The following is a 72,089-nucleotide window of genomic DNA, read 5'->3' as shown; positions in this document are numbered from 1 at the left end:
CCCTTGTGAGTTTTCCGTTGATGCCAGGCATGGCTTCTTTTGCCTGTCTGCATCCAGTCTGGTTCAGCCAGTGTTCTGTGTGTAGTTTCCCTGTACGTGCCAGCAGCATTGAGCGTACCTTGCTAAATGGTATCGGAAGAATCGGTTCCGGACCAATCGCCCCCGCATTCGATCCTTGCCTGGCAAGCTCGTCCGCAGCATCGTTACCTCGGGATCCACTGTGTCCCTAGATCCATTGTAGGGTGATCTTGTTATTATGACATACCTCCATTAGTCGTTCGTGGCATTCGTGTATAAGTTTGGATGTAACTATATGGCTATTTAGAGCCATTAAGATTGCTCTACTGTCGGAGAGTATGCGGATGGAGGATCCTACTACCTTCCGTGCAGTGATGGCAGCCGCCGCGTTTATGATGCCCATGCACTCAGCTTGGAATACCGAGTTATGGGCTCCTAGCGGAGTGGTGATCGACATGTTCAGGTCTTCTGAGAAGGTTCCAGAGCCCGATCCGCTGTCTGTTTTGGACCCATCAGTGAAGATTCTCAGCTCCCGGGGATTGAGTCCTTCATGATTGTCGTCCTCATATAACTGTATTTTGTACCTTTTATCGAAGATAGCTTGTTTGTGAATCCGGTCCGTGCCTGACCTAAGCACTGGAAATTCGTCATACACCTTTTCCAGGCATTTTGTGTGAAGAGCTCCTGTGATGTTAGACCATATCTTGAGGGTTCGCAACCTTACCGCTGAGAGACTGGCCTCTTGCTGTATGTGTAGGTGCAGCGGTGGAAGGTTTAGCATGACCTCCATGGCTGCAGTCGGGGTAGACCTCGTGCAGCCAGTGGTGGCCGCGCATGCGAGCCTTTGAAGTCTTTGTAGTTTGTCTCGTACGTTGCCTAGGTTTGTTCTTGGCCACCAAACCAGAGCACCGTAACAGAGTAAGGGGCGGATTATCGTCTTATAGAGCCAGAGGGTAATTTTCGGGTTGAGTCCCCACCTCTTACCAATCATCCTTCTGCACTGCCAGAAGACAACTCCCGCCTTGTCTATCCGTTTGTTGATGTGGTTGTTCCAATTGAGTTTATTGTCGAGAGTTAGTCCTAAGTACTTAACTTCATCGGACAGCTGTAGCTCAGTTTGGAAAAGTGTTGGTCTGGTAAAGTTGGTCGCACCTTTATATGGGACAGTCAAAATTTTTTTCGCGATTTCGGAATTGGTCCCATAGTAAAAGTTGTTAAGTATGACCTATAAAGTCGCTGCGCAGAGTATGACTGGTGGTTAAAAGTTCACCCTGTATAAAATTTTTAAGTAAAAAGAAATATGTACCTACCTGTGATTAAGACGAAAAAAGAGACTAAACGTCGAAGTAAGGTAACATTATTGTGTCTGGTTTTTATAATTTTAATTATAATTTCAGTAATTAAAACCGATACTCTATAAATTCCATTCAATACGTATCGTAACAGTCACCACAGTTTCGACCGGTAAAAGTCAGTTATCGTTACCCATGCGCAAATAAATGAGTGTAGCTTCATTGTTTATTACTCGATCTGTATGTTTAAAGGCTCATTATATTCCTTGATAATGAAGCAATATGTTTTATATTAAACAAAATTTGCGAAATGCTAATATTTACGGAGATTTTTACAAAATAAAAATTAAAATTTTATAAAAAACTGTTTTTTGTGATTCTTTTTTTTCCTATAGGTTTCACGTAAATGTTTGTAGAAAAGGAAATAATCTCCATAATATAAGCTATTATTTGACACCTCGATGATTAAAATCGGTTAAGTGGTTTTCGAGATACACCGCCAAAAAGAATAGGTCCGGCCGCCATCTTTGTGACGTCATTACTATCCCCTCCACCATTTTTCCGCTTTACTACCGCATGTACGGTGATCAGGAGAACTGTCCGAACACATTGATACCGGTTGTGGGTAAGGCCGAGCTGAGTCAATTAAATCTGGCCTCGGAGCGGCTTGGCGACCGTACTAAATTACATGCAGATTATTCCAGTTCTAGCTATGGGAGAGTCTTTTCTTCTGCTAGCGATCACGTCCAGAATGCTGTTGTTACGCATATTTCTTACTTTTTTTATCAAACTCAGTTCGTTTTTTATAGTTTGAAACATGTAAGTAACTTTTAGTCAAACCGAATTCAACGAGTTACTTTCCGAAACGCTTATCTTACTTCAGCGTAGTTACTAAATGCAACTTTATTTCGTACATAGTAAGAGTGTTTACATTAAATATTTCTATATCATACAAGTCCGAGACGGTCTTATGTCGCTATCGATTATGAGGGCCCGCATGTTTGTTAATACATTATGTAAATAGAGCTTATCTTGATAAATGTGCTGCCGGGTTGACGAGGTACAAAAGTTTACTCGTCAAATCATTTCTACGGAGTTTTATCTTATATAATATTACCTATTATAACTTATTTAGTCTATACTTGCGCCGGACAGTTTTTAGGAGCCAGGTTTATTTTAGAACGACATTTCACAAAATATTTGAATATCCACAATCTTTTATGAATGTTATCACTTCGGTTATAAATACCATAGCGTCTTTTAGGAGCGCGACTTTACACGTATTGTAATAAAATTCAATTTTATTAACTGTGTTGTCGCTGGCTGCAAGGTAAACTTACTCGTGATAAAATACGGCATTTTAAATAATTCAAGACAATAAACACTCAATATTGTCGGCCATGGCTGTAAATATGAGAATCAATCTCGACTGGAACAAATGACAATCGGGAAATTATTCACCAGCAACGCAATCTGCTCTAAAATTCAAATCTATGTATCTGTGGGAACGGGTGATACTGAGAGCAAAACGCCCTATTCAAATAAATATTTGGGGACAATCTTACACAGATAGACATGTCTGTGAAGTTGGCATATCAAAGTCTAGCAGATCACGTTTTTATTGGAGTTCTATTAGCATGCACCATAGTTCTAGAGTTCCTAATACTTTATATCAATAGTTCTGGCGTTTTTATCATAAAAACCAATACTATGGATTTTTAACAAATGATATGCTAACTTCACACACTAGCATATCATTTAGTTACAAATGGAATGAAAAAATTTGTATTGCCTTGTCACGTGATAACAAAGAGTTCCTGACACAAAAAAGACATCTCTGAGACCATTCATTACAATTATTAATTATTTTTAAATTCAATGATATGCTAACTTCACACGTGTTATGCTGATGTAATTTAACAAGGCACAGACATATATTTGGTCTACCTACTTAGCCCCAAACTAAGCAAACTTGTATGGATACGTGGCGACGATATATATACTTATAAAGATACATATGAATCTATGTATGTATATATATATATATATATATATATATATACATACATAGATTCATAGAAAACATCCATACACTCGGGAATATATTCGTGATACACACACAAATAAATACCCTTAATGGGATTAGAACCCAGGAACTCCTGATTCGTAGGTACTTCACTACCGACTCCCCGCCGTTTAAAACTATACTTTTTTAATCTGAGTAGTCGTTAACTCTATACAGAAGAGTGGTTGTGGTCAGTTGGTCGCCAATAACTTTATTAACAAAGATGATTGTTATGATTGTATTATAGCTTAGTCGTTGGTGTAAAATTGTGTTGTCTCATTTTACGAAATACAAATATCAATTTAAAGCTTGTCAAACGTTTACGAGTAATACCTGAATACACCACAGGAGTAATTTGTTATTATTTAGTCATAGGTTATTAAGTAAATGCTTATATGATGAGCATATTAGTAAAAACAATGCTGTCGGCTAAATGCCGCCGGAATTTCATTCACAGAGGTTACAATAATATAGAGATGCAATGGGGAAGGGGCCAGATGACCGAACGAGATGCATTTATGGAACTTTCAGTAAGAGTTTCAGAGAAAGCGCGATTATTGTTTGTCCTTGTCAACAAATAACCCGACCAAATTACGTAGGTTGTTTTTGGTATGTTGTCAGGAATGTTTAAACGTGTTTTTAATTTTGTCGCATTGCATATATTCTGTTCTGTCCCTCACGGGCGCACGTGTATAGCAGCTCATCTGTAGGATCCTAATATCTAAATTTGCAGTCGACAGTAATGTCACTCAACAAAACTGTAGTAGTAATGCAGGTGTAAGTAATACCTTCATGATAAATTAGAAATAATTCACTACTAGTATAGCCCGCTCCGAATCAATATCTGCAGTTAAATACTAAACACGTCAATTTAACACCTTAAGCGGCTGTATATAATGTATTTGTTTTGTGGCAGCGTTTGTTTTGTCATAGACATGCGAAACGCGTGAACGCGTTGTACGTGGTTGCAAAAAAATCGCAGATTTTATGCATATAGTTTGAGCCTTTACTTTACGCTTCTACCATACATTTACACACTAAAATACATATTACAAGTATAATATAGATTCTTAGGCAAAATTTACGCAAGTAATTAATAAAAAAAAGTTATTATAACGTCACACATTGATATGAGCACCTCTTCTAATATGTGAGATTAAAAGCGAAGTTCCTAACGTAGAGTAAAAAGGACCATTGTATATTTACTTGCGACTTTGTTCATAATCCATAATTCTATGTTCTCATTTGAATTTTACTATTTTAGCGAGTTTTTCTTCGTAGTTACAACATCTCAGAACGTTCGTGTTCGATTTCGAAATGTCAGAGGTCGTAGGCATTCTAAACGTAGGTGAAATACGATTCTGGCATTCTCATATTATACATCAGAAGCAGCTTTAAGAATTTCTAATTTTCTTTTCTTTTCTTTATTGGGGGAAAAAACAATAAAGGCAGATAATACAAAAAAGAGGTTATTGGTTTTTACATTATAAGTGCAACCTACTCACATCCTGAGACAATTCCCACTAAGATTTATGAACTAATAATATTTAAGTGGCAACATCGGATGACAACATCGGATAGAGGTATAAAATAAAGGTATGAGGTATAAATTGGTTTAACATTAGTACTTAATTTAATAATCTAAAACATTAAAAACATAATCAACTCCACTGAACTTAAACCCACTTTGAGCAATTTGACATCGTTTGCAGTGCTGCATCACACTTATACATCCTATCGGCCGAGGTGTTCAAAATACCTGAACACGCACTCTAACGCCTTGGCAATAGAGGCGTGTTCATATATTTGTGAGCACCCTGGCCGGGCCGATATATCTGATGATGACTGTACTTATACAAATTAGCCTCCGACTGAGACTTTGTCTGCGTAGGAGCCGTTAAAGAAAACATTATACCAATTTTTACCCCCTTGGAGTTGATCTAAAAAAATCCTTTCTTAATTGAGCAATATGTATTTGTAAAATTCAATTCTATTACAAGATTCTAACCGACAACGGTTCTGCTGTACGTTATCTGTCAGAATCTTCGAGTATCTGTTAAAACGCCAGAGGTCCTAGCCAAGATGACATTGGTCCTCTTGACCTACGTCGACAAACGCCAAAGTAATAAAAAAAGGAATTGGGATGACTGCTATGAAAATTCATGTGACTATTTCCATACAATATTTAAGTTTGCAAGTAAGCCAACTCATGGTACCCATGCTGATCCCCCTTACTAGGTACGTGTACACGTTCGACACGGCTGACCAACTTTATTGTCACACGTGCAAAGGAGAAATTATTTAGGAGCAAGTCGGCGCTTGAGATTTACTGCGAGTAATATCAGATCAATATACTATTGACTAATTGCTTAATTTGTCAAGTTCATTATTTACTTGTAATTAATTTTTTTAGCTATTATCGTGATTAGAGATGGGCCGAATATTCGGTAACTATGCAGTATTCGGCATATTTGATAATTATGCAATATTCGGCATATTCGATAATTATGCAGTATTCGCCAATCGCCATATTCGGTAATTATGCAGTATTCGGCATATTCGGTCAAGTCTCCAATGTTTTTATTGCTAATGTGGTTTATCAGAATGATACAGATCGAATGATTCGGCCCAATATTCGTATTTATCAAACTCTATACGGGCCCATCTATAATCGTGATACCCAAGAACCATTTTTGCACTTAAATACATTTATTATATTTCCTGCGAATTCAATTAATAGTTAACAGTCTTCTCGGGAATCAATTTCTTATTTACTATAATAATAGTGTACTATAGTGGGAATATTCTGTAGAATATCCCCACTAGTATATGTAGACATGTTAATTATTCATTGAGAGTAACAGACGAGCTATTTGTTTTGACTCATAAGGCAGACTTGGCATGCGCCCTGCCTAATCATGTTTAATTATGTGAATGTCCAGTGCGAGCGGTGATCGCGTCTGCAATGTATTATCACAGTCCGGGAGGTCGCTGCGTTTTTCATTCTTCATCGAATATATTTGTAGAAAACAAAAAAAAAATTGTGGATATACCTATGTAATTTTTCTGTGATCAATTTACCAGACACTCTTAATTTTCTTATTCATTTACAGAAAATAGTTGTCTACTGACAAGTCACTTATTTATATCTATTGACTGAAAAGACTTTTAATTAAAGTTAAAAAAACTGAAAGATTACAATGGGTTAATAAGTGTAAGAAGAAGGAAAATATTAGCAATAAACAATTAACCACGTAACTACGTTAAAAACTAATTAATAATTATTGTGATTTGGAGCCAAATAAAACTGTAAATTAATTAATTACGGTTTATTCAGGGTTATAACACGCGTTCTTTACATGACCTCTTTGGTGACAGAACTCTTTTTGTGTTGCCACTGTAAAATACTGTGACAGGTTATTACACTCTCCACCCCCTTTACCTAAATAGCTTCATTTACAATGATGAATCTTATAGGACTAGCCTAGATCTAAACTATATTATAATACTCTGGACTCTATGGAGTTCTACAAGTTTTACTTATAACAAAATAACAGTCACTTAAAATTTTAATACAAATTTTAAAGTTTATGCAATTGGTTAGCATGACGCTTCCATTTTGCTCCTTCCACTTCTACCATAAAAGTAGAGCCAGGCATCAAAACCTTAACTATGTGACCTTTTGACCACTTCTTCCCCCTTCTAAAATCCTTAACATTAACTAAGTCCCCCTCAGATAAGTCTAAAATTCTGGCACCCTTTGCATACTTTAACTGTTTTTCTTGAGCCTCTACAAGATTTTGATATATGGGTGCAGGTCTTAATAGTGAAAATCTATTTCGCAATTCTCTACCAATCATCAACCGAGCTGGAGTTGCTCCACTGGTTTTGTGTGTGGTTGTGCGGTAATCAAACAAAAATATACCTAAGGCATAGTTATGCGATTTGCCACTTTCAATTATTTTTTTCATATGTGATTTAAAAGTCTCTACAAATCTTTCGGCCGCACCGTTAGTGGCCGGATAGTGAGGAGAAGTAAACGTGTGCTTAACACCTGTAACTTTACAAAATTCTTGAAATTCGTGACTTGTAAAAGCAGTGCCATTATCCGTTACCAGGTGAACGGGGAATCCATATCTTACATATAATTCTTTAAATTTAGTTATTGTTAAGTTTGAACCAATATTTGCCATTTGAAATGCTTCAGGCCATTTAGAATAACTGTCCACTATTATTAAGTACATTTTTCCAAATAATGGACCTAAGAAATCAGCATGAATTCTGAACCATGGTCCTGGAGGTATGGGCCAGCACTTTGGAACGGCTTTAGATGGATTATGTCTATTTTCTAAGCACAATTTGCAAGAGCTTGCCATTTTTTCAATACTTTCATTTAACTTAGGCCACCAAAAGTAAGCTTTGGCCATATCAACCATTCTAGAGGTTCCAAAATGTGTTAGGTGGAGTTCATCCAAAACCGTTTGTCTTAAGTTTTCAGGTATTACGATTCGATGACCCCACATTATGCAATCTCTGTCTGTGCTAATTTCATGTCTCCTCAAGTAATAAGGATCTAAATTTTTATCTGAGACCTTTTCTGGCCAGCCGTCTTGGGAGTACATTAGTACCTTAGAAAGAATTATATCTTTTTTGGTGTTATTTTGGATCAATTTCCAGTTTAGAGATTTCAAATCAGATTCATTGATATATTTTATATTTACAATTTCTGTGTTATTTATACATAATGTATGGTACTTTGTATCATCATTTTCTTTTGGCAGTCGTGACAAATAATCTGCTGGGTTTCTGTCTGTGCTGATGTGTTTAATGGTGTAATTAAAGGCTGAAAGAAAAATTGCATAGTGCTGAAGGCGTTTAGCTGCCATTCTGGGTATTGCTTTATGTGGCCCAAATATCCGAGTAAGAGCAGCATTGTCTGTCTCTAGCTCAAAGGATCTGCCATATGTATAATTGTAAAATTTGGTAACCCCAAAGATTATTGCGAAAGCTTCTTTGTCTAAAGTGGTATATTTTTGTTCTGTATCATTAAGTTTTTTACTAGCAAATGCGATTGGCCTTATTACTCCATCAGTGCCTCGGTTTGAAATTATGGCACTAACTCCGTATGCTGAGGCATCGCATGTTAGAATTAACGGAAGATCAGGATTGTAATGAGTTAAATTAGTGGCAGAACCTAGTTTTATTTTAACTAAATTAAAAGCTTTTTGACACTCATCAGTCCAGACAAAAGTTCCCTGCCTTGTACATTCATAAAGTGGATGAAGGGTTGTCGCTAAATCTTTTAAGAATCTACCATAATAATTTATCTTACCTATAAATGAACGTAGCATTGTCAAATTTTCTGGTGGATCTAGGTTTAATATGGGTTCAATATTTTCCTTTATAATTTTGATTCCCTGTCTGTCTATTCTATAACCAAAAACATCTATACTTTTTCGGAAAAACTTACACTTTTCGACTTTTAATTTAAATTCACATTCTTTTAATTTACTTAAAACCAACTCAAGTGTAGTAGTCATTTCCTTCATTGTTTTTCCGCACATGTATATATTGTCAATAAAAACAATCACATTAGGAATGTCCTGCAATTTTTGAGCCATCAACCTTTGAAAAGACCCAGGCCCCGTACTAACACCATAGGGTAGGTATTTATATTTAAATGTGCCTATTTCTGTTACTATTACAGTTAAATCTTGGGACTGGTCATCCAGTGGTGCCTGTAGATAGGCTTCTCGAAGGTCCAGTTCGCAATAATACTCTGCACCCCTTAATTTATTGAAAATATCTTCCACATGTGGTAGTGGGAAGCGGTCTATTTCTAATTGTGGGTTTAAAGTTACTTTATAGTCACCACACAAGCGTACTGATCCATCTGGCTTTAATATAGGCACCACCGGCGTTCCCCATTTGCTATATTTGACAGGTTCTATTCTTTTGTTGTCTAACAACCTTTTAATTTCTTGGGATACTTTTTCTTTGAGTGCAAATGGCACTGTTCTAACAGGTAAACATTTGGGTTGTGCATTTTCTTTTAATTTCAAGGATATGCATTCACCCTTAAAATTACCCCACCCAGGTGTAAATATCTCGGAAAATTTTTCCTTTATGATGTTGACGGGGTCTGTCATTTCATTTTTAAATATGTTTAATGGCCACATTCCAAAAATTTTTAGCAAATCTCTGCCCAATAATCTAGGTTTATTGTTTTCAACCACAAATAAGTTTACATTTTTAGTGTCATTATTAATTTTAAATTTTATGTTATGTATTATTCCCAATGGCTGTGTGACGGTTTGGTCATAGTTCTTGAAATTGACATTTGTCTCTTTTATTTCATGGATTAAATTTAAAGTTTCCACATCTTTTTGCAAAATTGTTGATGTTTCAGCGCCTGTATCCAATTCAAACTTGAATGTCACACCATTCACACTACCATCCACCAAACATGGAGGTACCTTATTTGTGGTTGATTTACAACTGTAAATATTATAATAGTCATCACTTTTTGGAAAAAGTCCTTGAATAGATTGATCAATGTCAGAGTTTTGATTTTCCATTTCACTGTTAATTTCAAGTGCATTAATTTTGTGAGTTTTAGTACACATTTTGTACAGGTGACCTTGCTGGCCACATTCTGAGCAATATTTATATTTTAAACTGCACTCACTTTTTAAATGGTTATTTTTACCACAACAAAAACACTTCAATGACTTACCGGATGCTGTTGACTCACGGTTGGCTTTATTCGGAATTTGTTTTGGCTTACTCTGTGTATTCCGCTTGACAAAAAACATACTAGAGGCTGGTTCCTCCAGTGGCATCTTCATTTTAGTCTGCAGCCACGCCGCCTCTACAGTCCTTGCTAAAGTGGTTAATTCATCAAGTGTCTGGTTGCCGTTCTTAAGTAATTCAAATTTAACAAGAGATGAATACACTCCGTCGATTAATTTTTCTTTGACCTGGTCCTTGAAATCCTTAAAATTACATTTTTTGGCTGCTTTCTTCAGTCGTATAATGTAGTCTTCTGCTTTCTGGTTACATTTCCTAAATTCTGCTCGATCCACAGGAATAGATGTGGATTTGTTGTATCTATCTTCTAATAGCTTGATGAGATCAGTAAATGACTTTTCTGTTGGTTTTGCAGGAGCACATATATGATTAAGGGTTTCCAATACTTTTGGTGTAATTTTAGTGATCAGCAGAGCTACTTTCTTATCCTCCGGCACATTATTCAAGCTAATCAAGCACTGCAATTGCAACTCGAATGTGTCAAAGTCACGTCCATCGAAGGGTTCTATGTGGTAATTCACATAATTCGCCGCCATGACTGGTAATTCCTGCGTTTCTCGAGTCTTTATAAGCTTCCCGGCGGTTATCAAAGGTTGTCCACTTTTGATCGCGTCCCTTAGAAATTTCCTTAATTCGTCGATTGTTTCACACCCGTGGTCCAGATGCAATTCTTCTAATATTTGTAATAGTTCACTTTTGCTTAAAGTTTGCACAAAACTAGTCTTTTTTAGAGAAATATCACTCCCAAAACGTTCACTCAGAGACATTTGAAGGTTACCTCACACGAGTATCACTAATATAAAGTTTTTACTTTTTTTATCTAAAACTTGACGTATTTCAGTCCACACGCGTATAACGTTATTTTCTCGTCGCCATTATTGTGATTTGGAGCCAAATTAAACTGTAAATTAATTAATTACGGTTTATTCAGGGTTATAACACGCGTTCTTTACATGACCTCTTTGGTGACAGAACTCTTTTTGTGTTGCCACTGTAAAATACTGTGACAGGTTATTACATAATAAATAACGATTTACATTAACACCGCATTAGCAATCTCAAAAGAGTCAACTTTTCAAAATTCTACGGTAAAAGTCGCCATTTTATTTTCTGCATATTGCCAAATTAAGTAAAGTATGTAGGTCTGGTTTGAAATGTTTAGATAAATATGGTTATTGTACAGTTCGAGATTGTCTAGTTATTTCATATAGGTAATCTGTTCAAATTAGACAAAGTAACTAAACTCGACCTGCCTCCCAGACTATGTATAATCAGCGATTGGTAAGCAGCGCGCAACCAAGGTCAGTCACCCACGCAACACCATCACTTCCTCGTTGGCAACCGAGCTTGGGCAACTGCCTCTCACCAGAATTAGGCTCCCGGTTGCAACACTAAGCCGGCCTAAGGCTAGCCTTTGATACACGTTTTTACTAGTTTCTGTAATCGTAGAAATGCTGAGGTTATTTGATTTTCACGCTTAGTTATTATGCTAGAGACCAAGATAACTCTGCAGCGATTTTAATAGCACAGACTGTGCAAGTGTTATTTTAAACGCAATGTAACACAAGTTAAGAAATACCAGCTTTTTACAGCAACTGTCAACGCTCGTTGGTAGTTACTATAAAAAGCTCGTATCTCGTAATGTCATGTCCTGGGCCCTATTTAATAAACATTACAATCCAACAATTTTGTAAAAAAGTGACAAATTTGTTAAATTTTACTTACAAGTGCTGTTTAATAAACCCTACAAATAAGTAAAAAAATACAAATAAATAACTTACAATTTTCACAATTATAAACGCTGTTTAATAAACGTTTACATATGTTAAAAATGCCTGTAGCTTTTGATGACAATATTGTGTTTACAAAATTGTAATGGTAAGGTACAATTTACATAAAATGTAAGTTTTTGCCACAAGTATTTAATAAACGAGGGTAGACTTCTTGCTTTTTAATTTATAATTTTATTAGTTATCTCACGCAATACATTTCTTATTGAATTGGTTTACCTATTTGTCATGAGGTAAGCTGCATTACGCTTTGTGTTGTGTTGAAGTTCTTGTCTAATTTTTGTTAACAAATATTCGACGGTAGTCTTACATACTCGAAATTTTTCGTTAAACGTGAAATCTGTCACATTAAAAGCAAAATGTAATCCTTTTACGAAAAACTCTTCGTCTTCGTTCAATTACATATTCATTATCACTATCGTCACTATTGCTGTCACTACACGTTGTTAGAACCATTTTTTATTCTTAATTAGATTGTCCGGCACACCTCATCAAGTTTTTACACATCATGAGAGCGCCTGTCAGAATTATACTACAATTTACAAAATATGTAAACTTGTAATTACTATTATGTGTTCAATAAAGTAGTTTTCCATACAAAATTGTAAAATTGTACCTGTGAAGTGAAAATGTTTATTGAACCAAATTATGTAAAATTGTAGATACAATTGTAAGATTGAAACAACGTTTTCGGCCATGATGCATATATTTCTTTTTCACCTTACTCGATACTTAATTCTATTTCTATCCCTTTCATTCGATCAATCATTCTTCTCTTTCTTTCTGATGTATATTCAAGCATACTGTCTCTTTCACGCAATACGTTTCTTTCTACACAGCACCTTACATGCCCTCTGAAATATATATGTGCAAAGTTCTTCTTTGCACATGTATATTTCACACACCTTACATGTTCTTTGTGTTAGGTAAGTACTGTAGATCTAATTATTGAAAGATGCAAACATGTTTTAGAGTTATTCTAGTTTTGTTAATACATTTTAATTCTTAAAAATAATTCAGTTCAGAGGCGTTTAAATATAAGAAATTTTTGTTACTGAAATTACATTTAATAAACGTGTTAGTAAGAAACTGTTGTTTTATTGAGGAAAAATACTTCCTAATTTATACTAACTATATTTATTTACTAAGCTTAGCAACTACAACTTTATAGTGTTTAAAATGTCACCAAGTCTTTAAGAAAAATTCTATTTTTTTTTTGTTGTTAACAATATGATATAGTTTGTATGTCCAAAAAGTATTTTTTACCACTATAAAGAAGCGTTTGCTAAATGACAAGGACATTAAGTTATTATATCTATTAATAGTATTAATTTAAAACTACTTAATGACATATGTTTGTTATAGTGTTGAATGATATTGTCCAGTCTTTCTGGTTCTTATAATGAAAAGTATCTCGAAATCAATATGTATTAAATTATGAAATTGGTTTAGAAATTAACTGGAAGATAAACAAAATGAATTATTTTACATTTTCTTTTTGAAAAACATAACCTGGATATTTTAGCTATTACTTGCAATTAGTATCTATTTATTCCTTTTACTAAATTGATCTTCATATCAAAGTAACTTAAATTGACTGAAAAATATTTCTATTGTATAATGTATATTGTTATAACCTTATTTCTTGTATTATGTTAACTAAAAGGTATGCTAGCAATGTATGTAATGAAAATTAGACAAGAATTTTTACTATTATCCGTTTACAAGTACTTAAAAATAATAGTATCCAAGACAAAACTTTGCATTTAGTAATTTGTTAGCTGTTCCAAAGTTATGGTAAAACTGAAGTTACATCACAACTACTGTACGTTATAAATTGTATTTACCCACATTCAGTAACCTAGTATTTTTGAGGTAATTTTGTATACCGGCCTCTGGATGTTACAAACGGACGTGTGCTGCTGATGTCACTGGAATGGTCATCTTTTGTGGTGTCATCATTTTGAGGATGGTTGTGGCGTTCGGGTTGCAGTTCCTCACTACTGTGGTACTCATCAGAACTGGAGTCCGGGGTGGCATTTTCATGGCTGTCATCACGGGGGTGGACATCCATGGGATGGTCATCATTGGTGTAATGGTTATCATCGTCTGCTGAAATATCTGAAATTAAATCAAGGTTATGTGGTGTTACCAATGGTTTTAAAAATTGAGTGTGCACAATTTTCTTGACACTTGGCTTGTTCATATCTTGTATTTCGTAGCATACTGAGCCAATTTTCTTTAATATTTTAAATGGACCTTTAAACCTTGGTGTGAGCTTGGTGTCTGTTGGTTTATACCATTCATATACAACATAGCTGCCTTCTTGGAAATTATGTTCCAGTCGTCTTAAATCATATTTTTTCTTATTATATAAATGTATGTTTTCTATCCTCTCTAGTGCTAATTTCCTTGCTTCTGTCAAAAGGTCTAATTGATGACATCTGTCACTGTCCTCTATTAGTGTTCCATTGGGACCTTCCTCTTGAATACAACTTATTTGGTTTTCATTGGAATTAGCTTTTTGGGTTGAGCTTGTCGATGGTTGGGGTTTATTGTACTTTTGATCATATTTATTGTAATTGGCTTTATTATTTGAATTTTCTGCATTCATGCCTATTTTCGATGGCATTTTACAATCATATGACACATGACCTTTAGTTCTACACCTATAGCAAAATTGATCTTCTTTACGGTCAACTTGTGGGTTGAATTTAGGAATAAACTTGTTATATTTTTGGGGTTCGGTGGTGTTACTTACAGTTTCATTTCTATTAAACTTATCTCTTGGCATAACTTTTCTAATATTGTCCAAGGCAGCAGCATGAGATAGCAATCCTTCCACATCCTTACAACAATGAGATGCTAGCGGAATGGACCAACGGGAGTCCCAGATGCCCTCCAGGATCAATGACACTTTGTCTGCTTCTGGAATAGTACATGGGGATTTAACAAATAAGGCATTTTTACTGTAAATGTATTCTGTAATAGTTTCTGTGCTTCGCAGTGTTCTCTTTGCCTGAAATGTTATAAATTCAGCGAATGACATCTTCAATGAAAATCTCTCACATAATTTGGCTTTCCATTCTTGCCAGTTACTTAAGTTTTTACCTATGGCCTTATGCCAATTACTTGCAGGACCCCTAAGCCTCATTGATGCATTTACTAATGTTAAATTATCTGACCAGTTAGCTAACTTTGCAATTCTTTCTACTTGTTTTATCCAATCAGTCGCACTTTCTGATCTGTTACCGCCAAATAAAGGGATTGCTTGACTTGTGTCCGTAGTGGAATAGACTTGCAATGTTTGTTGGGTGGGGCTAGTAATCTGTTGCAAAATCATAGATTGAGTGTGCAAAATTTGTAATAAAGTATTATCTGGTGTGGACGTACCTGGTGCAGTACCATTATTACCTTCATCCTTTTTTATCTGATCGAGCTGAATTTGGAGATTTTTAAGTTCGACCTCTTGTGATAACCTTTTCGTACGTTCCCTTTTATACTCTTCCAATATCCCATGTTCCTGTTTCGATATGTTGTCTTGGTGTAAACGCGCCACCAATTCGTCCTTGTTCCCTGTGACGGGTAAATACCTAGACCTGAGCTCATTTTTTAACTGTATTACAGTAAATTCGTGTAAATCTTCCTCCCTCGTGCTTTCCATGTTCCGATGTTCCTTAATTTATTCGAAATATTACGTATTTCTTTTATTTTATACCGAATATTAGACGTATACTCAATTTTTAGTAACACTTTACTACGATAATCGCTTAAAAACTTTAGATTTAATTTATTTCTCCGATTTGTCCGCGCGACATGTAAGATTGAAACAACGTTTTCGGCCATGATGCATATATTTCTTTTTCACCTTACTCGATACTTAATTCTATTTCTATCCCTTTCATTCGATCAATCATTCTTCTCTTTCTTTCTGATGTATATTCAAGCATACTGTCTCTTTCACGCAATACGTTTCTTTCTACACAGCACCTTACACAATTGTACAATTATGTAAGTTTTCCACCATGACAAATTTGTAAGTCACATTTTTTATTAAACAGGAACTTATAGACTTGTAACCTGTCACCTACAATTTACAATTTGTAACATTTATTAAACGGGGCCCTGTTGTCTCGTAATGTTTATTATTTCTGCTCGGTAAAATTTCATTAATTAATTACGATTTCATCATTAAATATAACTTAAAAAACTTCTTAATTAATGATTACATACACCGTATAAATTCTATATGTGGTTAAATTTATCGCCCGTTTGTTTACTTTTGGGCTATTCGATCTGTATAAGATTATCCCCAAATAGTTAATTTAATTAAATAAATATAAATGCCTTAAAAATACCTAAAGGAACCAAAATGATGTACAGTCAACTACAAAGAGATGTATCCACGTTAGTCTTACAAAATGAAGTAAATTTTCATTTTCCACAATGAATTACCCTTGGTTCGTGACATAACTAGTAGCAATCAAACCTTACATTATCATCGACTCGTTTAATATCCAACAATGATGTATCCCACTACGTTTCCTCTTAATTTACACTTACAAGCCTCTTTTATTATCTATCTATATGTGTTGACAAATTAAGGTAAACTCCTAATATTACAAAGAAATGTAACCAATATCTTTAAATTCAGAACAGAATCCAAACAAAACATTTTCAAATTTGAAAACAAAAAAGTCTTCTTTACGTCGTTTGATACTTCAATTCGCCATTGCTTATCATATCTGATAGGTACTTCATCTATTATTATTATCAGAAAATAATAGTAAATACGTAATTGGTGTAATTGCAAGGGCATTTCTTGTCGATAAGTATGACATACCGTATCGATGACCACACAAAACATCGCATTGTGGCGATGTTAGAGACTGGAGCATCCGTGACGGACGTTTCTGAAGAGATAGGAGTTACGGTGAGTTTTACTTATTGAACCTAGATACACAAAAGTTTTATTTACTTTACTCGATATCAAGCAGGTAAAGCCTGACAAGATTCTATTTAGCCCTGAGAAAGTTACAAACAGCATAGCTTACTTATTAGATTGGCAATAATTTAGTGTCTTCTTGCTTCATATTTGTAGAATATCAAAATGTAGTCTCGAATTAATCCAAGTTCCAATTTTTGTTTTTCAGAGGAAAACTGTAACTTTATGGTGGAATCGTTGGCGTGGAGAAGGGACCGTTCAAAGCCATAAATCTACAGGACGTCACCGCGTGACCACGGCAAATGAAGACAGGCGATTAGTCGAGGATGTTCTTGTAAATCGTTTTGTGAGCGTACCTACTTATGCGGCTGACTTAAATGTGAGCCAAAATACAATACGTCGAAGATTGAAAAGTGCAGGACTACAACATAGAATACCAGCCAAAAAACCAATTTTGAATGATCGCCATAAAACACTCAGATTTAATTTCGCAAATAGATACAAAAACTATGATTTTGAAAAGGTAATTTTCGTAGACGAAAAAGTATTTTCTACCAATGAACAAGGGCGTGTATCACTTTGGAGGTTAGAAAATACCCGTTATGAGGAACCTAATATACTACCGACGCAACAAAGTGGCCGATTGACGTTAGGGTTTTGGGGTTGGATGTCATCGTCTGGACCGGGAGAACTAATTGAAATACCTACTCGCATGAATGCAATAAATTATAAAGAAATTTTAAAAGACGTGTTGATGCCTACCGCTAAAACTGTATTCGGAGACGAATTAATAACATTGATACAGGATAATTCGTCAGTGCACAATTCACGTATTGTCCAAACTTGGATTGAAGACCAGGACGACCTCCACCTAATTAAGCTTCCACCCAAAAGCCCAGACATGAACCCGATTGAAAACTTGTGGGGATTGATGGTGCAGAATTGGAACCCAACAGATATAAGAAATAAAGAAAATTTAAAAGAACACGTGTTCCAGTTATGGGATTACTATCGAGGGGACGATTTCTGCGAAAACTGTGTTCGTTCAATGCCCGATCGACTACAGTCGGTGATTGATGCTGGCGGTAGTTATACTAGATTTTGAGTTTTTAAATCGGAATTAAGAAGACATTATTTTAAGTATTTTTTTGTTAATTTAATGAATTGATTTTTTGTTGATTTGATTGTTAAAGAAACAATGTTGATATACATAAATAAATATCTTCCTCTTCTTGCAAGCTTTTCGTTGCATTTTCATTCTGTCATTTAAGAATAAACTTATAAAACGATATTAAGTAAAGTAATCATTACCTATTATAAAATAAGTTAAAAAATACGTTTAGACGAAGAACTAGCTACGGAAAAAGGTATGCAGTTTATAGAGCAATTTATCTGTTTAATTAGTGTAAGTATGTTCAGCGGTGGGTGTGAGAGCTAGCTACGAAAATAAGTTTGCAATTTATATAGTTAGTTTGTTGAATTGAAATTTTTGCAATTTAAATTGCAAACCTATTTTCCTAGCTAGCTTCCACACCCACCGCTGAACAGCTGCCAAAACGCCCGGATTTATTGATAATGATAGTAAGGTGTATTAACAAGACGGATTTCGTGCATGCCTTTTTCCGTAGCCAGCTCTTAGTCTAGTATCTCCCTTGGACTATGTGCCTAGGTAATCTGTTATAAAGAATATTTGAACCATATGCGATTACAAGGATCGCTTTGACGTCTGACTGACACTGACAACTCACGAAAGCAGTGCAGACTTCTCATTGCATACATCTATCTCAGGTTATTGAAGAAATAATACTTCTTAGTTGGCGTGTGGCAAACTATTCAAAATGGATACATTTCTATAGAATATTGAAATATTACTTATATTTGTAATAACATATTGATAGATAATAAATGAAAGATGCAGGACTACATTCATAGGAACTTTGGTTGAATACATAATAATATCACTTAAAATGAATCGATGATAGTATAAGATTTGGTGGATACTGAAAATGTCACGAAGCAAGGGTAAATAATTTTTGTATACTAAAAGTTCCTTCATTTTGTAAGACTAACATGGATACATCTCTTTGTAGTTGACTGTACCTAATACAAACAGGGTAGGTAACAACTTAATTCAAATCCACACTTGGCAGCTAGAGAATTGTTCAAATTCTCACTGTTTAAATAATAAATGCATACTCACTTACAATTTCTATTCCAACATCCGCTACTTCTTCTAACTAATCTCATCATCTAACTAGTCAATAAAGCATCTAATGAAGTTGTAAACTTAACTTGATCATGACTTACACATCATATAAGCGGCACTTTGGAGCAGTTTTAATGATTTCCTGCCCATTTTATTTGATTGCTAGATTTACAACCCATGCGAGGAAGATTACTCCGCGATTACTGTTTACTATGTTTACTGGCGTTCAGAGTGTTAGTTAATTACGTACTTGCTTTGTGGTTTGTATCAATTATGCTCGTTTTACGCCTTATAATAGGTATAAAATAAGTAGGACTAAGAATCGAGTTATTCGTGACCTGCCAAATACCTTGGATTGTACATATTTGTATGCAGAGATGCTAAGCAAATAATTTAGCTGACTGTACATATGATGAATGTTCTAGGTACATACGTTGACAAAAATATTTACTGCAGCATATTATTGATAAATTTAACAAATATTTGCGTTTGTGTATCAAAGCTAATAGAAATAATACGTTGTGCGCTTTAGTTAAATAGTACCTGGGCGACCGAGCTTTGCTCGGTTATAACTATTTATTGTAATATGGTGGTGTATAGGTTGATAATCTTAACTACATTTTTTTACTAAATTATACTGGTCTAAAACAATAAAAATTTAAAAAAATATATATAAACTTGAACATATAAAAAAAAACATAAGTTAGTCACCGGGCGAGATTCGAACCCGTAACACTCGTTTAGCCGTCCGCGTCTTAACCCGCTGGACCAGACGGACAGTGGCCGGCAACACGAAATTAGCGACCATATTCTGCGTCGAAAGAAAAACGCATGAAAACTCGAAAACACGCGCTTTCCCAAACATAAGACTAATCTAGATCGATTGTATACCCCCAAAAACCCCCATATACCAAATTTCAGCGAAATCGTTAGAGCCGTTTTCGAGATCCCAGAAATATATATATATATATATATATATATATACAAGAATTGCTCGTTTAAAGGTATAAGATAGTTTTAATTTTTAATGACAGGTATTTTGTTAATCAAAAACGTGTTTTGGGCTACTCTATAATAAGATTTGCAATAGTTTTAACAATCTATTTTAATTTACCTTACTTAATCCAAAATATGCCTAATATTTCATACATTTCCTGAAAAATACTAGGCAGGTAGTAAGTATTGCAAGTCTATCGTTAACTTTCTAGATTTCTGGTAAGTGCAGTACCTAGTATTCCGTATTCTGTTGAGCTTTACTTTGTTAGCTAAGATAGAATCAAAATAAACATTGGCTACTTTGTAGTAAAAAACTCTGAAACAAAATTTTTACCAACCTTTTATCGATATAAAATTGTCAATTAGCCGGTCATTAAGTGAGAAGATTTAATTTCAAGCCTGCATAAAATGTCAACTTATTTTTATGAATGCTGCATACGAGTAATCTCAACAATGTTGCTCTACATTAAACTTTTAAGGCCTCAAGTATTACCGGTTTAGTAGAAAAAGAACGAAACTTATGTAAACAAGACGCTATTGTAGATTCATTGCTGTATGTTTTATACCTACCTTTTTATGCACGTATCACAGATTATCTGCCTTCTAGATAGGGCATATAACAAACGACTTGCTCTCTCCAAATATATATGCGATCTCATACTAATAACGTATGAGAACATGTATAGTTGAATTGTTAGTTTAAATTCGGCGATCTATAAAACTTGATTAACATCGGCTTACGATATTTGAGAACACCAGGTTTTAGAGGAAAATCGGCCAAGAGCATATCGGGCCATGCTCAGTGTAGGGTATCGTAGTTACCGTTCTGCTAGGACAGGCCAAACGGGGGCTATTATTAAGTATCATGTACCTTACAGGCATACGGGACTAAGGGAGTACATTCGCAACGCTTTGTATGTCTAAGAAGAGAAGATTTTATTCAACTCGAAAACGACTGGACCAATCATGTTCACTGTAGTTTTCATTGAAAGTGTTTATTAAGCTTTTGTTTTAACAATTTTTCTTTATATTTTTTTTGGGTCGGCAACGCGCATTTAACACCTCTGGAGTTGCAGGCGTCCATAGGCTACGGTGACTGATTACCATCAAGCGGGCCGTATGCTTGCTTGCCACCGTCGTAGTATAAAATAAATAAATAAATATTTTTTGGTCCCATCGTCCAAAAGTTAGAGGACACATATTTTTTTTCATTCGGAGTGATTATTTCCGAAAATATTAATTTTATTACTACCTATACCTTGTTACCTTATCAAATTAAGCCCGGTATATAAACATCCGCTGCTTTAGTAAAATAAAGAGGTTGATGGGTAGGTCTCTGTATTGTGCACAATTAGCACAAGTGTTTGCTAATGTTTCATGTAGAACGTATAAGGGGTAATCTATGACACATATGCACATACGTTAATCCTACACCCAATAAAATGAATTTACATGGAATTTACATAAACACAGCTCTCGGAACTTGAGACTATCTCATTTAACGGCTTCGCGATGAAATTGGACGCGATGCAAGATTTTACGAAGACCGAATAGAAACGGAAACAAGGAGAAGCATATCACCAACACCAACGCTCTCCCTCGACGACATAACCCTACCTTCCAATTATATTGGCTTTAGGCTGCATAGCAGGCTGATTAATAACTATCCCTTTTCCCATCTCAGAGTGTGTCACTCCCCATATAATTACGTCCAAGGAGCAGGCAGACAGGCTGGGTGAGGCGTCTCTTGTCTTGTCACAGCTCTCGGAACTGAGACTATCTCATTTAACGGCTTCGCGTAGAAATTCGAAGCGATGTCAGCAGAGGATGCGAGTGTAACTGCTGAGCAAATTAAACTTACTTTATCATCTAAGGCAGTCTGCATACGAGCCGCCTGACATTCTAGAACAGAAGTCTACTAACTGCGGCTTGAGGGCCAGGTCTAGCCCTGAAGGACTATCAAGCGGGTAAACGGTTAACTTGTCCTGCAACCGTGACAATCAGTCTATAAAAGCTTAGTGTTAACCTACACAAACAGTCTAAACAACGGACATTCTTAGGATCGAAACGGATGAACTGCATTCCAGCTGTAACTTGTACTGCATTCCAGATGTAAGCTGTAGGTTGTTGGAGCTTCTACACCGCGCATAACAAACAGAAGTGGGATTCGAAAATCACTTGACTTTGAGTTTATAAATTTTATAATAGAATGTAAAATATGTTTTCAAATGTCACTTACGATTGTTATGCATAGTCAACGGCATTCAAGTCATGCCACAAGCCGTCAATTAAAAATGTCGAATACCTATAGTAAACACCCCTAGAATAGGATGGTATAGACAAATCCTGAAAACAAGTATTTACCATCAGTTTTCAATCGCTGGCAACAATCTACCATAGACAAGAGCCAAACAGCTGCTTAAGTTAAATTTTTCATTAATATTTGTTAGTTTAAAAATTAATGGTGCCATACATCCCATGACTGGAGCAAAAAACCATAGTTTTAATTGGTTAATAATATTGAGACCAATTGCAGTAGCTTTCATTTAATACATAGAAAAGAAAGGACGAATTGGACATTCAACTTTTAAAGCACAAAGCGGTAGTAATTATACGGATCTCGGTGAAATATCAAAAATACACCAAATTTTCTCTTAAACGTCCCATGATTGGTGCCGTTAACATACTACTCAAGTTTTATGCTTTCAATTGTCAATATATGAAATGAAGGCATTGATAAAGAAAAATAAAACAAAAGTGCGGTAGTCTTAAACAAAAGATGAACGCGACGATGACTCTTACGAATAACAGTCTTATTTTGGCCGTTCGTCCGAATTTGGAACATATCTTTGTTTGCCGCCCCGATTCAATTTGCTTTGTCTTTCATAACCGTATTTACAGTTACGTTACACCTCAAGATTCTTGGCGTTGTCCAGTTCATTCTGCCACCGTTTTGCTCTTTATACCTTTGTGCACGTATGCACAAAGTAGAATTGTGCTACTGTTTTTTGTTATGTAGGTATTTTAAACTGTAGGTACATAAATAATTACCATTATAAATTTAATTCAAGCAACTACATATACCTTAAAAAAAACATTACTTATCATATCAAACTATAATAACGTAAGAACTTTTGATGCATCTTAACAAACAAGAGATAAAAGTGTCTACACTCATGAGTAATAGAAACAGGTCACTCTAGATAGAAATTCCACTATAAGACCATCGAATTTCGTTGCTCTCAAGTGTAGGTACAAAGCCATTGTTATTCATAACAGAACACTGTAATTTTATAATTCAGTTCTCCGCATGACAAAAATACCGTAGAACGGTGACGCCATGCCAATTTCATTTTATAGGAGCAGGAAGCGCAGCAGGTATGTGAATTACGTACTTTATACCAGTGCCCTTTTATTTAATACACCACAACAACAGCGTCCCATGACGTGACAGGTGACAAACCGGTCCAACCTTTTATACCTTCAATGGTAACCGATCGAAATATATACAAGTGTATTCGATTCACATTCAACACACGTAGTAAACAAAAGACAGAGAGGCCAATTCGAACTTACATTTGGACATCAATATGATGTTATTTTGTTTTCATTCATCCGTGCGTCTCGCTCGGGCCAATACATGTAGATACTAGTGAAATAATAACAAGATTACATCATTTAGATATCAACATGTATTGAATTGGCTTTAGACTCTTTAGAGTAACTTGTACTGACACTTACGCGTAAAAACTATGAATTAACATATAAATTGCATCTTACGAGCAGACATTTTGATAAACGCCTCAAGGTCTTATAGCTTTGCGTGTTTGCATCTTTGGAATAGGCGAACACGGAAGTTTGATTTAATTGGTCTAGTGAGAATCGGCGTTGTCATAAAAAATCATATAAGTAATATATAGTCCTTCCTTATTACTCTTGAGTGAACTATAAATTTGTATGATACATGATCAGCCAAGCGCACGCTGGCTATTTCTGACTTCATTTCCAGGAGTTGGTAAATTGTAGTGAAATTTGAATCTATGCTATGTATCCCAGGGGCTGATATTGATATGCATTACGATAGCAAATAATATGTACACGGGAATAAAAACGTCTACCTACTTTGATTTTCGGCGTTAAAGACAGGTTTCTCCTGGTCATGATCATTGAATGCTTGAAAACCCAATAAAAGTCAAAATAGTATATCGGAAAGTTTGATTGTAGATTCTATAATTCTACATAATATAAATCTACGTAAAAAGTACTTAGTTGTATTTGTCATCTACGACTTGGATCGGATATTTTAACTAGATTTAGCTAACGAAGTCTGCGTTTAAGGCTAGTATAATTATTTAAGTTTTACTCGTATATATTGTTTTCACGTATATGCGTATTTTGAATAGAATAGAATAGAATAGAAGAAGCTTTATTCAAAAACGCTTAATTTAAACTTAACTAATAGCACTGACATAGTATCATTATAAAGCGTCACTGAAATGGTCTCCACTCAGCTTCATGACAAGGAACCTTTGGGGACCCCGACGCTGGTCTTCCGTGGAAACCCTTCCGAGAGAGCGCAACTACAAGCTATAGGTACAAATTAAATAGAATACTAATAACTATACAAGTAAAATATAATTGTGTGTAAATTTATTTGCAAGAGAGTTAAATTATTAAAACCTTATACCCACAATGAAACTGTAACAACTATTGATCTGTACAGTAACAGTCATACTTGACTTACTAATAAAATTAGTTTCACAAAGAAAGAAACATATAAGTACACAAAAGAATTAGCACAGACTTCTAATTACGGTTTTTCTGTACATTTAAAATGTACGAATTCACTGACTATTTTGGTGTGTGATATGTTAGTAAGTATGTAGGTACACGAATCAAATGTACGCAATACATAATTCAATTCTCGAAGTATAATTCACGTGAGCTTGCAAAATCGCGTGACCAAGAGAATTCGTATACTAACTAGGTACTTATGTATTATTATGACACAATAGTAATAATGCGAACTAAAGTTATTACGTTCTCAAAGTGATATGTTAATTCGTAGTTATTTAAATACATTACATAGAGTTCATAGTTACCGATACAATTGTAAATCGGAAAGTTACCAATAACCAGGTTTGGTATATGCTGATATATGTAATTTATAATGGCTACTTAAAGTATTTTTTTATAATAATAATTTATTACTTAGGTATACACCTAATAAAAAGTTAAGCATAAGTGACGTGCTAATGCTAAGTGAATCCTATTGTAATCAGAATAAAAACTAAAATTTTTGCTACTCGAACTCATTTCCTTGTTTTTTACATGCATAATGAGCGCATTATATCGTGTAATATATTCCGTTTAGTCGAATATCCGGGTCATGTACAATCCGAGCCTTATTTGGTTGCTAATGGCTGTTATTCTGTTGTAGATGAGTCCGAAATATCACATGTTTTATAATTAATTACATTGTTCAGTAGTCTATTAACATAATTTCAAAGTTTTTGAAGACTTTTAGCGTTAGTACTCCAGCCATTATGATGCGACTAGAAGTGTTACGAATTAAAACAAGAGTAAGAATTTATTGAAATAGTACCTTTTGGTACCTACATGCCTTTGGAACACGAAATCCGTGGATTTGGGTTCTAATGAGACAGAGGGCCTACCGAACCGTAAATCGATTTTTCGTTATCTGCCACTATCACTTTTACATATTCGAGCGGTAGGGAGGCAGAAATTTCGATTTTCGTTTTTCGCAGTAGGGCCTCAAGGCATATTTCTATGATAACAAAGCTAAACGTCTGTGACGATATATTTGGGCTCTGTACGTCACTACCTATTTGATGCTGCATGTTCGCTGCCGTTTATTAAATTAATTAAATTTCTAGCGTGGGGATGTGTGGGGCACTGGAGTGACATTTCGCTTCCTCAGACCTCGTGTTCGAACTGTAAACATAAAGTTATACTATAATATTATGACAAACTTGCTCATAGGCACGCAATGCGATTATCTAAGCCGGGTTGGATCAACCACCTATGAACCGAGGACTATAAATCGGTCAGCGATCGCGACGTGACATAACCGACACTATAAGTATAATTATGTATTTCTATTGCTGACCGCAATTTGCTTGGCCAATTGTTGTGAAACCCTGTCATGCGAATTACTACTTTGTGAATGCAATAGATTGGCCGTATTTTGCGTGTTTTGTTAACTATATTCAAGCTTAGTGCAATGTGTATAATAGGTACGTATAATACGTATGTATACCTACAATTATTATGTTTACGCCTTCATAACTGTAACTGCGGACTCTTAATTTTACTTTAAGTACCTACTTAGTTTTATACATTGATAGGTGACAATAATCAGTAGTAATTAATCTATCGTATATCGATAGCTTGATATACATCGACAAAACAGATTTCGTCTTTAAATTTGTATTGTTCTTTACTTACGAGTAGGTAAGTTCTATTCGCCTAATTATTACATTTCATATATAAAAGCATTTTAGATCAGTTAAGTTTTGGTTGGTGCACACCAGGAGACCGATTCTGTTTTAACCATTTGATAAGGTTTTCATCTTGTTTCAGCCATGTCACGTGCGTGAACAAGTGCGAGCGAGATACCTTATGAGACGTTTCTGATTGCATTTCTTGAGGCCCAATCAGATCAAGGTTAGTGGCACTTGATGATTGGTGCTCACAATCAAGGTCGTAAAATAAGAAAAGAAATATTTAAACCTGTTAAACAAAATCACAATCAAGGTCGTAAAATAAGATAAGAAATATTTAAACCTTTTAAACAAAATCGGCCTCCTACGCTTAAACGCCTTTCTCACAGGCGTATTCTAATGGGAGCGTGATGGGCACCTTTGCATCCGGAAGGGCACGGGACGAATTGTTTGAGTTAGTTCTAATTTGTGGCTTTGTTAATATTAATATATTAATGTAATTTTTCAATCTCATGTTTATTTAGTACCTATTAAAAAAATATGTTTATTTATTATAATTATCAATATATGATTGTTTTCCATCGAAGTGTCCTATAATCAAAATTAGAATACGCCTGTTAATTGAATTGATGATGAGAAAAGGAACTTTGGATGTTTATTATTGATTTGTTTCTGCCAAGCCAAGCAAAGCGCATAAAAATATATCAACTGACCATTATTAACATTGATTGTGGTATATGTATGAAGCAGGCATGTAGGGAATTCTCATATCGCTCATTGGCATTACCTATGTCCACTACTTATTACACAAGCATAAATAAACATCTCTAAGTGATCATTAAAATTGCCTTTACTCTGTAGTGACTCATAAGTCATAATGAATACCGCGAGTGATATGACGGAACTTAAAAACATAAAGTCTATAATTAATGACGCATCAAAATTTTATAAATACTCATCGTTCATGCAACAGTCGAGATGCGATGTTAGTTAAAGATCAACATTGATATACATAAACATCAAATATTATAGAATATTTTACGCACAAATCGACTAAATACCACAGTAAGCTCAATAAAACTTGTGTTCGGAGCGATAAGCACAAGTAATGAAGGAGTCTAAGGCTTTTAAAGAAAAACTTAAATAGTTGCTGATGTAAATTGTCGCAGGTTACTTTTGTGTATATGCGCAAAACAGGCCCTGCACCTTCAAACAACCCCACCCAAGGTACATCTCTTGAAATCTGACGTTTTCTTATCGCCACGAACCTACGTCCTACCTGTATAAAATTTGATTTATTTCTGTATTACATGATATCAGATATCACAGTCCCATTGAACATATTTGATTCAGAGAATAAACAGTGACAAAGCGATGCAAGTCATAATTTATTCGAGCAAGCCTGTTACGTGAAGCGAAGCCTACGCACACACAATTTCATGACATCACCGTTTCGTTACTTTGATTACTACGTAAATCAAATATAGATAAATAAATACTTCAGTTTCATCAACTTGGGTCTCAGTTGATTAAGTTTCCCAGTAAGTATCGATTTCTTTGATTAAAACTAGAATCCTGTTTTCCTCATAGTCTTTTATTAATTACTATATTCAAATGTGAACTTTATTTCGTACACCACAGGATTGCTTTTTAATTGAAACCATTGATTATGTTAGGATTCTGAAAAGGAAGCCAGTGGTCACCAACATTGAACAGCGGTTCGCCGTCCATTATGCCTTGTCAGCCGTGGGATCGAAGTAATGAATCGCTTCAGCCGATTGTTGGTAAACTTTGCCTTAGCTTGTACGGATTCCAAATGTCGAAACTAGAAGTAACTTCGGTCGGAGGTCTATTTTATCAACATCATATCTCGCTTCGTCAGCGCAATAAAATTGGAAGCTTATATAACACAAAACAAGGTTGCTTTAAGCATTACTTAAGAGTGGTACCTATACGAGATTGGATAAGTAAATAAAGGGACATAAATTGCTACGGCCCGTCCCAGTTTCACACCTATTTCAATGCTAAGCACGTCTGAGCTCAATTTTCAACCCTCTAAATTTTAGAGCATTTGTGGTATGTCCTCTGCAGTGTCGCAGTCTTAATATGTATGCAATTCAGAGATTTATTTCAGATCCGAATTGGATTTGAAATGTTTACCAAATCGGTGATATACCTACTTACAACGCTCTTTGGATAAATTGCAACTTTGCCACTCTTGAGGATAAAATGCAACTTTTTCATTAGTTTTTGAAGAATAAAGAGAGCCTTTACGAGCCATTGTTTTGAAATAGTTATTTGTTTTACAAGAGGGCAAACCCGACCAAGTGAAAGATTCTAATTAAACCCTACGCTCGTGGTTTAATTGGAATAGTAGTGGATAAAACCCCACTTTCTCATCAGTTTTTCAAATGTAAAATGAGCCTCTGCGAGCTGGTGCGATGAAAATATTTTTATAGTAGTTTAAGTCATCCCTTCTTAGTAAAAGGACATGCTGCGAAGATACTTCCTTTTGCTTGTATTTTAAGTCGGTCTATTAGGTCGGAACTGAACATGGGCCGGCAGTTTTTATACAGGTTGATTATTTAATAATTTTTAACTATTAACGGGGTGCATATATAGGTCATACTGAGCAATTTTTACGATGGGATCAACCCCGAAATCGCTTTCCGTTTCATAGATTTTGACTTCATGACATGGGAATGGGAGAGTATTTTTTTTATTCGCGATGGCGGGGTTGGTCCCATAGTATAACTTATAGATTATAATATATAAATACCATGTATTTAAACTATGTACATATTTAGAAACTAACTTAGTCACCGTATGCGCTGCTTTTCCAAAGGATTTGCAAACCTAGCGCTAAGTACCGTGAGTTGTCGTGCTCTCAGAAAATATAGTGCCATCAAAAATGCAATATGTTCCGATGTTTCTCAAGTTAAGCTCAAGTTGGTTAAATTTATAAAACTGGTTCCAAGCGTAACGCCTTCGAGTCTGCCTCGTAAATGACTTGCTGTGGAAAAAAAAACAACATAAAAACCAGATATGGTTGAGGTAAAATCAATTCGTATGCACAAGTATAGCTAATAAAAAGTCAAATAGATTATTAGGCATTTGGCTTATCATGTTTGTAATAGATACTGGTCAGTGGACTATGTTTGCCAATTAGTTCAGTCTAATTATACATAAATAAGGATAAGACTAATGTAAAATGATAGCTCTGGAGATGAAACTTGTTACTTAGTGGTGACTACTTATTTAGCATTACCATTAAACACTAGTAGTATGATGTTTAAGCATCTTATGCTGTTCTTGTTACATATAATGAAGGCGAGCTCCAGAGTGCAAGCAAGAATTATAACAGTAGGCAGTTCCAATATTGAATGCCATTCTGCCAGACATTTTTCGTTCATACTCGATTGGGGCATGCACCCGGGAAATCCCGGTACTGATATTCCCGGGAATTTTATAGTTTCAAAAGAACCGGTACTGTACGATGTACCGGTACGGTGACAGGTAACAAAATAATTATCTAATCAGTCGGTCTCTCAACACTGGGACTAATGTTGGGTCGCTAGTTATCGGAAAGTTCAGCCAGACATATTATGTTATGACTTATGACCACGCTAAAAATGCATGTGATTTAAAGCAGAAAAGACTTCGGACTGCACAGGAACCATCGCGCTTCACCTGCGATCTTTGTGGCAGAAAGTGCCGTGCTGCGATGGGGCTTTACAGTCACAGGAAAAGATGTGCCGCACCTCCGATCTCCGACGGCGCACGGACCTCTTCTTCTTCTTAATAACCTGTTGCTGCAACAATCATCTGTCAAGATGCTGTGGCCAATGATGATGACCACGCTAAAATAGAAGGCTTGTGTCTTAGGTGATTATCACACTGGACCCAATGTTTGAGTCAGACAACGCTATGCGAGTTATATAGCGACATCCCGCTCGCATATCGGAGCGATGTGAGAATTGCATCCAGTGTGCCAAGCGCCTTATGAGTACCATCGCGTGGTCTCAAGCAATGTTTTGTCGGTATCGATATGATATACCTAAGCATTACCAAAATATGCTTGCTGAAGGCTAGCCACTGAACCGTTTATGCGCTTGCTGGTCTTGTAGTTCATATGGTTTGGTGATTTCATCATTTTATTTTGGTGGTTATAATCGTGGCCTTCATTCCTTTCCTTATTCAAAATTAAATAAAAGTTTTTTGGTTCCTTGACACTTCTAAGGAAGGATGGTTCAATGATTTGTTCGCAAAAAAGATTCATATAGGACCTTGATATTCACACACTATTTTTTTCTTTTTCAATTTTATTGTAACCCGCATTAAGGCCTCTTTTCATAAACAACGATACCATATAAGCCACGACGACGTAAACTTAGTAGTTACTTAAATCACCTCATCTTCATCAGCACAAGCTTAGGCTTAGTCAGTAATGACAGATAATCTGGGGATTTATTAAGACTTATTATAATCTACATAAATCCAAGAGGACTCGTAAATAACCTGCCATTTATTTCTGTTTCACTGATCTACTAATCAAAGTTTATTGATTTATTTTAGAAGCCCCTAACTATTGTTTGGAAAGAGGCGCTTATTCCTTGAGATAGGCACAGAGAATAATAATTTATTTTTCTTAAACTAGTAATATCACCACACAAAAATGGATGGATATAAATTTTATATTCTATAGCTACTAACAAAATTGGTTCGCCCGACTATAAGTGAGGCGCACTTTTCTAGAAGACGGTATCTAACCTAACAAGGTGTTGCAAGACTTGCAAGGCGTGCAAAAATATTACTTATCATCATATACTTAAAAGTGTTTACAACAAATATGAGTTATTTATAGCATTAAGAGCCCTTAATCCTTGGAGCGTTCTCCGATTTCACGAAATAACGCTCGATAGATGGCGTTGGCGCTCGGTACGCGAGCGCCGGCAACGCGACGCACGTTTCAATGCAGACTAGAATAATCTTGATAGTTTTCAATATAATTTCAAGCAACATTAATTTTAGTGTCATATGATATCATATGGGCACTCTTTATTTTATTGTATATGCACAGTAGTTTTTTTTTTTTATGTACACTACTATTAAGTGTACAGACTACAGAGTGTACTATAACCCTTGCTCTTTATTCTGTCTCTTTCACACCAATGGAAAATGAAGAAGTTACTAAATGACTGCAGGTATAAATAAAGTATATTAGTGCGATAGAGAGACAGATATTGTTTCGTTGTCGTATCGTAAACGATTGGCATGTTGGCCACACACTTGCTTAGTGCCTAGCCAAAATACCAATCGTTTGCGTATATTAGTGCGATAGAGAGTAGTGTACCATCGATCTAGATGAAGTCAGGGGTCTCATGATGGAGTCAGGAGTTGGTCACCATAGTTCCTAATCTACTCATTATAATTCCATCGTGTTTGGGCTCAAAAGATTTGCCCTGACGAGTACCATCGATCTAGATGAAGTCCAGGGTCTCATGATGGAGTCAGGAGTTGGTCACCATAATTCCTAATCTACTCATCATAACTCCATCGTGTTTGGGCTCAATAGATTTGCCCTCACGAGCACCATCAATCTAGATGATGTTCAGGGTCTCATGATGGAGTCAGGAGTTGGTCACTAGAACTCCTAATCTACTCATTATAATTCCATCGTGTTTGGGCTCAAAAGATTTGCCCTGACGAGTACCATCGATCTAGATGAAGTCCAGGGTCTCATGATGGAGTCAGGAGTTGGTCACCATAATTCCTAATCTACTCATCATAACTCCATCGTGTTTGGGCTCAATAGATTTGCCCTCACGAGCACCATCAATCTAGATGATGTTCAGGGTCTCATGATGGAGTCAGGAGTTGGTCACTAGAACTCCTAATCTACTCATTATAATTCCATCGTGTTTGGGCTCAAAAGATTTGCCCTGACGAGTACCATCGATCTAGATGAAGTCCAGGGTCTCATGATGGAGTCAGGAGTTGGTCACCAGAACTCTTAATCTATTTATCATAACTCCATCGTGTTTGGGCTCAATAGATTTACTCCGACAAGCACCATCAAATTACCATTATGATGAATAGATTAGGAGTTCTGGTGACCAACTACTGAGTCCATCATGAGACCCTCGACTTAATCTAGATCGATGGTATTCGTCAGGGCAAATCTTTTGAGCCCAAACACGATGGAGTTATGATGAATAGACTAGGAGTTCTGGTGATCAACTCCTGAGTCCATCATGAGACCCTGGACCTGATCTAGATTGATGGTGCTCGTCAGGGCAACTCTATTGAGCCCATACACGATGGAGTTATGATGAGTAGATTAGGAGTTCTGGTGACCAACTCCTGACTCCATCATGAAACCCTGGTCCTCATCTAGATCGATGGTGCTCGGCAGGGCAAATCTTTTGAGCCCAAACACGTTGGAATTATAATGAGTAGATTAGGAGTTCTAGTGACCAACTCCTGACTCCATCATGAGACCCTGGACTTTATCTAGATTGATGATGCTCGTCAGGGCAAATCTATTGAGCCCAAACACGATGAGGTTATGATGAGTAGATTAGGAGTTCTGGTGACCAACTCCTGACTCCATCATGAGACCCTGGGCCTCATCTAGATCGATGGTGTTCATCAGGGCAAATCTATTGAGCCCAAACACGATGGAGTTATGATGAGTAGATTAGGAGTTCTGGTAACCAGCTCCTGACTCCATCATGAGACCCTGGACTTCATCTAGATTGATGGTGCTCGTCAGGGCAACTGTATTGAACCCAAACACGATGGAGTTATGATGAGTAGATTAAGAGTTCTGGTGACCAGCTCCTGACTCCATCATGAGACCCTGGACCTCATCTAGATTGAAGGTGCTCGTCAGGGCAACTCTATTGAGCCCAAACACGATGGAGTTATGATGAGTAGAGTAGGAGTTCTGGTGACCAACTCCTGACTCCATCATGAGACCCTGGACCTCATCTAGATCGATGGTGCTCATCAGGGCAAATCTTTTGAGCCCAAACACGTTGGAATTATAATGAGTAGATTAGGAGTTCTAGTGACCAACTCCTGACTCCATCATGAGACCCTGGACTTTATCTAGATTGATGATGCTCGTCAGGGCAAATCTATTGAGCCCGAACACGATGAGGTTATGATGAGTAGTTTAGGAGTTCTGGTGACCTACTCCTGACTCCATCATGAGACCCTGAGCCTCATCTAGATCGATGGTGTTCATCAGGGCAAATCTATTGAGCCCAAACACGATGGAGTTATGATGAGTAGATTAGGAGTTCTGGTGACCAGCTCCTGACTCCATCATGAGACCCTGGACCTCATCTAGATTGATGGTGCTCGTCAGGGCAACTCTATTGAACCCAAACACGATGGAGTTATGATGAGTAGATTAGGAGTTCTGGTGACCAGCTCCTGACTCCATCATGAGACCCTGGACCTCATCTAGATTGAAGGTGCTCATCAGGGCAACTCTGTTGAGCCCAAACACGATGGAATTATAATGAGTAGATTAGGAGTTCTAGTGACCAACTCCTGACTCCATCATGAGACCCTGGACCTCATCTAGATCGATGGTGTTCGTCAGGGCAAATCTTTTGAGCCCAAACACGATGGGATTATAATTAGTAGATTAGGAGTTCTGGTGACCAACTCCTGACTCCATCATGAGAACTTGGACTTCATCCCCAATCAGTTACCATTACAATCGAATCGATTGCTTACAATTTAACGCAGCTAATCAGAGTGGCGTGCAAAGCGATAATTATGTGATCGTTATAGCACACTAATGTGATAATAGTCGTAATAGATGACGACATACCTACGATTATGCCAACCTGCCGATAGACTGTTGACCAATATTTGCTACTATGTTTCAATAAGGACTCAAGTCACGTTATTGCCATAGTTTGTTAGGTTGTTGTTAGCCTGCATATTTTAATGTTGTCGTTGACAGGATTGTCGAGGAGTTGTGACGGATAAATAACGAGCAAAAAAGGTGGTTTATACCCTCTAAATGTTATAAAAACTTCTAACATTATTAATAATTAGATAGAAAGCTATGGAGTTTACGGAGAACATCAGTATTTCATCCAGGCAATGTTTGAAGTTTAGGTAGGAGGAAGGTAGGTATAGGTACCAGGTAATATATATTCCATTGTCATTTCTGAGGGTCTAACTAAGCTAATAATCGTAGATAGAAAACGTCAATCAAAACTTAAATAATATATGGAAATAGTCACGTGACTCTTCGTAGCATCTGTCATCTCGATACATTTTTTCTTTTCATTTGGCGTTTGTCGATATATTATATGATATATATATTATATCTTGGCTAGGCCCCCTGAAGTTGATGTGCGAGGAGTCGTTTAATTCCTCTCTGCTTTAATTTACCACGATCAACGAAGACGTAAGGTGGGTAACGCAACCTCATGCTTTCAAATAAATGATGATTATAGATAGACTGCGCTGTCCTTCACATCACTTTTATGATTAAATTCCCCTTTACAATGTTACAAACCATGATGCAATGCTTATATCGATTATTTATGTAGAGCACGCATTAGTTAAATCAAACGTATAAATCTGAGCTTAATTTATTGACTTGTTTGTCTTAATGGTTTAGTTTACAGGTGGTTGAGCAGAAAACTAAATCAATCATAACAATAAACCTAATAACACCGTGTTCTCGTTTCGAAATATATCAAAATCTTTGACAGAGAATCTTTTGAATCTTTTTTTTTTTTCAGCTTGGGAAATATATATTTGTGGAAAAAAAGCAAATTGTCAAGAATACTCGTAGTAAATTCCTCGTTAATCAATACTTGCAGGTCTTCAAGGTAATGCAAGTGCAACGTTAAGGCAGGTTGACACTTCCAAACTAGAGATAAAGCACGCCCGAGATACGCGTGTTCATTTCAACATGCAAAACTGCACGGTTCTGGGTAACGATGTACGAAATATATGCAACGTTTCGTAAAGTGAGTTTTATAGCGTACAGGGTAATACTATCATTGTAACGATGTCGAAAATTTGCTTTAGTCTATGCAAAGAACAGTATTTGTCACGAATATTACTATCCAGGTACTTACAACTAGGTATTACAAAATTTTACAGGTAACTATTACAAATATGTCGTTGACTACCGTAACCCTTAATTCGGCAAAATCTATATCGTAAAGTGATCCCCTTTTAATATCAACATTTCTTTTTTTATGCCTAATTTTAAATTTATAAGTTGGCAATGAGCCTTGAACTGTGATTTTTTTAATACATATGATGCGTTAAGAGATTAAAGATTATGGAAAAGTTTAGGTGCCAATAGTAATGTGAGAGAATATAAATAGATAGTTATAAGTAGGTATTTGTATTGGCATTGTAAGTAAACAATAATTTGTTATCGGACTGAGTGTCATTCCAGTCGTTTACCGATCACGGGTGTGTCCGAAATTCACTCCAACCAATATAAGAACGCTTCCAGATTTAGTTCATCTGAGTAAAGATCGTCTGTTGGAGCAAGATACCTAAGAGACTAATCTCTTGTGTAAGATATACATATACCCACGGTATGCCGGATATACACGATAGATAAAGCAGTAAAAATTAAGCACTGCCTTACCGACACAATGACAACGTGTAAGCGGCGTTAGCGGCGTAAATGCAGGGTGGCCAAAATACGTACGTTTATAGTTTTTATTATTGTTGATAATTTAAAAAAAAAAGTTTGCATGTGTGTATTTAAACTTCTAAAGCTAAAGGAGAATATTTTCAATGTAATATGTTCTTATTTTAAGTTAAATGCAGTTTGTAGTTGACTCGAAAATTGGAATCGCCCGCGATCACGCAAGCATTATGAATACCCAAGCACCGTGGTCGTTAAACTAGTAATAAGTCAGTCATACCTGCGGTTTACGCCTCAAATGCAGTTTTAGCGCACCGTATTGCGGTAGGTTTGGTATTACGTCACCTACTATTCATATTTTCAGATTATGCAATTTTTTACTCAGTGCAAGAGATTTGCTAGCATTATAACATTTAGTAAAGCATCATCTTCCTCGCGTTGTCCCGGCATTTTGCCACGGCTCATGGGAGGAGCCTGGGGTCCACTTGGCAACTAATCCCGAGATTTGGCGTAGGCACTAGATTTACGAAAGCGACTGCCATCTGACCTTCCAACCCAGAGGGTAAAGTAGGCCTTATTGGGATTAGTCCGGTTTCCTCACGATGTTTTCCTTCACCGAAAAGCGACGTAAATATCAAATGATATTTCGTACATATGTTCCAAAAAACTCATTGGTACGAGCCGGGGTTTGAACCCGCGACCTCCGGATTGCAAGTCGCACGTTCTTGATTACCGCTAGGCCACCAGCGCTTATCATTTAGTAAAGCAGGGTATGAAAAGTCAAAACCCTCTAATAATGGTTTACAATACCATTGTATACTCAATTGTATCTTACAAAATGAAGCGCGTAAAAATATCTAACACCAATAGTATTAGTAGAGGCAAAGCCAATAAGATCACCTTATTTTTTGCGCGCTTCGTCATGTATACCGGACGTGGCCTGTAACACGAGCAAATAATTTCAACGTAGATTGTATACACCAAAAACATTGACACTTTTGTTCAATAACTTAAAAATTATGAAATATTTAGACTTCCTATTTTTCATACAAACTAAAATATTATTAAATTAAAATTAAATATTCAATGTAAGCCGTCATAAGTGTAATTGACGTTGCTTGTCAGTCTTGTAACGCTTTAAACATAACAAGTTTGCAATACATTGCGTCTTGGAATAAACTTTAAAGTGTGCTAAAAATCAAAGTAAGGGTCAATTACTTTTGACTTTAACTATAATTGACGCAACGTAAGAACTGATATTTGACAGTTATGAATTTTTACCCAAGCTTTTATGAAGCTAAGGCTAACAGTTAAACGGTTTTAGGCCTTTAGCTTCATATATAAAGCTCAATTCATATAACTGTCAAATAGCAATTCTTACGTTGCGCCAACTATAAGTAACCTAGTCAAATTAGTATCCTTCATTTACTTAAACACTTTATAGCAGTATTTCAAAAGGCAATTAACTACCGTCTGGCCTAGATGAGCATCTACAATCACCAAATAAACGAGTTGATGATAACATTGCAAGATGATCTTCATCATAAAGGTTACATCACTTTCTTACTTTATGTGTCCATAACTAAATCGATGAAATATCTCATTGGGTAATAACAAGGTTGAAGACATTTTACTGATAGCGCAACTTTCAAACCAGTCAAATTTTATAGGCAGTTTCAAAATAGACTAATAGAGTAGAAAAATACGCAACAATGGTAAAAATACAATTGCACATTAAATATCAGTAGTAATTAAGAAATGAGCAATGACGTAAAATTTACATGTGCCAATGTGTTGTTGTCGTAGCTGCAGGTCATGAAATACAGCGTGTCGTGAAGGAGCTTAGGAGTCAAGGATGGAATTAAGAAGTGGAGCCACTAAGATTTTTGATGTAAACAATTTAGGGTGGGTAGGGGGAGGGCTCTTAACTTTATCTCGATATCTATATCAGTTAATCTACTAGGCCAAGTTAGGTATCGTTTTCGTATAAATTAGTTTAGTCCGAGTCTGAGTCCCAAGGAGGAAGATAATATAGTTATACTCCTCTTCTTGTCCGAGACGTTTTTACATAGGTAGTCCGCTGTCGCTACAGCGCCGGATCACTATTCCAAAGCTAAAAGAAAAAACACCTCTGGTTTGACAGGTGTTTTGACAATCATTAGTTGTTAATTCTCGATAATATTTGGTTTTATGCTTATCTTTGCATAAAGGAGTGGAGATTTGATGTGTACAGTATTTTTTAAAGTGAATTAATAAGTGACATATGGTTTTTTGTGATATTCGTCAGTATGTATGAAAAATACGCGCAGAGGATTGGATGCCGGTTGGTAAGCTATTAATCAACATTGAAAGGTACGTGATAAAAACACAACACTTTTGTTGTTCATTTCAACATTGTATCTAGCTGCTAATGCTGCTTTTCAACTTGTAACTGTTGTGAATACATAAAAAACAACCAAAATTAGGTTACCAGGAGCTTCTATTTGGTCATAGACAAATACAAACTATGAACCATTTACTTCCGTAGTGTCACTAGTGACGTACGACCGTGCGTATGACATTGTTTTGGCGCGATACCGGTTAATTAAGTATGACTTTTTCATCTGTTAAGTTGGCCCTACTCAACTTTTATTTATTCCTTGATCCTTCATTGACAATCTATTGAATCTATAGGAGAAGAAAAACCGTTTTTTCTTTCATTCAAATCGCTTACTATTAAGGACGCGCATTGTGAATTGGTGACTAATTCAGTGCAAAAAATCACAAAAATGTCAAAAAGGAAAGCAGGTGAAACGGAGACTGATTATCTCAAAAGAAAATTACGTCGACTACAGAAGAAAATAAAGAAGTTACCATCAGAGTCAACATTGCCGATGCCGATCCAAGCTGATTCGCAACCTTCGTCGCGGGAACCATCGCCACAGCGAGAATCGACACCGAAGAAACAGGAGGAACCCAATAACGAAGCAACTAATCCTGAGGACCTTATAGGTTTGTTATTGAAAGATTAAATATAACTATCTTACTTCAAACAACTGGGTAGTAATACCTAGTGGTACTATGTTGTGTCCCATATGGTGGAGAAAATTCTGGTCTATTTTTTTCTTTGGTTCTCCTTTTTTGTCAGTTTAACCACCCTGGGCAAGCTAGCGCTACCACACAGCGGGTAGACCTTGACCAACCATATCTGAGACTATACTTTATTGAATTGAAAGATAACATTGTATGACATAATATTCATACTTTACATACATGGTATGTAGTGCTATCACCTGCGGATAGACAAACATTGCATCTTGAGCTAAGCGCTATCATATAACGGATAGACATGCTACCTCATATTAAGCGCTATCACTTAGTGGATAGACTACTTGAGACATATGAAGTCTTCAATGTCTTAACATTATGTTATAAATTTCAGAGGATGAGGATGTGTTGCCGGAAGAATTCCTACTTGCCCTTGGTACAGAAGGAGAAGAAACTGTAGAGCGAGGTCAAGAGATTCGGCCCGAGCTTGCTGCTCGATGGACAAAATTGATGTGTGTAGGACTGGACAAAGAAGCACAAGAACAACTTGTCAAGAAATATCCAGCCCCTACAAACTTTTATAAGGAAGCTCCCAAAATAAATCCGGAGATCACAGCTTCTCTTTCTGAGATTTCCCAAAAACGGGATAAACGCATAATCCATCGACAGAATTTAACACTCAAAGTTATGTATGCTCTGGGAAAAACCCTAACGAGTGTTTTAAAAGGAAATATTAATTCAAAAGCGGTAATTGAAGAGGTGAATGATGCGGCAAAATTATGCTGTCAAATTTTTCATGAAGACTCTCCCTCCAGAAAGTTCTTTGCCTTATCAGGGGCTAACCAGACAATTAAAGAAGCAGTTAGAGGAGAGAAACCAGATGAATATTTATTTGGGAAAGATTGTGGAGAAAAAATAAAAGCGGCTCAAGTCATTAAAAAGACCGGAGCACAAATAAAAGCCCCTGAAACAAATACCAACAAAAATCCTGCTATAAAACAGCAACAACCAAGAAGGCAGGGAAACTGGAAGGGCCCGCCACCGCAGTACCAACAGCAACGCTCACGTGGCGGGCATCGACAGGCACCAGCGACGAGGAAGTACCAGGCTCCTCACAGAGACCTGAAACGGAACCATCAACGGAGCCGTCACACGCACCGCCGCTAACACAGGTACATGCAGGAAGAATAAAACAATATTTCAACAATTGGTTAGAAATAACAGACGACCCAGTAGTATTGGACTGGGTGCAAGGGTATAAAATCCCCTTTAATCACACACCGCCACCATATGAAGCTGCTAAACAGAATTGGTCTAGAAAAGAAACTGTTTTAATTAGCCAAGAAATAGAAAAACTTCAAGTGTTAGGAGCAGTTTCAAAGTGCTCCTATACAAAAGACCAATTTACTTCACCAATATTCCTGGTTCCCAAACCAAACGGTTCATATAGATTTATCTTAAACTTAAAAAAGCTTAATCAATATATTAAAACTGAACATTTTAAATTAGAAGACATTAGGACTGCATGCAAGCTAATGACAAAAGACTGTTTTTTAGGATCTGTTGATCTTCGAGAAGCTTACTTCTCTGTTCCTATATCAGATAACTTCAAAAAATATTTAAGATTCAGTTTTAATGGACAGTTGTACCAGTTTAATGCTCTTCCATATGGTTTATGTACGGCTCCTTTTGTATTTACAAAAATAATCAGACCAATAAGTACCTACCTCAGAAGTAATAATGTAATACTGACATGCTATCTGGACGATGTTCTGTTTTATGGGAATTCTGAAAAAAATTGCAAAGATAATATAACTCTAGCTTGCAGTATTTTAGAAGATCTAGGTTTTGTTATCAATTTTGATAAAAGTGTCCTAACACCAAACAAAAAATGTAAATTTTTGGGCCTTATTTTAAATTCTCAAAATATGTCTTTAGGAGTACCTGAATCGAAGCAATTGGCGTTATTACAAAAAATTGAGTTGTTTCAGCATAAATCCTCTTGTAGCATAAGAGATTTTTCACAATTGTTGGGATCACTCAATTCTACAGCTCCTGCTATCCCATATGGTTGGGTATATACAAAGTTACTTGAAAGAGAAAAATATTTAGAGTTATTAAAAAACCAGGATAATTATGATGCAACAATGACTCTCTCACAGACTATAATTTCTGAATTAGATTGGTGGTGTAGAAATATGGATAAACCCAACTTACTGAAACAACATAAATTCATCTGTGAAATTCACACAGACTCCTCACTCACAGGGTGGGGAGCCTTCTGTGAGGGTAGAAAAACATCAGGGTCTTGGTCGCACTCAGAGAAACAAAATCATATTAACTACTTAGAATTAAAAGCAGCGCTATTAAGCCTTAAATGCTACACAAAAGAATTAAGAAATTGCGAGGTACTTTTAAGAATAGATAATACTACAGCAGTAGCATATATCAATAAATATGGAGGAATTCAATTTCCACATCTTAACAGTATTACCAGAGAAATTTGGCAATACTGTGAAGAGAGAAACATATGGATCTTCGCATCATACATTAACACTAAAGATAATTTTGAAGCTGATACAGAATCTAGAAAAATTAACATAGAATGGGAAATTTGTAAGAGTGCCTATGGAGAAATACTAAACAGGTTTGGAAAACCAGAAGTTGACTTGTTTGCCTCAAGAATCAACACTAAATGTGATAAATTTGTTTCTTGGAAATGTGACCCTGATGCTTTTGCTATAGATGCCTTTACCTTGAGCTGGAAAAATATGTACTTTTACGCCTTTCCACCTTTCTCCTTGATTCTAAAATGTGTTCAAAAGATTATGATAGATAAAGCCACTGGTATCTTAGTCTTTCCGTTATGGCCATCTCAACCATGGTTCCCTCTTGTAAAAAGCTTAGCAATTGGTGATCTTTTAATATTTAATCCTAACAAGAATCTATTATCATCAAATTTCAGAGAGACTCACCCACTCCACCAACAGCTTACCCTGGCTGCAGCGAGGCTGTCAGCGAAGCATATGTAAGGCGCGGCACCCCCGCCTCAGCCCTACAAATAATGCTCAAGTCCCTGTCTAAAAACACCATGCGACAGTATAACTCGCCATTAAAGCTGTGGTGGAAATACTGCAACGATCATAGTCTAGATCCATATCAGGTTTCAGTTCCACATATTCTTAGATATTTAAGTGAATCTTTTAAATCTGGGGCTTCGTATGGAACCTTAAATTCTACTAGGTCTGCATTATCCTTAATTTTGGGTCCTAAAATAGGAACGGACGACCGAATAAAAAGGTTGATGAGAGGCATATACCGATCAAGGCCTCCAAAACCAAAATACAATGCTACTTGGGACCCAGGAATAGTTTTAAACTATTTGAGCACCATACCTATGATAAATAGTTCTCTAGAAATTTTAACAAGAAAACTGATAACACTTTTGGCTTTGGCTACTGGACATAGAGTCCAAACATTATCGTTGATTGATATTAAAAATATAGTTTTTTCTAGTGACAAGGTCAACATTTTTATATCTGACATTATAAAAACGTCCAAATATGGGACACCACAACCATTGTTACAACTTCCAATCTATGACAGAACAGAAATCTGTCCTGTAAAGACTCTAAAGACATATATTGAAGCTACAAAAAGTATAAGAAATCAACATGGCAGGTTAATTCTTACTTTTAAAAAACCACACATTCCTGCGTCCACGCAAAGTATAAGTCGGTGGATCAAGAAAACCTTGAACGAGGCAGGAGTTGATGTGAATATTTTCACTGCACACTCGACTAGACACTCCTCTACATCTGCTGCACTGAGAGCAGGTCTGAATATTGATCAAATTCAAAAAACAGCGGGTTGGTCTGGAACTTCAACCACATTTGCCAGACATTACAATAGACCGGTCACAGAGACCTTACACTTTAGTAACGCAGTTCTGAACTCTACCCGAGAGTAATCATAGAGGCTCAGAACAAGGATGATTAATATAATATATGCTAATAAATAATTAACAGCAGTATAACTGTCTGTAACGTTAATGATTACTTAGAAGTATTGTTATGTTGCTTTGTTTTTAAATTTTACTCGTTAATAAAACGATTACCTTTTCCTTACTTTTGCTTATTATTCACAACCCTAGCTTCAAACAGCTACCTATGTAAAAACGTCTCGGACAAGAAGAGGAGTATAATTATATGATTAAACGAACTTACCTTAAGTGAAGTTCTATCATAATTATACGATGCTTCTTGTCCGAGACGTCGGTCCCGTACCCTCCCATAAATCCTGATGTATTTATTCCCAAATATATAGGGTTGTTCATAGTATAATATCTTTAAACTAATGATTGTCAAAACACCTGTCAAACCAGAGGTGTTTTTTCTTTTAGCTTTGGAATAGTGATCCGGCGCTGTAGCGACAGCGGACTACCTATGTAAAAACGTCTCGGACAAGAAGCATCGTATAATTATGATAGAACTTCACTTAAGGTAAGTTCGTTTAATCATATAATTTTTATTCCAAAAATCATCCATACGGGTGTGAAAAGAGAGGTGGAAGTTTGTCTGAGGAATCAATAACAGCTGAACCGATTTAAATAAAATCTACTTCTACAGCTTTGATTTAGTAAAAAATGAAAATACATCTTAAGAACACAAAAATTTATATATAACAATCAATATTTAATAAACTGCGGAAACTGTCATAATCATTAAGATTAAATTTAGACTGGCGATTATAATATTTTTAAGCGAGCACACTTTTCAGATTTTTATCAATATTGTGACAATTTATTATTTATTAATTCTCTTCGTAGCTTTATTTTCATTGTTAATATTTAAGAAATTATTGTTATTGTAATTATGTAAATATGTAATTTAATGTAATATAATGTAAATAGGTTTTAAATTATTTTGCATGCCTACTAATATACATAAGGTATTGACATCATCAGGACATAATACTATTAACTTAACCATCTTATCGGTACATAATTTTGCCTAAAATAAATCTGATTTTATTTCAGTTCTACCAAAGGAAATCTTTCGTTCAGATAACGCCGTATTTTGACCTTTTTATATTGAGTGGTGAGACGTCTGCATGTCTAACATAGTAGGTACAGCATAGCTAGTATCTAGTATAGTAAGTATTTCAATTATAAAACAATAAAACAGACGCGTAAAAATAATCATGTGCATTTTTATTCTGCATGCAAAACACGAAAGTGCATCGAAAAACAAATGTAAGTAGTTGTATTTATTTACTTACTAAAAGTGCAATATCGTGTTGGTCGTCAATGTGTTTTAATATTTTACTAAACATTAAAGTGTGTTTATACAAAAAGATTGTTTGATTCTTCTGTTTTGCACTAAAAATACGAGTAAATATGGAGAGCAGAAGTGGACAATGAACAATGATAGTTCTGCAAACACGATAGTGAAAAAAAGTTTCGTAGGTGGTTCATGGAAATACCATAAGGTCATTAAAAGCTGTAGGTGCAGATATCTACAATGTGCGCATGTTACATTTGTATGCATATTGCAACGAAGCAGGAAACTAATTGATAACAATAACGCATTTGCTATGCATACATTTTAGAACGTATGTCTCACGTGTAAGATTTAAAGTTGCTAATAGATATTTCGAGACGTGACCGCCCATAGGAAGCCATTCGCCCTTGCTATATTCCCGCTGTATGAAGAGGGCGAGTCCAATGGTCAGACAAACCAGTTTAACATGCTAATTCGAGATCTCTAACCACTACGTAACAGGTGCTTAAGATCAAACAATATCTGTAAGTTCTTTGGTCACATGACCAGCAATTTCAGTAGTGCAGGGCCGGGCGGAAAGCGGGAGAATCTGCGATGGATCCCCAACCAGAAAGATGGTCAAGACTATCATCAAATCAGCGACGAAAGATTTCGTCTTCGGGTGATTTAACAATGCTATGCAAAAGGATATACTGGAGTAACAGAGAGCTATGCCCCATAGCCAAGATCATTCTGTCTAAAGATGCTGCCTTTTTATGCTAGTTCGCTAAAGAGTTCGATTCACCTGCACTCGGTAGCTTATGAATCTACGGCCTTGTCTTATGTCCGCATGTCACTAGGAAGCGACAGAAACGTTTATTTGGACCGTTTCCTAGATTTTGATGCACGCGTCTTTGTCGTGTCTAAGTATACACCATATTAATATTAGTATAATACCAGACGACGTAAAGGTTACTCGGCGGATGTAGTTGTATAACTGTTGACCGTAAATCTTGGGCCGTTGTTTTATGACAATGCCGCATATGGCTGGTATAACCGGACCGAGATATGTGGCTAACCTATATGTATTTTAGAACTGTCAAATTGTAAGATTAAGTTTATAACATTTGGCTATAACTGTGTGCAAATAGGTAGCTTTTAGTAGTGGTAGTGGCTGAAGTAGTGAAATAAATTACCAGAAAATAAACGTAGGTATATAACCAAAAAATGAAACTTATGAATCTTCTTGGCTTTATAATTAGGCTTAATGGCCCTAATTACTTTGTAAAAGTAAATTGGTACACACTAATTAAGTATAGTAAAATTTAAAAAAAAAAATGTCTGCTACAGAAGCACTTGAATACCATCATTCATAAGAAGATATTAGCTTAATTGCTCGATGTCAGTTCAAATTTACGATATCAGCATTCACCAACAATCTGCATTATTTGCCAGATATCTGAACATGATTCTGAATAATCGTGCCTAGTTATAGAATGTGTGATATTTTTTGCCGAGGCTGTCATTAGGCGGTATTATTTAAATTGGTGGGCAAAAACTGGTCTGCGGCGTTCTTTGTGGCAGTCCGCGGACGCTCCGAATGCTCAGGGCTGTTGGGTTAATCAGTTTATTTTATACTGCCTTTTGTGAATTCTATCTTCATTATTATCTCAGAACAGTAATGATTAACGTTCTACAACGATTTTAATAATGAGAAATGTTATTTCAGTTATTTGTGAGTTTACCGGCAGATTTTTATGGGTATTACATATATATGTACAGTACCCCTAGTGTAACTTTGATCGACATCATAACGTGACGAACGCGTTTGCGTTAAGTCTCATTTTGTATAGGATTTTGAGTTTCCAAAACGTCCCGCTTGGCGCGCTCTTTCGAAATCCAATACAAAATGAGACTAAACGCAAACGCGTACGTCACGTTTGGAAATCGAATTTATTTACACTAGGGGTACAGGTAACATAAGTAATAGACAAATAGTTGAAACAACTGATAACTAGTGGCTTAGTTGTAGACCTCGCGATAAGCTTCATAAGCTTAAAAAATGTAAAAATAAAAATTACTTCGTCGAGTCATCATCACAGCGAACTCACAAGGGTCTTAAGTGCCATAAACCCTACTGGTACTAAGGTCCTTTATGTCGATTTCTACCATTTTCAACAGTTTTGAAAAACGAAATTATCGAACCTGCTCACAACTTACGTGACCTGCAGACGAAAACATCTGGACATACGAAAACAATTTTTGCCCAAGCTGAAATGCAAACGGAGATCTTCGCTAACGCTCGGTCAGCTACGCCTGTAAAAAGTTTGTTCTGAAGATATTCTATCAGTAAATAATCCTTCGGAGACTTGAAATTGAAAATTGAAACCATCTCCTTTGGAATTAAAATAGTACATTTCAATGCAAGTGTGCAAAGCGTGTCATTAATAACGAATCCCGAGATGTATTTTATGAGCCGTAGGTAAGGTAGTTGATTTTGCATAAGTAAATAAATCATCTACAAAAATACGTTTCCTCTGTACTTTCAATTAACTCTAAACCAGTTGATCATAATTTTAAATTATTTAGTCTATATTTAACGAAAAGGTTTTTCTTCCGTTTGAATATTCATAAACGTGCCTCACGGGTGGCGCGCTCCCGAGGCCGATATTATCAAATGGACCAAAATAGCTCGGTCGTGCCAAATTTTCGTTGGAAACAAAGACTCAGTGTTTCCAGGCTCTTAAAAAGTTAATTGCTGCCACGGATTCACATCGCAAGAAACACCAAATGTGTTTTTTAAAGTTTCGTACCCATCGCTTACTGTATTTAATGATTATTTTTTATTGTTTTTGAGGCGGCGTGAGACTTAACACGGTTAAGTTTAAGATATACTCAGACTGATCTCTACATATGTAAACTTAGCTTCACATCACTATAGGTTCAGAAAACGCGTTTTCATCGCGTGATAATCAATAGATAAGAGTGAAATAAGTTACATATCATATATTTATAAATCAAGCAATAAAAAAGTATGAAAAACCCATGCATAAACAATGTAACAAGAAAACTCTTATAGGACTTAAAAAGGCACTGTTATTTCAACAGATCCTAGATTATAGAAGACACATAAACGGTTCTTTTGTTGATTCTGGCATTTGTTTAATCCCTTGAATACGAGTAATATAAGTTTGCCTGAGTTAAGTAATACGCATTAAAATCTAAGTATTAGAAGTAAATCACATGACAAGATGTGAATACGACAGCATAATAGGTACGGAATATCTGTCGTACAGAGACAGCGATACTCTGGTCTAATCCTTCAATAAATAATCCTTCCAAGGATCTGTTAAAATTTAAATTAAGTACTTTAAATCGAGCCGGACGCGCTACACATGGATCCGAGATCAGTACCCCTAGTGTAAATAAATTCGATTTCCAAACGTGACGTACGCGTTTGCGTTTAGTCTCATTTTGTATTGGATTTCGAAAGAGCGCGCCAAGCGGGACGTTTTGGAACCTCAAAATCCTATACAAAATGAGACTTAACGCAAACGCGTTCGTCACGTTATGATGTCGATCACAGTTACACTAGGGGTAAAGATCACATTGTTTTACTTCGATCCGATCCCTAATTTTACTGCACATACAGTACTCAAGTCAGACCACAATAAGGAAAGGTAATAATGTTGAACATCGTACTGTAAAACTCAAGGAACAACATAATTCTCCAGTTGAGTGTATCAGCGTTTCTAATGCACGTGCAGTCGTCATTAGGTTTGCGGGCCCTAATCAATCCACCATAAACCTTGCCGTATCCAACCTAGACTACTTATTCACCGACTTCCTCAATCCACAGCCTTATACGTCACACATGCACAGAGCATCGCACAAAGGAGCCTTGTTCGTGAACCAACGAAGGCCGACCGGCCCGCCAGCAACGAGTTCCTACATACACGAGCAATGTACCCGCTCATACGAGAAGTTCATGGCTACTTTTATTTTTAAGTGAGATAAACTCGACAAGAAGGTCAAGGACTTTATTTTTGGCGGATGCGGCGATGTGCCCGTTGGCAGCCGCTTCTGATTCAAGAAACATACTAACGTCTAACGTCTCTAAGCTTTTGAATTTAAATTTAACAGATTAACTACAATTTCAATATATCTGTTACTTTATTATTGATATTTTTATGCATCTGACTGAAATGACTTCATATTTTGGGAAAAATACTATGTCATCAAAAACATGCTCCAAAATATGTTCCAGATTAAGGATTTTATGAATATTATTAAAACTTTTCATTATTAAAATATTCAGATGAATGGATACGAAGAAGGACAATGAATAGAGAGCAAAAGATACCCATTGTTTGGGGTATCTTTGCTTTTACCTTTTGTATAGTTTACTTAATTAGGGGCACAACCCCGTTACATTGTGCGCCAAATTAATAGGCGCACACAAAAATTAGTGTATTACCACGTATTACTAACGCAGCAACTCAAAGTTTATATATTCATTTTCGTTTATCTGAGTAAATACGTAAGTAAATAATAACATAGAAATAATATTATTCATTACAGGGGATCAAAGTAGGACCGTTTTACGGTCCTTTAAACTCTTACCACAAACATTAATCACAAAAAAGGTTATAATCTATTTACATCGTAAAATAAAGTTGTTGTTTACATTTTCTTAAAATTACAATGATCGGCACTACACGACTGTCATCAATATTTTTACAGTAATGGATCTGTCGTGTCGTACCGCAGACATGCTCACAACATGCTCACAAGAACCGTAGTAAACAACACATAAGTACATTCTCGTGGGTATACGTTTTTCCGCAAGCAAGAAATGAACCACTTAAACTCCGCTGCATCCCAGCTACAGCCAATTTTATTCGAATTTAATATTATTTCACACTAATGTCAATTCGTCACGCACATTGCTTTGCAAGCAGTTGAAATCATGCATTCAATAAATTTCCAATTTGATTCTCAGCGGCCCAAGCAACATTAAAACCCGATTTAATTACATTTTGACATCACCGCCTCGCAGAGCGTATCTTTGGCATTTTCCTCCGGCAAGTACATGTAGGCACGGTGTTTTTTCAACACCGCATAAGGTATTCGCCATAGCGGACGCATTAGCATTTCGCCGGCGATTCACTGCCAAGTTGTCCTTGGAATAAGGATGTAGCAAGTCTGAGCAGAAATATACACACATAGAATCGGTGCGTTTGAACACTTCGAATGGGGTTTGTAATCGATACGTTATGAAAGATTGGAAACTGAATACGAAGGCAAGCGCTGTAAAAGTGGGGGATTGGCGTATTGACAGCGGGATTTTGAGTTCTGCCGGTGCCTTTCCTTATCGATTACAACTTGAGAATGCTGTTCTGTGTAAGGAAATACTGTAGGTGTTTGTAGAGGATTATGAATGTAATAATGTCGCTAAATTGTATACTTATTAATTGTACTTACCTACTTACATACATATTATATTTGTATTAGATTTAAACAAAAATCGAATGATGACTAACAGTGTCTACGCTACCGTTAATGAATATTTTATACTTAAATATGTATAATTGAAAACAAAACTAGATGATAAATTATTTTTTAACAAGCAGAAACGTCTGCGAACGATGCTATTAAGTTTAAAATAAATTTAAAAGTGGAAAAATTACTGTCTTGGGTGAGACTTGAACTCACGGCCTCTGGATAGATACTCCGGCGCTCTGCCATCTGAGCCGCCAAGACCTCATCCATAGGCAGCAATTTTTTCCACCATATGGGTCTAGGGGTCCCTAGCGACTTCTACCGTAAGAAAGAACGATACACTTCTTAGACGGCTACCGGAACCAGAGACCGTGAGTTCAAGTCTCACCCAAGACAGTGATATTTCCACTTTTAAATTTAAAACTAGAAGATGTTTGTAATATTAAACGGGGTATCTTAGTTTTATAAATAGCAGAAAAGATTGAACAACCGCACTGTGGGCTGGATCGGCCAAAAAAAGGACATTCGTATTTTTTTGAGTTTTCTTTTAAATGCTATTCAATGGAAAATTGTGTAAGGAATAATAAATGTGGTGTACATTATAGCATTTAACTATCGAACAATAATGTAAAATTACAAAAAAAAACATGTACAATCGAAGTTATGTGGACTTTTGACTCGACTAAGAAAAAACGGGCACCTACAGAACAAACCTGCTTATCATTTCGTATTCTATAAAACTTGGAAAATAAATTCCTGAAAGGTAGCAGACGTGTTCGCTAATAGTTTCCGGAGACAAGATATCTATTTGTGGATCCTATATATAAAAAAAAGACTTATGTTTTTGTGCTTTCAATGTGCCTTATTTTGAAAAAAAAATGTATACCATATTTATTGTTCCTTACACAATTCTCCATCGAATAGCAGTTATTTAAATTATTTTCTCAAAAAAGTACGAATGTCCTCTGTTCGGCCGATCCAGCCCACAGTGAACCGGCGTATTCTCCCACATCGCAGTATTTTGATGAAAACATTGCAGAAATCTCCTATTTTTAGGTATAACGTAGTTTCTAAAAACATATTGTACTACGCCCCAGGGTTCAATGTACGCATTAAGCGACCATGGCGATTTACCAGAATGTTTGATAAATATTTGTGTGCGTCACATCTCATGCGCATGCGATCGTGAGCTAATCACGATCTACATTGCTTCGACACATTACATCAAATAGTATGGGTAATATGTGTTTTTATATCCCATATAGGTACTAACTTAAATGACAGTCCAATTAGCCAATAGGGTACTTGGCTGCTAGCCAAATAAGTTTATTTTTGGAACTAACAAAACGATTAACCACTAATGACGACCACGAACTTGTTCTACCCGAGTTATTAAATAGAAATTGTGTCAAAAAGTAACCCCAGTCTACGATTTTATAATATTTTTCTGCTGCTTTATTTCGTGCATGGTGCGAAATAATTTATTTTAAATACAGGAAACATGTCTATTTACTATCCATCTTATACAAAGGCCACAGGATCCTATTTTAAAGAAATCCTACAATTATGCCTAATTTGTTAAAATTGCTGTTATTACATTATCTTAGGTTACTCGTAGTTAAATAAATATATGAACAAATTTGACATATATGATCATGAAACAAATCCAACTTTATAGCTCTTGTACAGTCAGCGTCAATACCGGGTGAATTATTACAGGGACCTATATCTCTTTGTTAAGCTATCAGATAATGATAGAGATACTTTTGACGCGTAATCTGTTCCGTTACTTTTGATGCTGACTGTATTACTCGAGCGATAGTATAGATACGTAGTTGGACAGATGATCTTCTTATTCAAATATCAATGTTCGCGGTAATCCCCTGCTTAAAACCTAACGCCATTTAGTTTAACTTATTCGAATAAGTGACTAGATGGCCCAGAGAAGTTAAAAGCGCTAGGTATACACATTACTAATGTTAATGACACCAACTTTTAACAATTACGACGACCGCAAATTTGTATTGTAAATCCGTCTCTATTACTAACGTTTCGTATAAGAATAAGCATAAGTAGGTACATAACATATATTAATGTTGTAACAACACCCACACCACGTCAATATTTTATAAACTACGCGCTTTACCTTCACGTCGAATAACATTTTACAATATTAAAAATCAAACATATAAAAATCATGCATCCTTAATTTATACAAAGAGCAGCTGACGCAAATAATCCAGTTTTATATGTATTTACATACTTACCAAACTAGCTCACTTACTTTAATTAACAAAAACCGGCCAAGAGCATGTCGGGCCATGCTCAGTGTAGGGTTCCGTAGTTACTCTTCCGTCACAATAAGCTAAACTGGAGCTTAAAGTATAGTAAATTGTTAACCAAGGGATGAAACGTGAGTTAAACAAATAGGCAAATTTGCATAATCAGTACCTAATTAAAGTCTTTTACTATGAAGGGGAAACTTTTTGCGATAACTTAAAAACAGCTAAACTGATCATGTCCGCTATAGTTTTCATTTAAAGTCTTTCTTAAGCTCTACTTCCACGATTTTTTTCATATTTTTTGGACCTATGGTTCAAAAGTTATGGTTATGGTTTTTTTTCTTTCGGAGCGATTATCTCCGAATATATTCACTTTATCAAAAAATGTTTGTTGAAGACCCCTATTAGTTTTGAAAGTCCTTTCCAACGATACCCCACACTGTAGGGTTGAAGCAGAAAAAAAAATTCACCCCCACTTTACGTGTAGGGGAGGTACCCTCAAAAAAATTAAATTTTTAGATTTTATTGTACGATTTTGTCGGCTTTATTGATTTATATATCCGTGCCGAATTTCAGCTTTCTAGCACTAACGACCACGGAGCAAAGCCTCGGACAGACAGACAGACAGACGGACATGGCGAAACTATAAGGGTTCCTAGTTGACTACGGAACCCTAAAAAGGCAGGCGCTCTATATATTAAAATAGTGGTTTGTTATATCCTACGCAAATTTGCCAATTCCTTCAGTAAGTAGGTACAACCGGAAACGCACATCGCTTCATTAAGTACAGTTAACCGACATTCTCCTTACTTTGTCGCAGTAAAGTAAAAAAAGCTTTAGGTAGACGAACATATAGTATCTATGAGATTATGATTCACGTTAGAATTCATACATGCATATAAAGATACTATAATATACTTCTGCAAAAACAAAGAATCTCTTTTTTCTTTTTTTTTCTTTTTTAGCTATATGTAATGCATTACACGGCCGGATTTATTTCTGACCTCTAAAATTAACGTGCCTAAATTGTACATATAAATAGTTAACAACAAAATTAAGCTTGTTATTAATCACCACCCTAAATATGTCCGGAAAGTCAACATCGCAAGATAAACGATGCATGCGACATAAGTTAATTGCTCGGCCTCCGAGCGCCAGGAAGGCGGCACTTCCGAGCGGAAGATCAGGCGCGGAAGTAGGCACTTCCTGGCCTGCCGCCGACGTTTTGACTTAATTTTTGATGCAGCCTCCATGGGTCCGTTCCTTGATAAATATAGTAGGAAATATCCAGTCGACGAAACCATATTTTACGGCCAAGTAAATCGGGCTGTACCTAATAGATTTCGAATTGAACTTGAGAAATATCTGCTTAGGGCCCAGGGAATCCAGGATATGAGGAGATCACTGAAACACGTCCGTTCGGTATTGCATTTAATCGATCGACAAAGACAGGTACGAAATCTACCCTCTATTGTGGTAGCATAAGTCTACCCACATACATTACACCTCCACCCTTAATTACTAATACATGTTTTGCTTACTAGTAAAGCGAGTGACAACAAAACTAGGATACATAACATAATAATTTAATCAAACTCGAAGCCATATCTTTGCACGGCCTTACGAATGCGCTTGGGTCGGCCCAAAGGGGACTCTGCATACGACTTGCAGCCATTACGGGTACGCCTACTTTATCGCCGAAAATTGTCACCAAGGGCTTATGGTCCGTTCTTAGAATAAATTTTCTACCATATAAGTATTGGTGAAATTTTCGGACTCCATAAATTATTGAAAGTGCCTCTCGTTCAATTTGCGAATACGACTTCTCTGCGGCGTTAAGCACACGCGATGCGTACGCTATTGGTCGCTCGGTGGCGCTAGTGTCGCCGGCGCCGGGCACAAGGTGCGATATGACAGCACCCACCCCCACACTACTCGCGTCAGTGGTCAGAATTAGGGGAAGATCTGGCGAATAATGTGCTAATATATCGCCAGAAATCAACATTTGTTTTACCTCACTAAACGCGCGCATGCAAGCTTCACTCCACTCATACTTCACATCTTTCCGCAAAAGTCCATACAGAGGCGCTAGTATAGTGCTTATGTTCGGAACGAACTTAGCATAATACATCACTAACCCTAGGAATGACCGTAACTTCGCTACATTATTTGGAACCGGTACCTGCTTGATCGCTTCAATCTTTTCAGGGCATGTATGCACGCCGTCCTTACTAATTACGAATCCAAGATATGTTACCGAGTCAGCAAAAAACGTACATTTATCCTTTTTAACTCTTAAACCATATTTCCTTAACCTTTCAAACACTTCGTTAAGCGTGTCTATGTGCGAGCGGTCATCGACCCCTGTTATAATCAAATCGTCCAGAAAGACACCGACCCGAGGCATATCCGCAAACAATTGCTCGAGTTTCCTCTGGAAAATACCGGGACTAGAGGCTAGCCCATATATCAGTCTATTGTACATAAATAAACCCCTGTGGGTGTTAATTACCGTATATTTCTTAGACTCATCATCCAATTCAAACTGGGCGTAAGCTTGCGACAGGTCTAATTTAGTGAACTTACTTCCCCCGTGCAATTTAGTTAGCAAATCTTCTACTTTCGGTAAAGGATAGTGGTCCACTTCTAAACTTTTATTTAGCGTTAACTTAAAATCAGCACATACCCGTATGGTGCCATCTTTTTTAACTACCGGCACTATCGGCGTGGCCCAGTCGGAGGTGGCGACAGGCGTGATGATGCCGTCGCGCACCATCTGCTCGAGCGCGCGCTCCACCGGCTCGCGCAGCGCGTACGCCAGGGGGCGCGCGCGCAGGAACACCGGCCGCGCGTGCGGCCGCAGGTGGAACCCGACCGTGCCCCCGGTGAACCGGCCCAAGCCCTCCGCAAACACCTCACAGTATCTGGAACTGAATTCAGTCTCATCAAACAACTTGTTCACATTAGCAATTTGTTTACATACCAATTTTGACCTATCAATGATATTAAATGCCCTTATCCAACGCCTACCTAAAAGGCTAGTTTTGCCATTTTCAATGACGTATAAGTCTAATTCTTTACAAAAACCATTGCACTGCACTTTAGGTGTTATTTTACCTACAGGTTTTACCTTTATATCTGTATAATAATTCAGCACTAAATTACTTCTTTGTATTTTGCAATGAGTAAACAATTTTTTATAGCATTCTAAACTTATGCACGAAATCGCACTACCTGTGTCTATTTCCATATTTAACCACTTCCCCGCAATGTTAACATCTATGGTGTATGGCTCACACACAAACGATTCGCTGCTATTTAGTGAAAAATTGTTTACCTCGTCGCTTTCGCTGCTGTCCGAATGGTCCAAATACACAACCTTCTCTTCCGTCACGTTGTATAGGGACGAACTTCCGCGCAGCCTAGGACACACCCTTTTTAAGTGTCCTTCTTGGTTACATACTCGACAGACATACTTCCTGAATTTGCATCTGTCGGCTTCATGCTTTGATCCGCACACCTTACACGTTCCATCTAAATCCATATTATTATTTTGACCGAAGCCTCGCATCTTTCCGCTGCCCGCTCCGCTCATGGCGCTTGGACCGCCGCCGACCGTTATCTTCCCGCGGCCCGCTGTTCCCGCCGCTCGACCGCCGTCCGCCGCCGCCCGGCCCCGGCTCGCCCGACCCAAATGATGCACGGCTGTCGTCGCGCCCGCCGCTGGTATACTGTCGCTGGTTCGATTCCGAGCACAGTCTTCTACTAGCGCCGCGTTGACCTCGGCCGCCTCCATGGACACGGCGAGCTTGTACGCCCGGTCGAACGTGATCGTGTCGTCCTCCGTGAACAGCTTCTGTCTGATGTCGTCGTTTAATAGGCCGCACACGAACTGATCCCTCAAGTTCTCCTTCAAGCTATCCCCTGCGAAACTGCAGTCCTTACTTAATTTTTTAAGATCCGTTACAAAGTTCGCAATACTTTCATCACGCTTTTGCACACGTTGACGGAATTTAAAACGTTCTGCGAGCAAACTCGGCTTTGGATTTAGATGACCTTTCATCAGCGCGACCAGCTGGTCATATGTTTTGCTCGCCGGTTTCGCGGGTGTGCACAAATTCACCATAAGTTCATACGCATTTCCGCCCATCACTGTTATTAGTGTAGCCACTTTCACTTCGTTTTTAACATCGTTTGCAACGAAATATTGTTCTAAACGGTCAACATACAGCTCCCAATTGTCATTGACAAGGTCAAACGGTCCGACTTTTCCCACAGGCATGTCGTACACTGTTTATCACGAACTTTACACTTTTAAAATGCACTAGTGTCCAATTGTTCTCGTCGCCACTGAGAAATATCTGCTTAGGGCCCAGGGAATCCAGGATATGAGGAGATCACTGAAACACGTCCGTTCGGTATTGCATTTAATCGATCGACAAAGACAGGTACGAAATCTACCCTCTATTGTGGTAGCATAAGTCTACCCACATACATTACAGAACTTATTTGAGAACGCACTAACTGGAATATTGAAAATATAATTAGATTAGGCTGATTGGTTTGTGTTTCTGCATTCTGTTTTCGCTTACGAACTGGCTATGTTTGAAAGCTCGAGGCACTATATTCATATTATATTGGCATTGTTTTAAGCGTTAATAATAAAGCCTTATAAATATTGGTTTAAAAAATACCCATTTAAAATGGTGAAATAGTACAAACAAAAGCCAGTATCTTGGTGAGCCCTAAGGCAAACATAGGCAAAAAGTTATTTGCAAATATTGCCTATATTCCCAATTATACGTAGGTGCAAACACCGTAAATGGATTTTTTCTGCATTCACGTGTTAGCTTATTCATAATATAGCCAGTTAACACAGTTAACTTCCAAATATGCAAGAATGCTAATAACATTGTTATATGGTAATTTCGTTAGAAGTAGTCTGTTCTAAAAATGCAATAAATATTAAACTTTTGCAGTCCGTTAAAGCAATTTAGTATTATTTATTATATGGCTCTCTTGCCTCTGTTATTTATTTGAAGTGGGTGTGGCTCCTATAGATCGTCTTGAGATATCCGTGAATAGCTCCTTAAATCACTACTACAAAATAGAAATGTAGTACCTACTTTCGAATCGAAAGGGAAAACCCTAAACAGACTAATATACTTACGAGTATATTATATGCAAAGTAATGATTATACTACAGTGATTCTGGAAATATATGTGCTAAAAGCTTAAGAAATATAAATATATGCTTCAAACCAATCAATAGCGTAACAATAAAAGCCTTCTCTATTCTACATTCACATACAATAGTTAAAAGCTCATTGGTTGGATGGAAAAATACTGCCTTAAAATGCAAATAGTTTGGTGACTTGCAGTCATTAGCCGGCGACTCGAGAACTGCGCTTTTACGATATGCAGTGAAATTATCTATACTATGTATACAGTCAATGCCCACAAGTTTGTTTTACGTTGCTTTACCTCTTCCCTATATCTTGCGCGGGTTCTAGTTGGCGCGTCGTTGGATTACTTACAAAGCGATGTAGTCTGTTGTTTTCATGGAGTTGTCGCGTTGTTGTTTTGCAGTTTGTACGTGGTAGGGAGCATTGCGTGGGTCGGAACACTCGGAACGAGTGCGACCGGTCCCCAGGTGTCCGCGCTCTACAGGGATGTAATAGTCACTTTACTAAAATACTACAAATCCTCATTCCTTTGAGATATTGACGGCTTTTAGTAGCTGTCTTACGACAGCTTATAAACCTGGTAATTGGGTACTTATTGAGAATGGAAATTTAGATGGTTTTAAGTTTAAGTATTTTATTAGTTTGACATATTAGTTAATTTATTATTTATTTATATGATAATCAACCGAGAGAGAGTAAATAGATGCAGCTAATACAATTTGGTAAGTAGGTACCTAAGTGAGTAATAAATAATAAAGGTTTAATGACGGGTATTTAAATTTTATTTGTAATGTTTCTCACTTAGTACTTTGTTTACCAGACTATATAATTTGAACCAAATCAAATACAATTTGTTTTATTTCTGTCTGTATTTGCAATTTCCGTTAATGTTTATGTTATCGTGTCATTAAATTTTTGTTGTACTTTTCTATCACAAAAAAAAACGATCGAAGTTCGTTTTATCCGTATAGATAGATTCACGAATACAGCTCTGTGGTCAATCCATGCGGGCCCCGACAGGAAAGGTACGGTTGTTTGCGTAAATTGTGCATCAGCTGGCTAGGAGCTTCCTTTGGTTTAGTACTAAGTAACATTAACTATCTATACCGTTACAACTATGTCCTATATAGCATAGGATATAGTTGTGTTACTATGTTTATGCAAATAAGAATATCTCTCGTTTAACAGCGGCCTATGCTATTTAATGGACGATAATACTGCAGACCTATGCATAATATACCTATTACTAACAACTTCAACAACAATAACTAAGTTTCGCTTTTGGGAGTTTGACCAAGATTATAATCGTATATGTATTGACAAACACCAATCGAAAAGTCATCGTATCGTAAGTATCTGGATGGCATATGCTACGAAAGCTTACGTGACAATTTCCATACATTATTTAAGTGCCGATATGTTTTCCCAAATATTTAGGTACGCTTTTGTATCAAGAAAAAATGCCCATAATTTTCATGCAGGCAATATCGAACAATGGGCGGTCAAATAGGCGTTTGCAAAGACGAGCAATCGACCTTTTCACGCACTTTGGACAGGGCTAAAATAGCTAAGTATGTTTTTTTATTGCCACTTTATGAATAAGTGTCCTTATAAACAAATGATAATAAATGAGATTTTTTGTTGCAATATTTAATAAAATAACAATATCATCGTATAAAAGTATACCTTTTGGCCTTTAATTACCTACAATAAAACTTAAAAGGGAAAACACATGACAATACATACATACTTTTCAATTGTGACACCGTTGTTAATATGTATTACAATATCGCGCTTTCTTTTAAAACTGGTAACAAAGGTGTTTTTCAACTTTTGGGTACCTATATAGACTCGTAGGGTCTGGGACGAGACGAGACAATGTATGGGGCGTTTGGGGAAGTGCGTGCCGCGCATCACAACTTGCGGTCGGCAGACGGCAGGGATGCGCCAAAGCACGCTTGTCGATGGTTGAAGTTTCTTGGATGCCTAACAGAAGTAGCTTTGCTTTGGCTGATCAGTCTTCAAATATTTATTTATTTCATTATGTCAAACACGAATCTTACTTGACCGTTATACAGTTTTAACTAGTACGGGGAGTGAAGGACTTATTATTTTCATAATGTATAACTTTGCAAATAATTTAGTGTTGTGCGTAAATCAGACTGATGTATGTACCTACCTATAATGTAACTTTTAGTTGTTGTTAATGAAAAACGAAATTTATTATGTATATGTATAAACAAAAAATGCTAACGCTAGCATCCGATGTAACAACTCCACGATGGAAATAGTAATTAGTCTGACTATTTACATTTTTCAATGGATTTATGGCCTGAGTGCAGTCGATTCTACTTATTGAAATGAACTAGACATTCAAAAAAAACTTACTATCCACCTCCATTTACCGATAAGCAGGTAAATGAAAAAAAAAAACAATAACAAATCTTTTATTGTCAGGCAAGAAAGGCCTATAGATTTATATTACAGACTAATATCTTAATCGTCATCTTACAATACTTATAATCTTAAAATCTAAAAATTATTTTGGCGACAGAACAGTTTTTTGTAGTAATAAGTAAAAAGCACAAAAATAAAGTATATCGACAAAAGCTGCTTACATCTCTATCTCTATAGAGTAAGTCAACCTGACGCGGATAGCATACTATAAAAGTGCATTGTACCGGCGTGTGCGTGGACTTGGGCTGGAAATCATGCAACGTCATCTCAAAACAGCATTTACATATGTATAATTACATACATTTACATAACGTATGGGAAAATCACTGATAGAATGTGTTCAAAAGTGCGAGGCGAGTTTGCTATCTCATCGCGGTTGTAGGTGTTATTGAGGAAGGTGAATTTCCTTCACATAATGAGAAAGTGAATTGCTATTGCTCAGTTGATACATAGAATCTCTACTCTTTAGTACGTTTATTCGACATACTTATTTAGTGGCGTTTTACTACTAGGTACTACTGAGACACATACTTAAATTTTGTCAGTTCATCTGGCCAATACCAAGTATACTTACTAACCAACCAACCAATGGCAAGGATAAAGTTTGATTTAAATTATTCAAAAAAAATAATTTTTAAATCAAGAGTGAATAGACATCTTTTAGGTTTTAAGCATGTTCCATCCTAGACTGCATCGGCACTTACCATCAGGTGAGACAGGTGGTCAAATGCTTACCTTTTCCTAATAAAAAAAAATCAACATAATTTTGTCTAAACATCAAAGATAGACAATAACGTAGCTATTAAGACTAAGATATATATGTAAATGTGTTTTAGGTTTACCGAATATTTCACTAAAACTCTATGAATAATAGTTTAAACTTCGATGAAAATAAATAACGCGACCTGTCGAGAATAAATTTATTTTGAAAATGCCCAACGGCTGCCAATGTCAACATCGTTTTGAAGGCACTTTGCATTCGGGTCTGGGCCTCTGTCGTTTCTCCGAATCATAACAAAGGCTGAATGCTAGGCAGGTTTTTGGCGTACTCACACACGGGAGACATAACATACTAAAGCATATTACCTAAGCCGGACTTCGTTCGTTCATATTATACCTCGAGATAAAATCAAATAGCTCTCAATGTTCTTCTGTTGGCAACTCAACTTTAAATGGAACGGAAAAAACTTATTACTTAACTCAGTATGATGTTCACCACTTTTTCTAACTTTAACTTGCGACAGTCGCGACTCGCAAGACTAAGGGGATTAAAAAACACTAACCTATTTTTACTTGAGATTTGAAGCAAATGGCTTGGGGAAGCTTTATAAACTTCTCTCTTTAAATTCCGTAGGGTTTATCCCTACTTTTTCTTTATATTATGAAAACGAAGTTTTTTACATGTCACATAAAAAGAAAGACGTACGCAAGAACGAAATCAAAGATCCGTCTGTGAAAACAGGCACTCGTACAAACTTGAACTTTTCCTGTCTGAAATTATATAGTAGCTATCTATTTTTTATGATATAGGAGGCAAATGAGCAGACGGATAACCTGATGGTAAGTGATTACCGCCGCCTATAGGGGTTGTAAGAGCGTAGCCGGCCTTTAATATGGGATGGGATGGGATGGGATTATATAAAAAAACCGGCATTTTTTGTGTCGATAACATTTCAAAAAATAATAATTGTGTTAACCCCTTAACCGAAAACATACTTTGTTTTATTAATATTGATCTCTTTTTATACCAATACAAAATTTGACTAGTCACACAAACTTAACTGATTAGGTAAGAGTGGAGCCGTACCTCCAACCGTAGGTACATTTAGTAAGAAATGCCAATTCCTTACTAAATGTACCTACGGTTGGAGTACACGCTTTACGGCATGAGTAAATAAACTTTTGATGAACTAGTGAGATTTATCTCTAACGCTATGGCCATATCCATCAGGTAAGACGAGATCTGATTGGTCTGTTTGTCAAGAAAAATCTCGACCATTCCATATATAGTCTTTGACATCTCGCCTTGCTCCATCATACTTAAAAAAACTCAAACATTTACAAAAAATTGGCTACAGGGGCACCTTTACAATTTACAAGCAATAAAAATAACCAAAAATACTCTAAAGCGTAGCACTCTTATTAACCTGCAAATCGTAAAGCTAAAAGTGATTTCAGTTGTCAAGAAATAATTAATGACTAACCGTGGTATTGTTTATAGCCCATTAGAAAAGCAACGAAAGAACTCAAGGGCGAGGAATTCAATAACGAAATGACAAGTCGCTCTTAAGGGGAGTTGTTGAAAAAATTCGTTGTCGCCGTATGAGGCACATTTTAGTCGGGCCCGTCAACCCCACTCACATAAAAAAGTAAGCATTGAGTGATGCGACATCTATGGTTTGACAGTTTTATCGATATTACAATACTTCATGTTATGCAATTTTGTCAACGCAGGATTTGAAGTACAATTTATAAACTTAACTAACAATAGATGGTCCTATATTCATACAAACAATAAAATTTACATGTAGTATTTATTTTCGCTGTTCAGTTGTAGGCACGTTCAATAAACCAGCTTAATTAACTAAATAATTGAGAAAGGCTGCCTTAGTTTATGGTTCTCTGAAGCAGTATCTAAACAAAATGTAAATAACTAAATATTCGGGAAGAGTCAAATTCATGAAACGCAGAAATAGTTTTTGTCCGTATTACCACAAGTTTTTACACGGGGGTGCTATAATGAACGCCACAGGAGCCTGTAATGCCGACGCGACGTGAAGGCTGCCATTATTTATGTAGCACATCGTTTGTTGAAGCTCGCCAGATGCCGCCGTAGTAATTAAACTGACTGTCCGCTCTCTGGGACAAAAATTTACCCTTACTCACTGTAAGCTGAAATGTCCTTTATTACTAGTACTAATTAGTCTGATACTTTTATCTCCTTAGTCTCCTGGTGAAACATAAAAATAATCTAACAATTTGCAGATTCGACCCAAACAAATATGATTGGTTGTTATTGTTGATCGTGTCATACCCATGAGTGTATTACATCGATTTAAAGGTAACATTATTACAACACTGAAAACGTTCTATGGTGGGTCACAAATGAGTTTGTTCGATTGTATTGTACAGTCACGGAATTTAAAGATTTGTTACTTTGAACCTTAATGCCATTACGTAGAATCGAAAAGTGACAAAGCTTCAAATTCCGTGACTATACATGCGTATATGTACGCACTGACATACCTTCGTAATCACATTTTACGCCCGCAGATAAACTAACTCTACTTACAGTTGTGTGTGTTAACAGCTTACGACATATGTTTCTATCGATATCGATTAACGACCGCACGTGGCCCAGCCGCCAGCCAATCCCAGCGGGAGTCATCTCACAAGTGCAGGGTTGCGTTAGGTCAGGTGCCGCACACAATATACACATGCATACAATTAGGTACATTCGTAGACGGGCTTTGTGCTAGAACAAAACACGCCGTGCATCATCTGTTTAACTTTGCGGTCAATGCAAGGACTTTAGAAACAACATGGAGTATATTAAATTCCTTCTGAAGCTTTAACAATAGATCTCCACACCTTTACAGGTGTTTTACAGGTGACTGTTTTGATTACACATTTTTCAATGTTAAGAGGGTTTGTCTGTTGCTGTGGACATAAAAGGAATTCAGATTATATTTTCTTGGTTTCTCATTCAATGAAGAATGAATTAAAAGGTTTTGTCAATTTGCTGAAATAGTTGAAGGAACATTCGCAGATCAATGATACAATGTCTTAGAGCATTTAACCAACTGGAAACGCCTTATCTGTAAATAGCCATGTCAGATAAACGTCAGTCGTCAGTTTGTATATACGATATGTATGACATGAGTATGACCGTTGGCCGAGGTTTTCGACAGAGGGGTCAGCTCTTAAAAGCGACTCCGGTTGGTTAAATGCTCTAAGTACAATGTACAAGATTGCCTATCAAATATCAAAAGTACGACGTAAATCGGAATGATATCGAATGTCATTGGAAGTACCTATTAAATTCAGAAATAATGATATGTGATTTCGTAAATTAATTGCATTTGTAACAGTATAATCCAAGATATAACTATCCACCGTATGTCCTCAACACAGCTTTTTGTATTTTACAATGTCAGAATGACATTAGGTAACTATCGTATTACGAGGTTAGTTTTTTGGGCAAATGTATAACAGTAGGTATTTAATAAACTAATGGTGGCTCCGTAACGAACCTGTCTTCTGTCTAGTCAAATAGACCCCCTGGAGCGGAATTCAGAAGTTCAGAACTTAATGAAACCTCGTGACATTGCAAAAGCTCTGAGCTTTTCGTATTCGTATTCGTATTCGCGGGCTTGGTTTTCGCAACTCGACGTCGCAATTCGCGCCTATTTTGCGTGATGGTGGGTTGACGGCACTACTCCTGCCAACCCAACTCTAACAGGAAGCCTAGCAGACCCTTGATGTTGTTGACGACTTCTGGGAGAGACCCCGGAGAACCGAGGTATTGTGCCCGGTATTCTGCCACCCCTGGGCATTTATTACTATTGGCATGACAAACACAAACATCGTTCGTCTAAGCTTAGAGCTTCGTTCGTCTAAGCTCTAAGCTTAGACGAACGATGTTTGTGTTTGTCATGCCAATAGTAATAGAGAAAATAACGAGATAATTCGAATGAATCTCCTACCGCATATATAATACAATACACGGGAGAATTATCTAAGGTGAGGTATTAGAAATAAGTGGAATACCTACGATAATTAATTCATGAGGTTACGTCTATATTATTTTAATAGCCTTTGAATTATGCATAGAGTTGTATTAACATTAAACTATTTGATTGGTACGTTCAATGAGTAATCGCATATGAAACGACTATGAGGTGCGAGAACCTACTCATCAATTTCGAAGTTATATTTCGCATTTCCATATGAATTTTCAATAAAAATATAATATGTTTAAGCCAACATGATTGACAGTCCGCCAAGACTCTTATATGAAACGAAGGTTTATTTTACGTAATTGAAATACACCATGTCACAACTCAAGCGATTTATTGAGAATATTTGATAAGTGTTATTGTTTCAGAAAGATGAGAAAGATCCATCATTTTTTTGATATATGTCAGATTGTTTTCCATAAGTATATGTAGGAAATCTTTTTATGTAACAAATAAGTTTAAATTACAAATTGTTAAATATAAGATAATACGAGTAAAAAGTCCTGAAACCGCCATTTATATATAAATAAAGCAAGACAATAATCCGAGCTCATTTAGACCAATTACGTCGTAACTTTAAATTCGCCTAAAATGTTGGCAATTTTTTGCGTCTCCCAAATGTTACAAATACTTTTTACAAGAACGTAAAAAGCCATACAATTGTTGCAATCAAGGTCTCCGATTTCGCACTGTTACGCATTTTACTCAATCTTGGCGGTTTGGTCAATCTTTTCCATTATGCGGCCCATTAGATATCAAATTAGCTAAATTAGGCTTACAAAACGCGTTTGAACAGCAACATTAAATAAGTACGTATATTGACTTGCATTACATATCATCAACTCTGCATAATGGACATAACCATGGACCACTTTATTAATGAGGTACCTTAACTATTTATCATGTTAGAGTACAAAAATCTTGCAAATGATTTGTATGATATCCATAACATCCAAATATAATTTGTATAATCGTTTGTATATTCGATATAACTCGTATAAGTTCGTTTATAAGACATAATCAATTTCATTTTATAAGTAAAACACTCTTGACCAAAAGGCTTAAGCTGAAAACTCAGTTTATTCAAATGTTTACTTATAACTTATTTTCTTTCAATACTGCATAAGATTAAAAATAATCAATTAACTTTAAATAATACGGGTTTACACTGTCCATTCTTGAATTCCGTGCGTAATCGCAGAAGGATGTCGAAAAACGCTCTCCCTCTTCGCTTCGTATTAAATTGCACGAGAACAAAAACACGCATCCGCGAATCTGCGAAACCTTACAAGCAGTCACCCATTAGTGATTCACTAGGTACAGCATCTGTACAGCTGGTCCAATCACTGCCCGTGAAAAAATAAACATATACCTAGCAAAATGTGGAAACATTGACCAAACGAGGATTAAGAGTCCTTATTCCTACAGACGAGCGTATTTTGTAAAATGCTTCCTTTTTCATTCAAGATTACGACGTAACTATTAGTATTTATTCAAAAACTGGTAACGTACTTAAATAATCGTTTCCTAAACTAGCGGCTCCAACAGTTCAAATTTTCATTTTCTCTTTTAAACCTCTTTTTTAATGAGTTTTTTTGGGAGTCTTTTCCAAATTTTGCAGTGAGATGTGGCGTTTCGGTTCTCAATTTTGCTGTAAACAAGAATCATTTGGTACATGAATGACTACAATTTGATTCAACATATCTCGTACGAGGGGCTGGAATGATTAACAATCGAAGATTCATTTGAAAAAACTGATAAAATACCTTCCGAGTTTTCTTCATTTTTTTGGCGAAAACAGGGTTTTATTATATTTTTTTTCCGCAAATTGTACGCATATTTTGCTTTAAAAATAATATTATAGCAAACTGTAACTTTATGTTAACCTATAAAAAAAAAATCATAACTATGGGACCTACATTGCCGTAAATTTATATTTTTTTAAAACACGTATAAATCACGCAGCAGCGACGCCCCGCTCTCAGTCCGCGCGGAGCGCGCTTAGAGGACGGACCTGTGCTCGATTGTCAGGCATTCGTTGCGATCGTAATCAGCTACGGAGTTCCGAGAAGTGCTATATACTGCGATTAGAAAATCTTAATAATAGTTCATTTTTTACACTATGCTTAACAGACTCTCGCTTATTGATGGATTTTCAGTGGTCCTTTTTTTTATACTACGTCGGTGGCAAACAAGCTTACGGCCCGCCTGATGGTAAGCAGTATCCGTAGCCTATGTACGCCTGCAACTCCAGAGGAGTTACATGCGCGTTGCCGACTCTAACCCCCTCCCGCCCCTCGTTGAGCTCTGGCAACCTTACTCACCGGCAGGAACACAACACTATGAGTAGTGTCTAGTGTTATTTGGCTGCGATTTTCTGAAAACGCATTTTTACTTGAAATTACGTTAGGGTTTGCATTTGCATTATTATTTTTGACCCGGATGAAGTCCAAGTTCTCATGATGGAGTCAGGAGTTGGTCACCAGAACTCCTAATCTACTCATTATAATCCCATCGTGTTTGGGCTCAAAAGATTTGCCCTGACGAACACCATCGATCTAGATGAGGTCCAGGGTCTCATAATGGAGTCAGGAGTTGGTCACCAGGACTCTTAATCTACTTATCATAACGCCATCGTGTTTGGGCTCAATAGATTTGCCCTCACGAGCACCATCAATCTAGATAAAGTCCAGGGTCTCATGATGGAGTCAGGAGTTGGTCACTAGAACTCCTAATCTACTCATTATAATTCCATCATGTTTGGGCTCAAAAGATTTGCCCTGACGAGCACCATAGATCTAGATGAGGCCCAGGGTCTCATGATGGAGTCAGGAGTTGGTCACTAGAACTCCTAATCTACTCATCATAACCTCATCGTGTTTGGGCTCAATAGAGTTGCCCTGACGAGCACCATCAATCTAGATGAGGTCCAGGGTCTCATGATTGAGTTAGGAGTTGGTCATTAGAACTCCTAATCTACTCATCATAACTCCATCGTGTTTGGGCTCAATAGATTTGCCCTGACGAACACCATCGATCTAGATGAGGTCCAGGGTCTTATGATTGAGTCAGGAGTTGGTCATTAGAACTCCTAATCTACTCATCATAACTCCATCGTGTTTGGGCTCAATAGATTTGCCCTGTCGAACACCATCGATCTAGATGAGGTCCACGGTCTTATGATGGAGTCAGGAGTTGGTCACCAGAACTCCTAATCTACTCATCATAACTCCATCGTGTTTGGGCTCAATAGATTTGCCCTGATGAACACCATCGATCTAGATGAGGTCCAGGGTCTCATGATGGAGTCAGGAGTTGGTCACCAGAACTCCTAAACTACTCATCATAACCTCATCGTGTTTGGGCTCAATAGATTTGCCCTGACGAGCATCATCAATCTAGATAAAGTCCAGGGTCTCATGATGGAGTCAGGAGTTGGTCACTAGAACACCTAATCTACTCATTATAATTCCAACGTGTTTGGGCTCATGAGATTTGCCATGACGAGCACCATGGACCTAGATGAGTTCCAGGGTCTCATGATGGAGTCAGGAGTTGGTCACCAGAACTCCTAATCTACTCATCATAACTCCATCGTGTTTGGGCTCAATAGAGTTGCCCTGACGAGCACCATCAATCTAGATCAGGTCCAGGGTCTCATGATGGACTCAGGAGTTGGTCACCAGAACTTCTAGTCTATTCATCATAACTCCATCGTGCTTGGGCTCAAAAGATTTGCCCTGACGAGTACCATCGATCTAGATTAAGTCGAGGGTCTCATGATGGACTCAGGAGTTGGTCACCAGAACTCCTAATCTATTCATCATAATGGTAATTTGATGGTGCTTGTCCTGACTCCATCATGAGCCCCTGGACTTCATCTAGATCCATGGTACTCGTCAGGGCAAATCTTTTGAGCCGAAACACGATGGAATTATAATGAGTAGATTAGGAGTTCTAGTGACCAACTCCTGACTCCATCATGAGACCCTGAAAATCATCTAGATTGATGGTGCTCGTGAGGGCAAATCTATTGAGCCCAAACACGATGGAGTTATGATGAGTAGATTAGGAATTATGGTGACCAACTCCTGACTCCATCATGAGACCCTGGACTTCATCTAGATCGATGTTACTCGTCAGGGCAAATCTTTTGAGCCCAAACACGATGGAATTATAATGAGTAGATTAGGAGTTCTGGTGACCAACTCCTGACTCCATCATGAGACCCTGGACTTCATTTAGATCGATGGTACTCGTCAGGGCAAATCTATTGAGCCCAAATACGATGGAATTATAATGAGTAGATTAGGAGTTCTAGTGACCTACTCCTGACTCCATCATGAGACCCTGGACTTCATCTAGATTGATGGTGCTCATCAGGGTAAATCTATTGAGCCCAAACTCGATGGAGTTATGATGAGTAGATTAGGAGTTCTGGGGAGTTCTGGTGACCAACTCCTGACTCCGTCATGAGACCCTGGACCTCATCTAGATCGATGGTGTTCGTCAGGGCAAATATTTTGAGCCCAAGCACGATGGAATTATAATGAGTAGATTAGGAGTTCTGGTGACCAACTCCTGACTTCGTCATAAGAACCTGGATGGACTTCATTCGGGTCATAAATAATAATACAAACCCTAACGTGATTTCAAATAACACTGAAACTCTATAGCACTAATGTGCGCAAACGATTGGCATCTTGACTAGGCAGCATGGGTGCGTAGCCACCATGCCAATCGATACGACAACGAAACACTATCTGTCTCTCTCTCGTACTAATATGCACAAACGATTGGCATCTTGGCTGGGCAGCATGGGTGCGTAGCCAACATGCCAAACGTTTACGATACGACAAGGAAACACTATCTGTCTCTCTATCGCACTAATATACGCAATCGATTGGCTTCTTGGCTAGGTATCATGGGTGCGTAGCCAACATGCCAATCGTTTACGATACGACAACGAAACACTACTGTCTCTCTATCGCACTAATATACGCAAACGATTGGTATTTTGGCTAGGCACCAAGCAAGTGTGTGGCCAACATGCCAATCGTTTACGATACGACAACGAAACACTATCTGTCTCTCTATTGCACTAATATACTTTATTTATACCTGCAGTCATTTACTAACTTCTTCATTTTCCATTGGTGTGAAAGAGACAGAATAAAGAGCAAGGGTTATAGTACACTCTGTAGTCTGTACACTTAGTAGTAGTGTACATAAAAAAAACTACTGTGCATATAAAATAAAATAAAGAGTGCCCATATGATATCATATAACACTAAAATTAATGTTGCTTGAAATTATATTGAAAACTATCAAGATTATTCTAGTCTGCATTGAAACGCGCGTCGCGTTGCCGGCGCTCGCGTACCGAGCGCCAACGCCATCTATCGAGCGTTATTTCGTGAAATCGGAGAACGCTCCAAGGATTAAGGGCTCTTAATGAGCTTTTTTAAAATCGCTGATTACAGAACTGAACAATAATGTCAATTATACAACATCTGCTCGTATTGCTTTTTTGTAACTAGGTATTTTTACTTCCTGAAATGTTTTCATAATATTATACCTAGGTATAACATGAGGTGTAATGGATTTTGTTTCATTGGACGATGCGGAGAGCAGAAGGCATTTTTTTAAAGTGTACAGAGGTCACGCTTTGAACCAGAGGAAACGAGGCTCCTAGCTGTATAATAGGTATAATACAGCTAGGAGCCTGTATTATAGGTATAAAGGTTACTTCAGGTATATAAGTATAAAGAGAGGTTATTTCATGATATATTGCGATGTTGGCTTTTTTTTATTTGAGTACCTCTGATGTTTCATATTACCATTTGACCAAATTGTTTGTAAGACACGATAAATAAGTAAGTACAATTAACATCCGAATGTCACCTTACCTTTAGGTAGTTAGTGTCCTTTATAAAATAGGTAAAGGAATTTCCCTAAAGAATAACCTTAAAAGATTTCGCAAGTTCGGATAATTGTTGTCCCATAAACCCTGAATCACAGATGCCTTTAGAACTATGTTTTCGTATAAAAGCAGCACTTTTTGATTTTGCTGACTCATTCTTGAATATATAATCATGTTTGATCATACTCAATACAAAGTTCGATTGCATGTGATTCACATTCATAGGAATTGATTCCAAATGTCATATTAAATCATATGCCAATTATATACTTCTTTAGGTCGTATTCCGTGCAATTCTACCCCACCACGCTTAACAACTGGAAGAAGGTAAATGGTATCGTATCGAAAACTCATTCAATTATTTACCGTATTTCCGCGCAATAAAATCCAAATTCATACTGATTTTCCAGTGTCACTTACGTTTGTCATACGGCACAACTAAGGTTCAAATTCACATGGGAGCCGTAAACTTTTCAAATGATCCCTCTAAGCTAGTCTAGCCAAACAATGAATCATCGGCTAGCCAGAGGGCGCATAATTTCAGGATATCTGACTCACGGCACATTGTTCCCTTATGCCAAACTGCTGCATGTAGGCGACGACAACGCCGATTGTCATTTCCTGAATAATAAAGATCACTGAACTCTGTAAATACCGCAAGTAGCGACATGCGAAACAATTTTGCATAGTAGGAAATTGTTAAGTAGATGCAGGCATTTTCGGCGCTGTTTACATCCTTTGTGTACTATTGTTTAAGTTAAATGTTTCGCTACCGAGAACCCGCTAGGCAAGCTCATATTATTGTCATTTGAGTTTAGAAGCTTGGTATTGAATGTGTTAAATTTCTTTTTCGCGTTAGGTGTATACACTGGCAGTGGCTCGGAAAAGAAGTTTGAATGAAGAGAAAATAACTGCCATCAAACTCTCTCTAAATTCTATTTTCCAACTCTAAGTCGCCATATAAAAGCTTTTGCATTTTATTCCAATAAAATATGTTAAGAAAATGTATTAGTAGGTACACGATCAATGTTTATGACCATAACTGTACTGTATTTATAAGCAATATCTCTTCAATATTTACTGTCGGTAGGTCTCTATTAAATAAGATGCTTTAGTGTACCTACCTATTTAGATCGTATAATTTGAACCACTCTTTATTTGGCTACTTACAGGTTTCAGAAAAATGTTATGTGAATAACATTTTCCGCGTTCCCAGAACAAACACATTACTCATCAATCATTTATTTTCCTGACGAGCCAACAGAATAATGCATCATTTTGTTTCCTAGAATACAAAAATGGAACTGCGAATTATTATTTCTTAAAGATTAATTTAGCTTCAGGTTTGGTAAGTTAGCTCTGTCTGTTTGTTACCCTTTTTCACATAAAGTTCTAAAGGTGGTTTTGACATGAATAGATCCGGATAAGAGTAAGGATGTTTTTAGTTTAGCTAGTTGTAACAGGTTTTTTTGTTAGG

At 36.8% G+C, this 72,089-nt stretch overlaps 1 protein-coding gene and 1 long non-coding RNA gene across 2 annotated transcripts; both read right to left on the bottom strand.

The window, feature by feature from the left end:
- Window positions 1-24,531: 24,531 nt before the first annotated feature.
- Window positions 24,532-58,295, bottom strand: LOC133525793 (uncharacterized). Its single transcript, XR_009800633.1, has 2 exons — window positions 57,845-58,295; window positions 24,532-26,077 (listed from the first exon to the last, which is right to left on the bottom strand). It is a non-coding gene; the product is annotated as an uncharacterized LOC133525793 (long non-coding RNA).
- LOC133525692 (uncharacterized) lies at window positions 55,178-56,809 on the bottom strand. The gene is made up of 2 exons (XM_061862045.1): window positions 55,645-56,809; window positions 55,178-55,237 (listed from the first exon to the last, which is right to left on the bottom strand). The coding sequence occupies exons 1-2, from the start codon at window positions 56,587-56,589 to the stop codon at window positions 55,223-55,225; spliced, it is 960 nt and encodes a 319-aa protein (XP_061718029.1). The 5' UTR covers window positions 56,590-56,809; the 3' UTR covers window positions 55,178-55,222.
- Window positions 58,296-72,089: the final 13,794 nt, after the last annotated feature.

The sequence above is a fragment of the Cydia pomonella genome, chromosome 15, assembly GCF_033807575.1.
Source record: "Cydia pomonella isolate Wapato2018A chromosome 15, ilCydPomo1, whole genome shotgun sequence".
NCBI classification, from domain to species: Eukaryota; Metazoa; Arthropoda; class Insecta; order Lepidoptera; family Tortricidae; genus Cydia; species Cydia pomonella.
The sequence above is the reverse complement of the archived record's forward strand: the minus strand, read 5'-3'. Positions and strand labels throughout refer to the sequence as shown.

Excerpts from the sequence above, each read along its gene's own strand:
- LOC133525692 (XM_061862045.1), bottom strand. The coding sequence starts at position 56,589 with ATGCCTGTGGGAAAAGTCGGACCGTTTGACCTTGTCAATGACAATTGG.